Below are 71,790 nucleotides of genomic sequence, written 5' to 3'. Positions count from 1 at the left end.
GCAGCTTACGGGCGTGGTGGTCGCCTCCGCGACTGTGGTGACTTGCATGACCGTGGTCTATGTAGGGGTGTAGCATGGAGTAACTACGGTCACGCTGCTTGGCAGACTGGTGCACAGAGTAGGTGATGAAGCATAGGCTGGGCGTACACACCAAGATGATCTGGAAGACCCAGAAGCGGATGTGGGATATGGGGAAGGCCTTGTCGTAGCAGGCCTGGTTGCAGCCCGGCTGCATAGTGTTGCAGATGAACATTATCTGCTCGTCCTCGTAGACTTTTTCACCCACTATACCTACTATCAAAATACGGAAGATCACTACTACGGTCAGCAGGATCCTGGAGAGAGGGAAAGAGAGAGGGGTGGGGAAGACACGAGGTCAGTTATGTGTTAAGAGGAGTGTTAAATGTAGCTACGGTTGCAGTCATCACAGTCATCCTGGTTGGAGGATTTCATACTTATTTCCTCCTGATTCTGGGAGTCCTCCAACCAGGAAATGGCTTGAAAGTTTTGCAACCCTAGTCAGATGTGACACAGAGTAGAACAAATAATCATTGTAAGTACTGTGATATTGACATGATTAATTAGATATGTTACTCGTCTATTATCATGAATTGAAAGCCAAAGCTAATGTGTTTGCAGGTTGGCTTTGGCTTTTGTCATGTGACTTGTTTCTACTGTCTTATTGACTGTATGTTTGTTTTACTCCATGTGTAACTCTGTGTCGTTGTATGTGTCGAACTGCTTTGCTTTATCTTGGCCAGGTCGCAATTGTAAATGAGAACCTGTTCTCAATTTGCCTACCTGGTTAAATAAAGGTGAAATAAAAATAAAAATAAATGTGTGAATTATAGTGACATCATTTGTCTTAAGCCAATAAAAGCTGTGTTTAATATGTACCTCTGCTCAACCGCAGCATATCAATGGAGACAAAAGCAGCTCTCACACCAAGGACAAGTTTGATCAGATGTGTGTAGTGGTCGCTCTCTGTGTGTGCTTGTGTGTGTGTGTGTGAATGTGTGTGTGTGTGCTTGCGTGTGTGTGTGAATGCGTGTGTGTGTGAATGCATGTGTGTGTGTGAATGCGTGTGTGTGTGAATGCATGTGTGTGTGTGAATGCATGTGTGTGTGTGAATGCGTGTGTGTGCACGAATCCCTCAGCTGCTGCAGTGTGAAACGAAGAAAGGTAGGAGAGGAGAGATAGTCTCATTCATTTTTATTTTTGTTTTATTTATTTCCCCTTTATTTAACCAGGTAGGCTAGTTGAGAACAAGTTCTCATTTACAACTGCGACCTGGCAAATAATTACAATATTGCAGATTAACACTGGAATGATAAATGATCATGTACAGGTAGAGATATTGGTGTGCAAAAGAGCAGAAAAGTAAATAAATAAAAACTGTGGGGATGAGGTAGGTGAAAATGGGTGGGCTATTTACCAATAGATTATGTACAGCTGCAGCGATCGGTTAGCTGCTCAGATAGCTGATGTTTGAAGTTGGTGAGGGAGATAAAGGTCTCCAACTTCAGCGATTTTTGCAATTCGTTCCAGTCACAGGCAGCAGAGTACTGGAACGAAAGGCGGCCGAATGAGGTGTTGGCTTTAGGGATGATCAGTGAGATACACCTGCTGGAGCGCGTGCTACGGATGGGTGTTGCCAACGTGACCAGTGAACTGAGATAAGGCGGAGCTTTACCTAGCATGGCCTTGTAGACGACCTGGAGCCAGTGGGTCTTGCGACGAATATGTAGCGAGGGCCAGCCGACTAGAGCATACAAGTCGCAGTGGTGGGTAGTATAAGGTGCTTTAGTGACAAAACGGATGGCACTGTGATAAACTGCATCCAGTTTGCTGAGAAGAGTGTTGGAAGCAATTTTGTAGATGACATCGCCGAAGTTGAGGATCGGTAGGATAGTCAGTTTTACTAGGGTAAGCTTGGCAGCGTGAGTGAAGGAGGCTTTGTTACGGAATAGAAAGCCGACTCTTGATTTGATTTTTGATTGGAGATGTTTGATATGGGTCTGGAAGGAGAGTTTGCAGTCTAGCCAGACACCTAGGTACTTATAGGTGTCCACATATTCAAGGTCGGAACAATCCAGTGTGGTGATGCTAGTCGAGCATGCGGGTGCAGGCAGCGATCGGTTGAAAAGCATGCATTTGGTTTTACTAGCGTTTAAGAGCAGTTGGAGGCCACGGAAGGAGTGTTGTATGGCATTGAAGCTTGTTTGGAGGTTAGATAGCACAGTGTCCAATGACGGGCCGAAAGTATATAGAATGGTGTCGTCTGCGTAGAGGTGGATCAGGGAATCGCCCGCAGCAAGAGCAACATCATTGATATATACAGAGAAAAGAGTCGGCCCGAGAACTGAACCCTGTGGCACCCCCATAGAGACTGCCAGAGGACCAGACAGCATGCCCTCCGATTTGACACACTGAACTCTGTCTGCAAAGTAATTGGTGAACCAGTCATCCGAAAAACCGAAGCTACTGAGTCTGCCGATAAGAATATGGTGATTGACAGAGTCGAAAGCCTTGGCAAGGTCGATGAAGACGGCTGCATAGTACTGTCTTTTATCAATGGCGGTTATGATGTCGTTTAGTACCTTGAGTGTGGCTGAGGTGCACCCGTGACCGGCTCGGAAACCAGATTGCATAGCGGAGAAGGTACGGTGGGATTCGAGATGGTCAGTGACCTGTTTGTTGACTTGGCTTTCGAAGACCTTAGATATGCAAGGCAGTATGGATATAGGTCTGTAACAGTTTGGGTCCAGGGTGTCTCCCCCTTTGAAGAGGGGGATGACTGCGGCAGCTTTCCAATCCTTGGGGATCTCAGACGATATGAAAGAGAGTTTGAACAGGCTGGTAATAGGGGTTGCGACAATGGCGGCGGATAGTTTCAGAAATAGAGGGTCCAGATTGTCAAGCCCAGCTGATTTATACGGGTCCAGGTTTTGCAGCTCTTTCAGAACATCTGCTATCTGGATTTGGGTAAAGGAGAACCTGGAGAGGCTTGGGCGAGGAGCTGCGGGGGCCGGAGCTGTTGGCCGAGGTTGGAGTAGCCAGGCGGAAGGCATGGCCAGCCGTTGAGAAATGCTTGTTGAAGTTTTCAATAATCATGGATTTGTCGGTGGTGACCGTGTTCCCTAGCCTCAGTGCAGTGGGCAGCTGGGAGGAGGTGCTCTTGTTCTCCATGGACTTCACAGTGTCCCAGAATTTTTGGAGTTGGAGCTACAGGATGCAAACTTCTGCCTGAAGAATCTGGCCTTAGCTTTCCTGACTGACTGCGTGTATTGGTTCCTGACTTCCCTGAACAGTTGCATGTCACGGGGACTGTTCGATGCTATTGCAGTCCGACACAGGATGTTTTTGTGCTGGTCGAGGGCAGTCAGTTCTGGAGTGAACCAAGGGCTATATCTGTTCTTAGTTCTGCATTTTTTGAACGGAGCATGCTTATCTAAAATGGTGAGGAAGTTACTCTTAAAGAATGACCAGGCATCCTCAACTGACGGGATGAGGTCAATGTCCTTCCAGGGTACCCGGGCCAGGTCGATTAGAAAGGCCTGCTCACAGAAGTGTTTTAGGGAGCGTTTGACAGTGATGAGGGGTGGTCGTTTGACTGCGGCACCGTAGCGGATACAGGCAATGAGGCAGTGGTCGCTGAGATCCTGATTGAAGACAGCGGAGGTGTATTTGGAGGGCCAGTTGGTCAGGATGACGTCTATGAGGGTGCCCTTGCTTACAGAGTTAGGGTTGTACCTGGTGGGTTCCTTGATGATTTGTGTGAGATTGAGGGCATCTAGCTTAGATTGTAGGACTGCCGGGGTGTTAAGCATATCCCAGTTTAGGTCACCTAACAGAACAAACTCTGAAGCTAGATGGGGGCAATCAATTCACAAATGGTGTCCAGGGCACAGCTGGGAGCTGAGGGGGGTCGGTAGCAGGCGGCAACAGTGAGCGACTTATTTCTGGAGAGAGTAATTTTCAGAATTAGTAGTTCGAACTGTTTGGGTATGGACCTGGAAAGTATGACATTACTTTGCAGGCTATCTCTGCAGTAGACTGCAACTCCTCCCCCTTTGGCAGTTCTATCTTGACGGAAGATGTTATAGTTGGGTGTGGAAATCTCTGAATTTTTGGTGGCCTTCCTGAGCCAGATAATGAACATGTGGAACACTGCATGAATATCCATCATGTTGCTGGCTGAGCGTAACCCTCCTGTCTCCTATCCAGCCAGCATCTCCATTCATTTTTCAACAGCAGACAGACAAGAGATGAGCTCTCTCCCTCTCAGCTCTGCTTGTGGAGACGTGCTGAGAGCTTAATCCCACTCCTCCTCAATCTACCCAGTATTACTACATCCACACACACACAGACGATCTAAACCCCATTGAATAGGCTACTATACTTTATCAATGCTTCCTCACCTAAATATGGTTTATGCACTGCAATATGCTCCACTGGCATCAGTGAAAATGTCAACCAAATGACATCAGCGATGTTTAAAATTCACCGCTAGTGCTGTCCTAAAGCAATGCCCCGCCCCTCATGCTCTCTCCCTCCCTTCCTGTGTATTGATTATTTAGCCCATATTATTGGTTTGACTGATGGTGAAGTGTTCAATGGGACATTGATTGAGTGTGTGCACTTCATTTGGAGCAGCAGGTTGTAGAGTTCCTCAGAATATGCAGACATTTTACTGTTGCTAAGCAGCTTAGATAGCCTACATTTACGTGAAAGAGGCAGCTACCAGTAGCTGTTCAATTAACATCTTTAGCACTGCTGAATACATATGCTGCCATTTTTAATCTCTCTCTCACTCCCTCTCTCTTTACATCCCTCTCCTCCTATCTCTCTCTGTTCCTTTCTCTCTCTATGTCCCTCACACTCCACCTCTTTTGTTCTCTCCCTCTCTCTCTCCTAGTTTTTCATAGTGCAGTGTCAAAGGAGACCCTGGTGTGTCTTTAAAATTAGCCCCACCTCCCCCCACACCCACTCTCCGTGGCCAGTTACCACAGCAACCCCCTACTGATCCAGTCAGAGCGGAGGCTCAGGGAGAGAGAGGAGAAGAGAGCAAGGGATGGAGGGATGAAGGAGTGAGAGAAACAAGAACTGTGTGTGAGGCGTGAGAAGATACAGAAACCTTATGAATGTAGACAGATAGACAGGCAGATGTAAAGTGAGACAAACATGCTAAATCAGGGGGAAAGACAGGCAGATGTGATGGTACAGATTCCTAGCAGGGCAGCAGAGCAGGCAGAACATGTGGTACTATGGTACAGACTTTAAATAGAGTTGCATGCTGCTGCAGGACTGTTCTCACACCACCTGGGCCTCGCATGGGCATGTGTATGTGTTTGCATATGCGTGTTTATTTTTATGTGTGTATGTGAGTGTGCATGTAATGTGTGTGTGTGTGTGTGTGTGTGTGGGTGCTTGTGTATTCCCTGTGTATCCCTTGCTTGTGCGAGGTGGCATGTGTGTCTGGTCGTCTGTGTTTGGAGCAGCTGTGTGTACGCTACACTGCCTCTCAGTGTGTTTGAAAATAAAACAGAAGAGATTTCTACACCTTTGGTGTTTCAGAGGTTCAATGCCATGTACATGAACATTTGCACACACTTCCACTCTTATAGAACACACATGCATGCAGGGAATCACACAAGCAAGTACACAATTACAAGCGCAGACACATAGCCATACAGACACACAGCCACACACACAGCCACACAGACACACAGACACACAGCCATACAGACACACAGCCATACAGATTCACAGCCACACACAGCCACACAGACACACAGCCATACATGCACTACACACACACAGCTACACAGAAACACAGCCATACAGACACACAGCCACACACACAGCCACACAGACACACAGCCATACAACCATACAGACACACAGCCACACACACAGCCACACAGACGCATAGCCATACATGCACTACACACACACACAGCTACACAGACACAGCCATACAGACACACAGCCATACAGATACACAGCCACACACACAGCCACACAGACACACAGCCATACATGCACTACACACACACAGCTTCACAGACACACAGCCATACATGCACCACACACACACACACACACACTGCAATCAGAAAGTATTCAGACCCCTTCACTTTTCCACATTTTGTTACGTTACAGCCTTATTCTTAAATTGACTAAATCGTTTCTTCCCTCGTCAATGTACACACAGTACCCCATAATGACAAAGCAAAAACAGGTTTTTAGAAATATTTGCAAATGTATAAAAAATCCCAAACTGAAATATCACATTTATGCAAGAACTCAGTACTTTTACTCAGCACCTTTGGCAGCGATTACAGCCGTGAGTCTTTTTGGGTATGACGCTATAAGCTTGGCACACCTGTATTTGGGGAGTTTCTCCCATTCTTCTCTGCAGATCCTCTCAAGCTCTGTCAGGTTGGATGGGGAGCATTGCTGCACAGCTATTTTCAGGTCTCTCTAGACTTGTTCGATTGGGTTCATGTCTGGGCTCTGGCTGGGCCACTCAAGGACATTCAGAGACTTGTCCCGAAGCCACTCCTGCATCGTCTTGGCTGTGTACTTTGGGTGGTTGTCCCGTTGGAAGGTGAACCGTCGCCCCAGTCTGTGTCACGCCTGCTCCCGCTCTTCCTCCCTCTGGCGCTCGAGGGCGCCAGACTCCCCAACACTTCCCGTACGCACACCTGCCTTTCCCCGTCATGCGCATCAGCGCTCATTGGACTCACGTGGACTCAATTACTTGTGTAATTTCCTTCCCTATATCTGTCTGTTTCCTAGCTCTGTTCCCTGCTTCAGGATTGTTTGTCATATGTTCTTGTTTACCTGTGTGCTGCCGCTGTTCCTGTCGTGTTCCATGTCTGTCCCTGAATAAATGTTTGACTCCCCGTACCTGCTTCTCATCTCCGGCGTCAGGTCCTTGCAGTCTGAGGTCCTGAGCACTCTGGAGCAGGTTTTCATCAAGGATCTCTCTGTTCCATTCATATTTCCCTCAATCCTGACTAGTTGCCCAGTCCCTGCCACTGAAAAACATCCCCACAGCATGATGCTGCCACCAACATAATTCATCGTAGGTATGGTGCCAGGTTTCCTCCAGACGTGACGCTTGGCATTCAGGCCAAATAGTTCAATCTTGGTTTCATCAGACAAGAGAATCTTGTTTCTCATGGTCTGAGAGTCCTTTAGGTGCCTTTTGGCAAACTCCAAGGGGGCTGTCATGTACTGAGGAATGGCTTCCATCTGTCCACTCTACCATAAAGGCCTGATTGGTGGAGTGCTGCAGAGATGGTTGTCCTTCTGGAAGGTTCTCCCATCTCTACAGAGGAGCTCTGGAGTTTTGTCAGAGTGACCATCAGGTTGGTTTGACTGAAAGTGAGGGTATTGATGTTTCTCAGCAAGGCATTTGACAGAAACTCCTAGATGAAAGCATATTGTGTCCTGTTTCATAAAGCTAATGGCAAAGAAGCTTATTACCCCTACTGTATCTCTGGGTTTTGAAATGTGAGAATCCACACAGCTGCAGCTGCTGATTGCCCTGCCAATGTATTGAATGGATAATAGAACAAGACAAGCTTCTGTATGTATCTCAACAATGAAGGAGTCTGAGTGTGACAGAGCCTGTGTCAAGTCGTCACAGAGATGCTCTGAGTGAGTTTGTGTTGCAGCAGTTCCCTTGGTGCAGCCTGGTCCAGGTCCTGCTGTCACAACGAGTGACTGTCATCATCCTTCAAACACCTGCTGTGTGCTGCATCAGAGGGGCGGGCCCTGCACTGCACCTATGCTACACTACACAAGCTGTCTGTTCTCACGTCCACGGCATAGGACCGTATGGTTTCTAACTAACCCATAATCAACATTACAGATGTGTTCATTATGCCTCATGTTTGATGTATTCTTGTACTGAATAGTTGCAAATATTTTCATATCCTGTGTTTCCCGGGAAAGGCACAGGTCATTCCATTTCCCTCTCATGTATTAGGCTCTGCAGAATTCACAGGGTTGCTTTGCCTGCAATGTTTGACAGGGGTACGTGATGATGTTGCACAGTGTGAGTTTTACTGCGGTCCTGAGCTGTTGGTTTATTCAGGTGTTGGACTGTTTGGGTGTAAGTGTTACATGGTGTGGGATTGCCGTGTGTGTGTGTGTGTGTGTGTGTGTGTGTGTGTGTGTGTGTGTGTGTGTGTGTGTGTGTGTGTGTGTGTGTGTGTGTGTGTGTGTGTGTGTGTGTGTGTGTGTGTGTGGTATTCTGCTGTAGAACAGGATAATCAGCATGAAGTAGATTGCTGCATTAGCAGAAAGCAGTGGAAAAAGGTCATCTAGAAACATCAGTTAAACCCTGCAGAGAGAGGGCCCATACTTTAGAGCAAATTTAGGCAGGAAGGCCCTTAGGCCCTCACCATCTGAATATCCCACTACAGATGATCAAAAAGATGTTTGACTATCATTAGAAGTTTGCCTGCTTGTTTTGGAAGCTCTTCAATCAAGCCAATGGCGTAATTTACTCGAGGCCATTGCTTGAACTGGTTGAACTGGTCCAGAAGATCCGGGATGGGGATCCAGGCATCACATCTACACAGCTCTGTACAACACCATCAACGCTCCAGCCTCAGATCACTTACAGCAAGACTGGCTGGAACATGTCTTACATCAGTCAATCTCACACTGAGTTCTAGAAAACCAGACGATTCGCCCCACTGTGACCAAACCATACTTTCAGGGTCAATAAAATGCTATAGATTTTCTCATACCGTATGTGTTAAAATTAACCAATAATCATGGTGATGAATCATTCCTTAATGAGGATATTGCATCAAATGTGCACATATACACAGTTGTGAGTTACTATAGAAACAGCCTGTCCAGATGAATGTTCCAGTGAGGAAGGCATTCTTGGCTGGTATGGAATGTGATGTAAACCACCACAGCCAGGTCTCTGATTGGAGACCCAATCATCCAGCTAAAGAGCATGTCTGATTGCAGCCCAAGTGGATAATTGAATCTCTAGCTATCTTTGGTCTAGGATGATGTCACAGTCATGAATCAGAGCAGGCTCTTAGAACTCCTACAGTAATGGTGAAAGGTATAGAAACAGCAAGTACACTGAGTGTAGAGCCAGTGTCTATTGAATGGTGGTTTATACAAGCAATGGTGTGTTAGTAATGCTGAATGGCCAGGAAGTCTTTACAGTAAAGGCAATTCATTTTATGTGTAGCCTCTAAACACTCTGCAGCTCTGCTGCATTGTTTCTACAGTATACTTTAGATTAGCTGATGTGTAGGCTGTGTAATCTGTTTTAGCAGCTCCAGTGTTAGGTCTATGGCAGCCTCGAACCAGGCCATGACAACGACCTGGTTTTGGAGGTCTGGCATGGTAGACTATGGTAGCTCCTGTAGTAGTCGGTGTGTTGGCTGGACATCCAGGCCCTGGCTCTTCTAAAGGCTCTCACACGTTCATCCACACAGCAGCTGCCAGCCTTCAGAGGCTGCACCGGCTCTGAGCACTGACCCCAGATGCACAGGAAAAACACCCACACACCAGCTCATACACACAAACGTACACACACACTGACACATATGCATACACATATATACACACGCTGATGATGCTCACAGACTCATGTATACACTAGGTCATGATCTCACATGCTGTGCATACATACACTGTACCTCTCAAACACATACTATCTCACACCACGAGTACTCACACATAGGCCTGCATACAGCCGAAATGCAAATACATTGTGGACAGTGGACAAACACCAAGGGCACAAGAACAGAGAGCAGTCACATAATATTCAACCACACATACTGGACACCCAGAGTGAAAATGTTATTTCATCTCATACGGAGCATGTCTCCGTAACAAGACACAGCTAATTGCTTTTGGCAGCACATATAATGAAGACCTGACCAAGCACAGAGATTAGAGAGCTGCATTACATTACAACACACTGGCTATCACACTGAAGGAGCATCTCTTCATCTCCCCCCTCTCTCTGTCTCTCCCTCTCTACCTCCCTCTTTCAATTAGTGTGTGAGCTAGTTGGTGAATATTGTATGGCATCACTATTCTCCTCTGTGAATATGGGACTATGTAAAAGAAGCAAATACTAGCTATATGTAACAGCCGTCTTATTTTTGATCAAATATTGAGAATGTTTTAAATCAAATATGTCTGAAAAACACGTGGCTCAGTTGGTCGAGCATGGTGTTTGCAACGACAGGGTTGTGGGTTGGATTTCACCAGGGACCAGTATGAAAATGTATTCACCCACTACTGTAAGATGCTCTGGATAAGAGTGTCTGCTAAAATATACAGATCTAGCCCGATGCTGTGGGTGTATCCAGTCCAGTATGGCTGTCTCCTCTGCAGTAGGGTCAGTTAGCATCTCCAGTGTATTGAGTAATGACACAGATTCTCCATGCCACTGATTGTGATAACAACCTGTGCTGCCAACTCAGATACTCTGCAGATGGAAACTTACCCTCTTTTTCCTCAGCCTCTGCAGCGCTATCCCTTCCTTCCCATCCCTCCATCCCCTCATTTCCATTGTTTAATCTCTCCCTGATCCCCTAGTCCTCCATTCTCTCTCTCTCTCTTCCTGCTCCATTCGTCTCTGGCACTGACCCCACTACAGCATTGCAGTGGAGAAAATGATGCATCAACACACTTCCTTTCCCTTTTACCTGCAAGGTGTTTAACCTGATTTAATACAGGAACTACCCCCGGCTTATTTCTCTCCTGAAAGAGCACATTAACGCTTTGTAAGAGAGATCACAGGTGTGTGTGTGTGTGTGTGTGTGTGTGTGTGTGTGTGTGTGTGTGTGTGTGTGTGTGTGTGTGTGTGTGTGTGTGTGTGTGTGTGTGTGTGTGTGTGTGTGTGTGTCAGAATGAAGCAGAGCAAAGGGGGGTGTGAGGGAAAGCCTATAGAGGACAGTTAGGACAAAGAGACAGTATAAGGCACAGTGACTGCAGGAGGGGGACAGAGACTTGATTTGGAGTCAGAAGAGAATCTAGTGAGCAGGATTATAACAGAACTGTCACATATACATGAACATGCATTCTAATCAGACCACTGCTACATTTACATACACTACTGAATGTGCAAAATGTCTGATCTGTCCCTGATATATAATGACTAGCAGAGCCACATCTCTGAAACAGCAGTCTGACCACATGAAACAATTTCACAGCCTGGCCTTCACCAACACGTTGCAGTAGCTTAAAGAATCACCCTGTATACATGCACCATGTACGTATCTAAACACTCAGTCCCATATCTGCAGTTGCTATTAAGAATCTAAATTCACACAGACAGAATGGACTGATAGAGGGCCACCACAGAGATATCGGGTTACTGCTAACATCTAGAGGCCACACAGACAGGACTAACAGATTGAACATGGCCCAAACACTAAGGTATCAGTTACAACACACCCTCATGTCCTCACCAGCGGCAGGAGAAACCAGAGGAATGGGGGCTACTGAGCGTCAAAATGTACAAATAAAAAGAGACTTAACTGTGGTGCACTATAGGGTCACTATTCACATGATCACTTTAGTCATCTGACCATGTCTGGTATAGAATGTGGAAACACCTCAATGCCTTTAACTCCACATATATAAATACTACAGAAGGAGACAATGATGAAAAGGATGGACTCACGTTTAGCTTGAGGAGAATTAGTCATCAAATATGTTTGATATGAGGGGAAATGTCTTGTCGGGCCTGTAAAGCTCATGATCAACAGCAGCGCTCAGATTAAGAATAAAAGACATGAACAGAAGTCCATGTCAGCATTAATAATGCACTCTGTCAGACACCGCAAACACATTGAGAGAGTTGTCTCTGCTTCTGAATGATTGTTGGCGTTTTTTTCATTCGTTGATTCATTCTCTGATTAATGTATTCCTCTTTTGCACCCAACAGACTATCATTGATTCTAGTTGCCAGACAGTGGCTTGATCTGAACTCAAAGGAGATGGAAAATGCAGATCCCTTATCCTGTTCATCATCGTATGGCATTTAGAGAAACGGGGAGATACAGTATGTATCCACACTCACAGATTTGGTTTGGTTGTTTGTGTAGTCTACTTTATCAGTATTTTTCAGAACTTTGATCTACTTTAGCATGACCCCAAATCATATCCACCATTGGGACACCCTGATGAACTCGTTAGCCGATATGCCTTGGTGGATTTTAATTATGACTTCGCCCACACATTAAAGGCTTTTCAACTTGCAGACCCACACGAGTGCCTGAACTTGGATTTGTTATCCCACTTAGCTCCTATTTGTGGTTATAATTATTCCTTTTGCTTTTCACATCCACCATGTTGAATAATATGAAATAATAATACTATAGTGATACTACAATACAACCTACATTTAAAACCATGAACATTGTTGTGACATTTCATAGTTCAAAAGCACTGTGCAAAGTGCAAACATTACCATAAACCTCATTATAATCTAGCAACACTATTTCATTTGAAACCTTCTTAAACAACGTGCTATGAAGAGGTGACTTTATGTATTGCTCAGTTTACTAAACTCAAGTTAAATAATCCGCTCCGATTTGATTATTTAGTCAATTATTTAACTTGAGTTTAGTAAACTAAGAAAAACATAAATAGTTGCTTCTTCATAACACACACTGTTGAAGAAAAGTTTCAAATGAAATAGCGCTGCTAGATTATAATGAGATTTATGGTAATGTTTGTACTTTGCACAGCGCTTTTGCACTAGGAAAATGTCGCCCTCAGTCTCTATTTCGACTGCTGTATATAGCCTTCTATTCACATACTCTGATAAACATGTACGTGCACACACATACACAGACAAACACATACACAGACCAACACATACACAGACAGACACAGACACAGACACACACATACAAACACATACACAGACAGACACAGACATACACAGACAAGTACAAACATACACAGACAAACACATACGCAGATAAACACAGACATACACAGACAACCACATACACAGACAGACAAACACATACACAGACAAACACAGACATACACATACACAGGCAAACACAGACATACACATACACAGGCAAACACAGACATACACAGATAAACACAGACATACACAGATAAACACAGACATACACAGGCAAACACAGACATACACAGGCAAACACAAACATACACAGACAAACACATACAATCACACACACACACACAGACACACACACACACACACACACACACACACACACACACACACACACACACACACACACACACACACACACACACACACACACACACACACACACACACACAAAAAAGACAAAAACAGTGCTTGTATGAGAGAGAAGGTCAGGCTTTGCCCTTGCTGGGGACTACCTGGGGTTGAGGTTAATGAGCACAGCAGTGCAGCTGGCCTCCATGTTAACATAGGTAGCCAAGCTCTGTAGACTTCCTCTCTACTGCACTGTACTGCAATCCTGAAATCCTATAGCTGTATGCTTCACTGGGTAAGCAAGCATATGGAAATATCGTGTGTGATTTTTCCATACAGGGGACAAGTGCAGTTTACCAATGTGAGTAACTCACATGGGTGGAAATGGGTGGAATGGGTGGTTAATGGGTGGAAAATCACACTTTGAATTTGACTAATCACGCAGGCGAGAGACGATGAAGCATATTTTTCACATGCCAGAGAAAAAAATCTGCCATTACAGTATGTTTGTCCTCAGTACATGTCTCCACTGCTAATAAGACTCCAATCTGCTCATGCATAACCTTCTGTCACTACACTCCAGTAACTACAGAACACACAAAACCACAAGAAGCAATCTCTCCTCTGCCAAGTTCAGAATAATTTCCTCCATCTCATCCTGCTCACCCACACCTTCATTTCTGTCCTCTGAATTTCTTTTCTCGGTATGTCTCGCTCTCCTCCTCCTCTCCCTTGCTACTAGAGACTCCCATTGCCCCTCCATCAATACCAGGACCAATAGGTGAAATCAACACAGGAGCTTGGCTGAATTAGCCCTAATGCCCAGTAATATCAGCTATTGATTATGTGCAATTAGCTTTGCCTTAAATAATGATGGGCACAGAGGGGGGAATGGCCGGGGAAGGGAGGGGCGGGGAGGAGGCTACTGCTGGGACAGTCCTCAGGGATACCACCAACCCAGTTAACACTCAAAAACACATACATTTACGTTTTTGTCATTTAGCAGATGCTCTTATCCAGAACGACTTACAGGAGTAATTAAGGTTAAGAGCCTTGCTCAAGGGCACATCGACAGATTTGTCATCTAGTCAGATCGGGATTCGAACCAGTGACCTTTCGGTTACTGGTCCAATGCTCTAAACTGCTAGGCTACCTGCCAAAATACCAACACACCTTCAATAACACACAAGCATTTCCCATCACAAAACACACACACACAAAACTATTTTTACACACACAGACACTGGTGATGAGTGGCAGGAGGACAGTCTTACCTCCCAATCATGGTAGAATGTTGCTGGACAGCAGCCTCGAGCAGCCGCTCCAGAATGGTCCACTCCCCCATGGTCATTGAAAGACAGGTTCAGCCTAAGGAGGAACCGGGTCTCCGGGGCTCTCCCCCTCTTCCTCCCGCTCCTCCTCCCCCTCCTCCTGGGCTCAGCGCTCCTGACGGTCCCCAGCCAGAGGGGGCGCATCCGCCCCCGTCCCACACCAGCTTCTTCTGACCTCTACTCGTTGACCTGGCCGATGGTTCTCTATGGGAGTGACTGTGTGGGGGTGAACGTGTGTGCCCTCCCTCGGTCCGGTCCCGTTGTGCTCTTCTCTTCCTGGCAGAGGAGTGGTGCCGTCTGCCTCTCCTCCTCTCTCCTCCTCTCTCCCTCCCTCCCTCCCCTCCCTGTGTAGTGAAGCTTGTCTTCCCCCTGCTGCACCACTCAGATCTATGCTATAGCTCACTGTATGTGACAGCCATGATCTTGCTCTCTCTCTCCTTCTCTCCCTCCTCCCCCTCTTTCTCCTCCTCACTCCCGCTCTTCCCTGCCCTCTCTCACTCTGTGCTCCACCCTACCCCCAGGGCTGTCCTGGTACCTCAGATGCACTTCCTCCCATCAGTGTGAAGCTCTTGTCCTTGCATTGTGTTCAGTACCTTCCCTGTACCGTGCCTCCTCTAACCCATACACTACACACTGCACCCAGCTGACCTCTCCTCTGCACACCTCCACGCACACACACACGCTAAAACTCGAGGACTGACTGTCACTGCCTGAATCCTCCCTCTATTTACTACACTATGATGTAAAGACACATTTGCACATAAAGCTCCTGCCATGCACTGTATTGCTTACTGAAATTCATAGTCATGGGAACGTTGGCTCCTCCACCCCCAATCACTACAAGAAACAGTAAAAAAAAGACAAAACAAACGCCGGCACACACACTCAATCAGCTGCCTTGCTGCATACACTAAGGCAGCGGTGCTGCAGACCTGCTGTCCTCTATCGTCCCTCTGGCTAATTCCAGCAGAGTCCTCCGCCTGGAGTCATGTCTGCCACAGAGAGCAGGGATGAGTGGCTATCCTCCTGGAAAACCATCATCTCTCTCTTCTCTCCCTCTATTTGCTCTTTCTCTCTCCTTGCTCCCTCCTTTCCCCTCTCCTTATGTTTGTGTTCTGAGCTCAGTCTCTCTGATTACCTATCTCTCTCTTGGTCTCGCTCCTTGTTCCTCCCTCTCCTTTCAGCACTCTCTCGCTCTCTCTGGTTCACTCTCTCACTTGATCTCTGTCAAACTACGTAAGCATGCCACATTCCCCCCTTCAGACCCTTCTCTTTCTCTTTCTCTCTCTCCTCCCTCCCTATTTCCTTATCTGGTAAATGTGCTAGGATTGCTAGTCTGATCGCTGGTTCACTTGTGCTTGCAAGAATGCCTTCCTTATGCTGTCTCGGTTCTCTCCTCCTGTTCTATTGGAATGAGGGATTCTACCGCCACCCTTCCTTCCTTCCTTCCTTCCTTCCTTCCTTCCTTCCTTCCTTCCTTCCTTCCTTCCTTCCTTCCTTGATTTTTCTGCAATCCTTTGTCTCAATGTGGAGTCTCTTTCTCTCGCACTGTCACTCTGTCTCTCATCATCCTCTCGTACACATGGTCTCGTCTCTCTCTTCTCTCACTCTCTCTGTTACACATCACCCTCCTCATGCCTCTGTCGAGAGGATTACAGGAGAGAATCATGGTTCTGCTCCTCCTCCCCATTCCCCCTCTGCCCCTTCCTGCTACTGTATTCAGCATGACCGCACACTTATTTGTCTCTGCCCCCACCTTCTCACTCCCTCCTCTCCCCCTCACTGTATTTTCCTCCCCACTCCTCCTCATTCCCCTTCACACATTCTGTCCATTTCCCCTTCTCCATTCCACCCCCAACTTTCTCTGGAAAGATGAGCCCAGTACAGTATTCGGCTGTGACATAGAAAGCTGAATTCATTAGATGAATATAATGGCGGTGTGATACAGTACATAGACTACCCCCACCTGCCCCCACACACACACTTGCTCTGCCACATTGGTACAGTAGCCACTGTGAGTCACACACCAACAGTAACAGCATCAAGGGGAAGAATATCCAATGTTTCTTGTCTGAACAAGGACACGGATAATATACATCTAGCTGGTTTTCTGTGCATCGGCAGGACAGAACGACAGCGTCAGGTAAGATCAGGAGGTGGTGTGTGTCTCTTTGTTAACAACAGCTGGTGAGCAATCTATAATATTAAGGAAGTCTCGAGATGTCCTTTACTCACACAAAGATGCAGAGATCAAAATAAACACTTACGTCAGAATGCTGTTCAATGTCTACAGCTCAGCTCACCTCCACACTCATCACTAAGCTAAGGACCCAGGGACTGAACACCTCCCTCTGCAACTGGATCACACCCCCAGTATGGTTAGTGTAGGCAACAACACATCCGCCACTCTGACTCTCAACACGAGAGCCCCTCAGGGGTGTGTTCTCAGCCCCATCCTGTACTCCCGGTTCACCCACAACTGCATGGCAGCGCATAACTCCAACACCATCATTAAGTTTGCCGACGACACGATGGGAATAGGCATGATCACCAAAACGATGAGACAGCCTATGGGGAGGAGGTCCGAGACCTGGCAGTGTGGTGCTAGGACAACTACCTGTCCCTCAACGTCAGCAAGACAAAGGAGTTTATAGTTTACTACAGGAAACGGAAGCCGAACTTGCCTCCATTAACATTGACGGGGCTGTAGAGGAGCGGGTTGAGAGCTTCAAGTTCCTCAGTGTCCACATCACTAAGGGTCTACCATGGTCCACACACACCAACACAGTCGAGAAGAGGGCATGACAACGTCTCTTCCCCCTCAGGAGGTTGATAAGATTTGGTATGGGCCCCAGATCCTCAAAAGGTTATATAGCTGCACCATTGAAAGCATCTTGACTGGCTGCATCACCACTTGGTATGGTAACTGCTTGGCATCGGATCTCAAGGCACTACAGAAGTTAGTGCGTATGGCCCAGTACATCACTGGGGCCGAGCTCCCTGCCATCCAGGACCTTTAAACCAGGCGGTGTCAGAGGAATGCGCAAAAAACTCTCAAAGACTCCAGCCAATCAAGTCATAGACTGTTCTCTCTAGTACCACATGGCAAACGGTACCAATGCATCAAGTCTGACAGGACCCCGAACAGCTTCTACCCCCAAGCCATAAGACTGCTAAATAGTTAGTTAAATAGTTTACAAAGCATGTGATCAATAAAATGTTAGTTGAAGAAAGGACAGACCGAGAGATATGGAGTTTTAGAACATAAGAAGAAAGAGGGAGGTAAGAGGCAGGGAGAGTGGTGGTGGGGGGGCTTCAGGTTGCATGCAGGCTTGTGAGAGGTAAGTAGGAAACGTGCCTCTGTGATGCCATGGTAACAGTGCATGCAATGATATTGCATACCCTCATACAAAACCAGCCACGGATCAGGCTAGAGGGAGCAAGTTCACAACCACAGACCTTACACAGCAACCACTGCAGTGAATCAATGTATCTAGCTCTGTGTGTGTGAGAGAGAGATAGAGAGAGCAGATAGGGACGGAGAGGGAACATTGTGTGTGTTCAGCATCTTGGGTGTGGGGGTTTAGGGTATCATCCTCATCAAGGACACATGGTGTATCAGTCCTGAGACAGTGGAATGTGTTTGGGCCTGGGTTAGTGACATAGAGATAGTGTGGAGAGCTGTCCTCAGCTGGCTGGGGCTGAATGAATTCAGACCTCTATGGAACAAGAGAGTGAGACACAGGTGTGTCATCAGTTACCTAGAACAGCCAGCTCAGACACACACACACACACACACAAGCAAACACACATGCTTTTTTGAACACTACAATTAAATAAAAACGTGCACGCACGCACACACAAATAAATATTATTCTTACATCAATGACCTTGGATGGAGGGAAACACCAAATTGCATTAATGAATTAACAGGAAATATTTATCTTAGATTAATGGATATTCCAAAAATATCAATTTGATGATTTTCTTGTCACAAAGATGCTGATCATTATTAACAGATGTTGCTATTCACTTGTCATTATCCTGTATTGATACTCCATATTTAGGGCTTCATGCTTGAAGCTTCAGTATGAATCAAATGGGTTGAAAAGACATCTGACATATTGTAATCCAAACAAATAGTGTAAAGTCAGGGGAAATGATCCAGCGAGTGCTGTAGTAGACTAGAGAACACTGTTCACTACCTCATAGTAAGCTGTTAAAAATCTGTCATGAATAGAATAGGGGTCACTTAACCAAAAGAGGAATGATAGTTATTGTGTCATCTATCATACCATACACTATGTAGATAAGGTAGTGGGTGATAGTACATTAGATGATGCATATCTTCGTAGGTCAACGTGTCTATGAAGGGGGAAAGCAGGGATTGGTGTATGTGTGTGTAGAGGTCAGGTGTGTGTGTGTGTTGGTAACATTCATCAGGGAGCCGACATAGATCCTCTGAACAGTTACTCATGTGGAATGTTCTCTGCTCATGGCCCCTTGGCCAGTCATTGGAGAGCCTGCCACCCAGTGGCTGTACCAGCTCTCAGCAGGCCAGTAAAGGGATGGGCTCCAGTCAGAGGCATAGTTGATTTATGCATCAGATCAGTACCAACTGTAACCGGTTCCACTTTAGGCGACCTAAACCAAACCCACTGAAAAAATGTCCAGTAATGCACTGTGGCAGCTGGGAGGAGGCTGTAATCACTAACTGATATGTTGACTGACAAATGGTCTTGTAACTTACTGGGAAGCTGTTTCAGAGAGGTGGTCAGAAAGTGGATGGTGTTGCTGGTGAGTGCAGACAGGCATGATTAGAGTATACGTTCTCTGACCTTTCCCAAGACCTTCCCCTTGAAACAGGATGGAGCCTGCCCTGACATCAGGGCAATACGTTGTCCTTCACCTTGTCTTCACTTTCAGTACAATACCAGAAAACACTCCGCCTGAGGACGACAGCTGGTTTTGGCCATGTCTCATAGACAGCCAAAACGTTACCCACTATGACCCAATTATGTTGTGGGGAAATAACAATTTGTTCTTAACTGCCTTGCCTAGTTAAAAAGGTTAAATTAAATAAAAATGATTTAGACTTGAAATATTGAATTCAAATATAAAACACTGGAATCACCAAGTTGACAGGAAAGACGACGAGTCACACTTTGCAGCTCTCCTTGTCTAGCATTTATCTATTTATTCAACCATGAAAAAAGGACATTTCAGTTAAACGTAGACCTTTCTTGGGGATGACGATAAGACACTGATGACTTCTAGCAGTGCAAATGATGAGCTTATGGCAGCACAGACAGCCTCCAACCTCCAGTTAAAAACATTCCAAAGATAAAAGATTACGGACCAAGACACTACTGGACTTTCCTCCAGAAACATAGTGCAATGGTTTGTGTTTTTTTCTTCTTCAGTTTGATCAAATCAGCATTTTGGGGTGGAGTAGAGGGGTAGTGACATCACCCGAAGAGCTGGAGGACATGTTTGGAAAAATAATCAGGTGGTTGACAAAATACTCTAGTCATTTAGGGATCATCCCAACAATGATCATATTAACAGTAATAAAAAAAGAAACATGATCCAGTCGAAATAAATATTACAAGTCATGGTGGATTGAATGAACATGTAAGATAATTCTCATTAACAAAAGATCAAAATAACTAAAGTGTTGATATAACATTAAACCAAACAAAGCTAGGAAATCCCAGAACCATGGAAGCCCTCTTACAATGAACACTTAAAAAGGCATGTCTGCATATCTAACGAAGTTGGGTTTGCGTTGAATATGATACTTCTCAGTATACAAAAATCATTTTGCAAACAGTACCGTTCTCCAAAGCAATATCGTTTCATCTATGGTAATAATTGTACTTTTAGAAAAAAGTAAAGATCTAACCAAGAGATATAATAGAAAATGGCAGCCAAGGTGAAGATACCTTTTATTAATTTGTGAGGACAAGGTGAATGAAAGACGGTCGTGTTGTGGTAGTAAAACTGCTCTTGTGTTCTATTGTTACTTTGCGTCAAGTTGTGGTGGGAATTGTGTCATGCTGTGTGTGTGAGAGTTATTGTGGTCTCCCTACATTGTGTTGTCATACCATGCTTCGGTGGAGTGACGCTGTAGCTATGTGGTGGGACCGGCGTAAAAAGGTAAGGTTGGTGTGCTCAACGTTTACCGAGTGGGTGATATTCTTGGGGGCTGCTAAGCCCACTTATGGCAGAACAATTCCACTCGGTTATCCATTACTCTGAAGTCTGCTGCATGTGAGAAACAATCATTTTTGACTACTGTGCAACCAACCATTTCCAGAGTATACCCATGCAAGCCACGCAGCAAGTAGGCTTGTCGTTTTTTAACTGTTCTAGGCTTTTTTTTTTAAATAGTCTTCAATTGTCAAAAATGTCATAAAAAGGCATCTGCAGAAGTAGTTCCATCCACAAAGCGTAATATATAACTGCGTTTCAATTAATTTGATGATATCTGTAGGCCCATGTGAAAGACCAGGGGCATGAACACGGAAGTAGGACGTAAGAACGAGTCACTTGCATGGCGTATTACAGAACAACAAGACGCAGTGCTTGAAAAATGTAACAATAAATAATTTCCTTTTTCATTGCCAAAGTAGAGTTAAAGTTCAACGGAAATAAAATAGCATTCACATCCACATTTTGCTTGTTAAGCTTAAGGTAATCTCAGCGATTCCATGACGGGATTCCACGACAACAAGGATGACGGACAGGTAGTGTTCTTCTCTTTCAGGCTGTGGTGAAGGAGTCAGGAATCAAGGGGTTCAGAGGGAGAGCAGAGAGGATAGGTACAGTATAGAGGCCGATAAGCCAGGGTGAGAAAGATCAAGAACAAAGCGCAGGAGAGAGAAACAGTGATGGAGAGAGTGATAAACGGAGGCTGGAGTTAGCAGGAGCAGCCTCCTTCGCTGACGGGCTGTTCTGGTGTCTTCTCCAGCTTTATGTCAATCACTGGGGAAGGAGGGGTTAAGGACCAACTCGGAGGTCAGACAAGAAAACATGAAGTCCTTTGAAACACTTCCCATCTTCTCAATAGGTTTACAAGCTAGCCAATAGGTGTCTAAATGTTTGAGTACAATCTGTAAGCATTTATATCTACTATTGCCACTGAAAAACATGCATAGTCATACACACAAGTGTGTCTGTGTAGAATAAGGATACTGTCTTCTCTGCTCTTGTCCTGTGTGCTCTCCATGCCAGGGAGGGCAGCAGCCACACGTCGGAACAGCTGCAGGAAAGAGAGAGAACAAACCTCATCGGTCAGAGTCAGACCACTCCAGTCATCCTGCCCTGACATCCACAGAGGCGCCAGGGCTTCCGATCTTCTTAATGCATCCAATGACGATGTTTTAAAACAAGGCAAACTGTAAGGTTCACCTGTTCAGAGGCTGACACCATAAGAAATGAGACCCCATAGAATCTTTGCGCCTTGAATTTGAGTGCGTTTGATAGGTCAATCATCTAGGATTCTAAATCAGCAAATCAGAGCTCTTTCTTTTATCTTACAGTTGATTTGAACAGGGGAAACTGCTTGCTTTATTCATGTTTACTTGCCTGGGGGTTTGAATAAAGGCCTCTCATAAATTATCTGTACAGCGTGCCTCCACACAAACCTACTGTAGAGCTCACAATACAATCCAGACTGATTCAAGCTTTGTTCATTCATTGGTTTAAGGTAGACAGCGGTAATCATATACAGTTCCTCCTAAAAGGAGGTAAAATACCATACAATAAATTAACCTGCTGGATAGATCATGCATTAAATAGAATCATTTGATAGTGGTTAGAGAAATCACCTCAAATAAAACCTGGGGTGTGGATCACAAGTCTAAACTCTGTCCCACCCACCAGACCAACTCTGAGCCCACACCTCTGCAGGGTGCAAAGAACCCTCTGGGCTTTGGTTATTATGACTGACATGAGATTGGTGGGCAAGGGTTCTGAGACAAATCCAAGGACCCCATTTAGTGTAAATACAAACCAGTGTTCAACACACAGTGATATGCACACGTGTGAGAGAAGCTATCAGAAGAAAGCGTGAGCACTGCACACGTCACCACACGCACGCTGTGCTCTACCTGTTTGACATTGTAGCCTGTCTTTGCACTTGTTTCAATAAAAAGAACATTCAGCTCTTTGGCTCTCTGTTCCCCTTCCTCTGTGGTTATCTGTCTGTGATGACACACGACAATGGACAAACACACACACACACACACACACACACACACACGAACGAGAAAACGAAAAAGAGAATGAACATCATGAAGTGAAGGATGAACATGCCGTGTCTCCTCCTGCTCCTCCTCCTGCAACCTCTGCTCTGTCGAGTGCCCACACAGCTCCTACTTCATCAACACCTCAGAGTACCACCTCAGCTCCTGGTTCAATACACCATATAGGATTCAAATGAAAAGAACTTAAATCTAAAATGGTCAATCTATGGGTATTATAGAACGGTGTGCCTGTGCAAGTTTCTTCAGAAATTCTAAATGACCTTACATATAAGGATTGGGATACACTAAACCTACCCATGCAGCATTACTGCAGCATTTGACCCTTAACCCCTGAACATGGGTGACCTTTCGAGGATGAGCCGAGGCAGCAGCAGTAGAAGCATGGACGGAGAGCACGACTCAGTCACAAACTCACCTGCTTGACGTTGTAACCTGCTTTAGCACTAGTCTCAATAAACATTACATTTAGCTCTTTGGCCTTCCTCTCACCCTCTTCAATAGCAACTTGCCTGTGGTAGGTAGATAAGAGGGTTAAACATGAACAGCATACAGTCAGCTCATATAGAATCTAAAACCAATAATACAACCCAGCAGTCAATACAGTAAACATGGGAATAGAAATTCAAAGCAGTTGTTTTAAGGCTAAAAGCATTGGGGGTTATAGTGGCAAACCATGTGTTAAAATAAAAAGGATCGGTTTGGCTATCACAATTGTTTGAACACACAAATGGATAAGACTTGCTATGATCAGTTGAACCTCTGAATAATTATAATATATCTAGGTCATGCTAAACTGAAAAGAGTGTGTGGTCTATTCAACTCCAGACAGTTCCGTCTCTCGATGGCCTGTATCAAGGGAAGAGGTTTGACCCCTTGTTGTGTCCAACAAGTCCCTGGTCAGCTGTACTTAGAGGACAGCGTTTCCCACTCAACACAGCAGGGCCTAAAGCAGGGCCTACTTAAAATAAAAAATAAACACTCTACAGTTAGTCAGTGGATTCAGTAGTATGCTCTAATGTAGAGAGCCCTCCAGGACTTGGGGCCTCATCTAGTAAATGTTGCATATGTACAAAATATGCCCCAAAACACACATGCACCAGATCTCGCGCAAAAGATGGCATTTATAAAACTGAACGCGAGAATGTGCTTATCCTCCTGCCAACTTTACACCATGAGTGCACAGCTTCTACTGGTTGAAGTAATGCATTGCAAGAAGGAGCAAGACTATATGATATATAATATACAATGACACATTAATAACAAAACAGGTAGCTGAATATACTGTAATAAAAAGAGCCAATCATCAGTTAGTGCGAAGAGCCTAAATCCATTTATTTTAGCTTTGCATTCTAAAGTAATTACAGGTCCACAACTTGCAATTGCTTTGGTCTTTCAGAAACGGTCAGACTATAGCAAATGTCACAAAAAAATAAAACATTCCATCAACACCTCCAAAGACACTTGAACAAGTTCGCCATTGCTATTTCCTTTAGAGGCCATCTTGGCCTAATTCTAATACTTCCACAGTGTACAGCAAATACGGGTGTTATCGACACCATAGAAGGTGAATGAAGGGCGTTTTCCAGGCGTGCAGATTTACGACAGGTCTGATTTATAATGGAAAACATGCGGATGCATGTACAGCACGCATCTAGTTTAGAAATCTCTATTTTTGTGCACACGCAGTCTTCTCATAAATGGCACACAAAGATATTTAGTGTAAAATTGACTCAACTGTTATGAGGCCCCTGGTCTGAAGAGCTCTACAGGCTTACTGACACTAGACTGACTTTAGCCTTCAATTATTATGTCACTCACACCTTTTGTCTGCAAGGTCCGTCTTGTTTCCCACCAGCATGATGATGACATCACTTCCTCTCTCCGTTCTGACATCATCAATCCATTTTGTGGTTTGCTGGAAAGAGTTGACATCTGATACAGGAGGGAGAGAGGGAGGAGAGAATAAATGTTAATCTCCATTCAGGTTGTGACAAGTACAGACTTGTGGTGATGAGCAGAACGACAGAGACAGTAACAAATATACAGAGAATGTGACAAGTAAGCTCATTAAACAAAGTAAATCCAGCTCCCAGTTCCTATCCAGATGTAAGAGCCAAATTGGTTAAATAGTACATTTTGTTTCAAATGAATAATGAATCTGTTGTGTGTTTGCTATTAATCCCCTGTCAAGTGTGTGTAGCCCCCTCTACAGGCTGATGCAGAATACAGTTAAAAGCGACAGACTCCAAGGTCTACTGATAGAGACTGGAATGGCAGCTTTTTTTGGTTTGAATTATTAGAATTTGTTTTGTTAGTTCTCTTTATATTTTGTAACCAGATGAATTACAAATAAATGTATTATTTTTCAACTTGAATCAAACTCTGGACATTGGATTTGCATGAGTCAAGACTAACATTTCACCACTCAATTGTGGCGAAAGGATTAGGATGATAATTGTTTTGGGACAATTCAATTGGATAATTTAGCCACTACACCCTCCATCCATCTAGGCTACCATGTTATCTATCCATATCCTTGTATTCTGCCTGTCTGTTTATCCCATAGACCAGGGGTACTCAACTCATCACCTATGGAGGTCCGGAGCCTGCTGCTTTTCTGTTCTACCTGATCATTAATTGCCCCCACCTGATGTCCCAGGTCTAAATCAGTCCCTGATTAGAGGGGATTCATCCACCTGGTGTCCCAGGTCTAAATCAGTCCCTGATTAGAGGGGAACAACTAAAACAAGCAGTGAAACTGGCTTCAGGGTCCAGAGTTGAGTTTGAGGGCCATAGACTGTATATATGTATTTAACAGTCTATCCTCTATCCAGCTGGAAGTGGTGTCTGTTTTTCTGTAGTGACAGTCAGACTTCCTCCCCGGAGAGCCAGTTAAATAGATGTCTATTGATTTTCCTCTAGCCCTGCTGCAGCTCCATGTCTGCTTTTATGTCCCCCTAATGGCCAATCATCTAACGGACACATTGTAGGAGAGAGACGTTAAAATTTAGTGAAAACTGAACATTGTTATTTCATGTCGGGCAAAATAGGCCCCTGAAGCAACAACAAAGCTGCCGATACAAATTATTTCTAACGAAACGAATAAGACACTTCATTGTTTTGTATATGGGGGACAAACCTAAGTCATGGTTGCCATGGACAAAAAAGAACAGTCCAAAAAAATAAAGATAGGGAAGGATTGAAAAGAAATGGGTTTGCTCTGTTAAAAAAAAACAACAGGAAATCATCAAGGAAACTTACTAAACTATTGACAAATTTAACTGCTTTTTACTATAAACAGATTTCACCAACTGATTTTTGCTATTGAAAGCTATTTGGTCTGTAGCCTAAGTAGGTTGTATGTATGCTACCGAATGCTTTGTCATTCTGGTATCAATTAACAAACTAATACCTGTTTATTTAATACGGAAACATTCAGACTACAATCACGCAAAAAGCAGACCAAATAAAGACGAAGTGGACACAAAAAAAGAGGGGGAGGAAAACATGACAAACATGAAAAGGGGACAGAAGGCATCAGGTACAGGGAAAAAAGGAGAATGGAAAAAACAGAAAAGGGACTTGAGCCACTAGCAAAAAACGAGGTGATGTTTTTTTGTTCTGATTGGTATCCTTCCATCTCTTTTCCATCAGTAGGGACCGCACTCACTTGTGATGTCATAGACTACCACGGCCACGGTGGAGTCTCGTATGTAGCTAGGGATCAGACTCCGGAAGCGCTCCTGGCCGGCTGTGTCCCAAAGCTGCAGCCTCACCTGAGCAGCACGTTAGCACCAGCACACAGGGAGAGAAGGAGAAGGAGAGAGGGGCAAGAGGAAGAGGTGGTGGTAAGAGAGGGGAGAACTGGATGAGGGTTGAGGGGGGGGGGGGGCGGGCACGCACGCACGTCGAGTGGGCGGGGCGCGGAGGGGAGTACCTACTTGTGATGTCGTATACTACGACAGCGGCAGCGGAGTCTCGGATATAACTGGGGATGAGGCTACGGAAACGCTCCTGCCCAGCCGTATCCCACAGCTGCAACCTGATCTGTGGCGGATGGGAGGAGAAATAAAATAAAATGGAAAAGGAAAGGATGAAAAGTAGATGAGAAAAGGAAAACATGAGGTAAGAAACCAAAAAGAAATAAAACAAATCAACTTCTGAAGGAGAGAAAAGGAGAGTAAGAAAGAACGAGAGAGAGAGAGAGAGAGATAGAGAGAAAGAAGGCTGCATGCATGGAGTGTGTGACCATAGGAGGAATGGTGAGGGCCAGGTGAATCATGGGTACTAGGCATCATGTCTAAAAGGTTCTTCTCTCGTTCACGCTATATATTGAATTTCAGCACGAGAATGAACCGAATATGAGCAGATAGGAAAAAGGGAAGAAAAGAATGACCGAGTTTGTATGGAGGAGAGAAAGCTAGCAGGAAGGAAGAGGCAGGATCCAATCCCAGCCCAGGACAGGGCAGCTCTCCGGCTTCTTTTAAGGCGCTAGTGTGTGTGTGTGTGTGTGTGTGTGTGTGTGCGCGTGTGTGTGAACCTGGGCCAGGACAAAACACAGTTAGAGCAGACAGTCAGGTCACAGGATAACCAGCATCCCCAAAGTCCCGGAAACCACTATTGGCAAAAATGCAGTAAAGACTCAGAGACCTGTGTGATTGAGTGGGGGTGCGTACATACCAATGAATGGGTAAATCTTTACATTTCAAAAAAGAGACATTTTCTAAATCACTATAATGCAATTTAACATTACTCAGCAAATGTAACACCAGAGTCATGACTAACACACTCACTAAAATATTCTCTCATAATCAGCATAACATCCCAATCAGCACATTACCACTTTATATGACAATTTCAAGAGAGATTGATTTAAAAAGGAGAAAGTAACACTTACTGTTCGGTCTTCGAGGTACATGGTTTTTGACAGGAAATCTATTCCTATTGTGGCCTGAAAATGAGAAAGAATGAAAAGAATGAGAACATTTCTGACAATGATGGTAGATTGATAAGGCTTCAGTACTGTAGTTAGACTAAAATGAAGGAACAAACAGATTGTCAAGTCGAGCCCAGCACTAACAGACCTACCTTCAATTGGCTAATCATAAAGACAGACGAGCTGAATCAAGTGTGTTAGTGTTGGTCTGGAGCAGGACTAAGGTTAGGCATTGAAATCAACGGTGTAGTAAACCTAGCCCTGACTACCATATCCAGACTCAATGGTGTCTGTGTGGTCTAGCCTCACCTGGTAGGTGTTGTCGAAGCTGTCGTACATGAACCTGGTAATCAATGAAGTCTTCCCCACTGAAAAACACAAGACATGAGTTAGGACCAACATGGCTACATAAGGACACTGAAGTCCGGATCGCTGTCATTTTCCCCAATTTGATGTATTTTTAGGAACCCAATCGGGGTCTCAACTTACTGTTGCGTTAGAATACACAAGGTACAATTTTGAAAGTTGGTTGTGCATCTGCAGTTTTCCTCTTGATATAAGTCACTTAATGACTAAAATAACATGTGCACAGTATTTGGGATAGTAGCTCATCTCTCACTTCAGGTCTTATTTGGGATACGCCGTTTACATGCACCTTTGATATCCCGCCTCACGAGTATCCCTGACCATGAATTAACAGAATATTCCTCCTTTAAGTATATTGGTTAAAGGAATAGTAACTGAAATATAAACACTGATGATAGGCCTATAACCACTCACATGTAGAGTAATACAATATAAACACTGATGGTAGGCCTATAACCACTCACATGTAGAGTAATACAATATAAACACTGATGGTAGGCCTATAACCACTCACATGTAGAGTAATACAATATAAACACTGATGGTAGGCCTATAACCACTCACATGTAGAGTAATACAATATAAACACTGATGATAGGCCTATAACCACTCACATGTAGAGTAATACAATATAAACACTGATGGTAGGCCTATAACCACTCACATGTAGAGTAATACAATATAAACACTGATGATAGGCCTATAACCACTCACATGTAGAGTAATACAATATAAACACTGATGATAGGCCTATAACCACTCACATGTAGAGTAATACAATATAAACACTGATGGTAGGCCTATAACCACTCACATGTAGAGTAATACAATATAAACACTGATGGTAGGCCTATAACCACTCACATGTAGAGTAATACAATATAAACACTGATGATAGGCCTATAACCACTCACATGTAGAGTAATACAATATAAACTCACAGAATTATGCATTTCTTGCAGTTAAATTATAAAACAAATGTTAGCGGAGAACAAACAGGAGTGGAGAAATATCATTTCTTTCTTTCAGCATCTCTTGAGAAAACACATTACACACGCATTATCTTTGACACTTATGCAAGCAGACTGTATTTTAACCACAAAATATGCACCCAAGACTAACCGAAGTCTTAACAGAAATAGGTTGTCATTTTCTCAGCTTTTCATTTCCTTAAAACCAGTCAAAGTGATGGCATTTGGACATTTTGCACAGGACCGATCTTTCCACTGTTTTAGAGTTAGTGTTTTTCCCCAGTCCCTAAATAAAACGGACAACTTTACCGGTGTTACCAAGATGAATAATGCATTCATTCTATTTATGTGAAACATTCTGCTAATCATTACTCTATTTAGTCTTCTGGGCAACAAGTTACGACAGAAGAGAAACTACATGCATCTAACTATAGTTGACAAACAAATGGCCTACCAAATATCAGAAATTATAAGCAGAAACTTGTGTAAATTAAGGTGAAAGTAGCCAGTAGTAAATTACAGTAGTCTAAATTACAGAATTATTATGGTGGAGCAAAATGGGCAGGTAGCCTACTTTATGAAGTGATTTGTTTGACAATCAGATGAAAACATCCCAACACCCATGAAATGCTTCACTGAGCCTGTGCAGACCGCAACAGTAAAGGGGATAAGATGTTAACATGCCACAGTATCCCATCTTAGATCAGCCTATCCCAGGCATCTTATCCAGGTTTCTCATAACCGGGATACAAGCTTCTTCAGGTTATTGTAAATGGGATATGATGTGTATGTGCATCAACACAAAATCAGTACTTTAGTATCCAAAATAATAACAGGATATTGATGTGCATGTAAATGTGGTCACTGACAGTCACTCAATTAGTCTAGCCAGCAATAGTATTCATGGCCGAATTACCGACCAGGCACATGAACAGGGGCCCCGGCCTCCAGTGGGCCTCTTACTTTGTTAATCACTTTTCTCAGATATATTAACATGGCATATGTAATGGCAAAATGTGGAGAATTGCAGGAAATTAGCTGTACCTCTGCGGAAAAAAAAAAGCTCTGTAAAGCAAACTTATTTGTTTACCTTTTGTCTATAAAATACTGTTTCTGCTAACAGATCCCTCTGTAAGTATGAAATGATAGTGCTGAGTTAATGCGAGTTAACGTGTAGCAGCTAATTGTTTCGCTAACATGCTATGGGTCTGTAGATGGACTGTGGTGAATTAAGCGACAAGAGCCATGATAAGTGCTGGGGCCACTTTCACTTGTTTCTGCTATTCTCGATTTCAGAGTTTTTAAAATTGTATAGAAATGTAGTACATGACCCACTCAGGACAAAACTAAAACTCAATCCCTGGCTATGGCCCTGATTAGTCTTGAAGAGTAAATAACACCAGTAGTGCTGTCAGAACAGACACAGTACTACACACCTCACCAGACCAGTGTGGAGTGAGTCATTTCACATAGGGAACATAAGACATGTTCTAGCCTGATTTGGTCCTGCAATCCTCCAAACTCAGCAACTCCTCAGACAATTTGCTGAGGTGCACCATCTGTTTTCTGGCCAAAGCCCACAGCTCACCACTACCTTATGACTTGACTCCACCAACCAAGAGGCCTGGAGTAAGAGTCCATGAGGAGCAGTCTGCCAAGTCTGCACTTTAAGGGGGAGATCAGTAAAAAAATGCCATACAAAATCCTGAAGGGTTTTTGAATTGACTTAAGAAAAAAAAAACTCCAAGGAATGCTGGGAGATTCTCAGTGTCGACCCAGACATAACATCCTGGCATTTAAACCATACTTGATTTTCAAAATGTTTGCATACTAATAAACATCCTATTTTTGCATACTGAGAATGCATTGTGTGTGAATGCATTGTTTCCCGCCATTCGTTGATTTTGGTAGCGCATCCCCATATCTAACTGATCAGCTGTTGTCAAAGCCGAAATGAGTATGACATCCGGGCATTTAAAAGTATAAAAAAATATGTTTGCATACTCAAAAACGGCCAAGTACAGTGAGTGTACAAAAAAAATGAACACCTGCTCTTTCCATGATAGACTGACCAGGTGAAAACTATTGATGTCAATTAACCTGGATCTCTGCCACCAACACTCCCTCTCACTGTTTCTCCCTCGCCCTGCACTGGCATGTGACAACACCTCAAGGGAATTTAGGGCGGGATTAAAACAGGGAGAAAAGAAAATACAAAAATAAAATAGTAATTTTGTTTCATTGCTCCAGTCTACCACATGGTGGAATGCACAAGTATTAATTTCCAATAGAACCTCCCCCTCCCTGTATATCTCTCCCAACCCCTCTATCATACTACCACTGTTGCTCATGGCTGGTCAGACCTCAACTCATGGATCCTGAGCAGAGCTCTCCATAACACAGCAGTGTTCAGAATCACAGTGCACACAGGTCTCTAAGCAATCTGTACCATCGATCGAGATATCTACACACACACGAATGTGTGCCAGATTTGGGGTCAGAGGGAGCGATCTAGAGGCCTTATGCCTTCTCTCACTCCATTCTCTTCATCACAATGTAGTTGGCATGACATCGTCTTACATTACTTCTCTTTGTGACCAGACAAATACCAAACTCTTTTCAATAACCCATTCCTCAGACAATATGCCTAATCTCGTTCTGCCTGGTTCTCTCCTGATAGCAAACAGCCAATATACAGACAGACTTGAAGAGGTGACCTCTAAAATATGACAATGAGTGGTCCCATGGCTGCTTTTTTTCTGTGGGCAGAGCAATGAAACTGAAAACTTCTCCTTGAATGCAAGAGAATGGAGTGGCTCTCACGCCATTGAGTGTACATAGATGAAAAGCAGGACATGTGACACTAATCCCCAGCATGGGCTAAGTATGGAAGGGAAGATAAGAGTGACATTCTTGTGACAGGAATGCCAGATGGCAAAGGTTCCCAATTACAGTTAAATCATTCTGTGGAGCCACTAACGCTGACCAGTGTATGAAAATGCCATGATTTGACAGAATACCTTGTAGCTGCCAAAGCGAGAAATGGAGGGAGAGCGGCAGAGAAAACAAAATGGCTGGATTCCCAATCAAGCAGTACAGCTTTCCCCATAGCCCACATTCATACGCATATTTAGATGTTTTCACAGGTGTAGCGAAATGTTTGTTCCTAGCTGCACTAACATTGCAGTAATATATGTCAATAAAAACATGCAAATCTCCCCCTCAAAAAGGAAGGAATTAATAAATATTAGAACGAGCAATGTCAGAGTCCGGGATATAAATATATACAGTGCCTTGCGAAAGTATTCGGCCCCCTTGAACTTCGTGACCTTTTGCCACATTTCAGGCTTCAAACATAAAGATATAAAACTGTATTTTTTTGTGAAGAATCAACAACAAGTGGGACACAATCATGAAGTGGAATGACATTTATTGGATATTTCAAACTTTAACAAATCAAAAACTGAACAATTGGGCGTGCAAAATTATTCAGCCCCCTTAAGTTAATACTTTGTAGCGCCACCTTTTGCTGCGATTACAGCTGTAAGTCGCTTGGGGTATGTCTCTATCAGTTTTGCACATCGAGAGACTGAAATTTTTTCCCATTCCTCCTTGCAAAACAGCTCGAGCCCAGTGAGGTTGGATGGAGAGCATTTGTGAACAGCAGTTTTCAGTTCTTTCCACAGATTCTCGATTGGATTCAGGTCTGGACTTTGACTTGGCCATTCTAACACCTGGATATGTTTATTTTTGAACCATTCCATTGTAGATTTTGCTTTATGTTTTGGATCATTGTCTTGTTGGAAGACAAATCTCCGTCCCAGTCTCAGGTCTTTTGCAGACTCCATCAGGTTCTTCCAGAATGGTCCTGTATTTGGCTCCATCTATCTTCCCATCAATTTTAACCATCTTCCCTGTCCCTGCTGAAGAAAAGCAGGCCCAAACCATGATGCTGCCACCACCATGTTTGACAGTGGGGATGGTGTGTTCAAGGTGATGAGCTGTGTTGCTTTTAAGCCAAACATAACGTTTTGCATTGTTGCCAAAAAGTTCAATTTTGGTTTCATCTGACCAGAGCACCTTCTTCCACATGTTTGGTGTGTCTCCCAGGTGGCTTGTGGCAAACTTTAAACAACACTTTTTATGGATATCTTAAAGAAATGGCTTTCTTCTTGCCACTCTTCCATAAAGGCCAGATTTGTGCAATATACGACTGATTGTTGTCCTATGGACAGAGTCTCCCACCTTAGCTGTAGATCTCTGCAGTTCATCCAGAGTGATCATGGGCCTCTTGGCTGCATCTCTGATCAGTCTTCTCCTTGTATGAGCTGAACGTTTAGAGGGACGGCCAGGTCTTGGTAGATTTGCAGTGGTCTGATACTACTTCCATTTCAATATTATCGCTTGCACAGTGCTCCTTGGGATGTTTAAAGCTTGGGAAATCTTTTTGTATCCAATTCCGGCTTTAAACTTCTTCACAACAGTATCTCTGACCTGCCTGGTGTGTTCCTTGTTCTTCATGATGCTCTCTGCGCTTTTAACGGACCTCTGAGACTATCACAGTGCAGGTGCATTTATACGGAGACTTGATTGCACACAGGTGGATTGTATTTATCATCATTAGTCATTTAGGTCAACATTGGATCATTCAGAGATCCTCACTGAACTTCTGGAGAAAGTTTGATGCACTGAAAGTAAAGGGGCTGAATAATTTTTCACGCCCAATTTTTCAGTTTTTGATTTGTTAAAAAAGTTTGAAATATCCAATAAATGTCGTTCCACTTCATGATTGTGACCAACTTGTTGTTGATTCTTCACAAAAAAATACAGTTTTATATCTTTATGTTTGAAGCCTGAAATGTGGCAAAAGGTCGCAAAGTTCAAGGGGGCCGAATACTTTCGCAAGGCACTGTATGTATATGATGGTGTGTATAAACATTATGGGCAGTATATGAATAGTAAAGGTGTGTACAGCAGTAGTTCTATAGAATAGGCCTTGACTAGAATACAGTAGATACACATAGTACAAAACATTAAAAACACCTGCTCTTTCCATGACCGACTAAGGTGAAAGCTATGATCCCTTATTGGTGTCACTTGTTAAATTCACTTCAATCAGGGTAGAAGGATTTTTAAGCCCTGAGACATGATTGTGTGTGTGCCATTCAGAGGGTGGATGGGCAAGACAAAATATTTAAGTGCCTTTGATCGGGTATGGTAGTATGTGCCAGAAGCACCAGTTTCTGCCAAGAACTGCAACACTACCGAGTTTCACACTCGACAGTTTCCTGTTTGTATCAAGAATGGTCCACCACTCAAAGGACATCCAGCCAACTTGACAACTGTGGGAAGCATTAGAGTCCACGTTGGCCAGCATCCCTGTGGAACGCTATCGACACCTTGTAGAGTCCATGCCACGATGGATGGAGGCTGTTCTGAGGGCAAAAGCAACTCAATAATGGGAAGGTGTTCTTAATGTTTGGTACATAGTCTCCGATGCACGTATGGGCATTCGGCTAAGGCGGTTGACTAAAGTTCAGGGCAGGGAACTGGCCAGAAACCGGCAAGCAGTGAATAACAGTCTGATGGCCTGGAGTTGCTGTACCAGGCGATAATACAGCTCAACGGGATGCTCTCAATGGTGCATTTGAAGAAGTCCATGAGGGGCTTAGGGACCAAGCAGAATTTCTTCAGCCTCCTTGTGCCTTCCTCACCACACCATCTGTGCTCCTCCCTAAAATTAGAACTTGACTCATTCCATGCCCCACCTCACTCCTGCGAGGAAAACCATAACCTAGTTTGAGTTCAGGACTGCCCCCTTCCCCATTTTTCTGGGCAGAGGGGTCAGTGCTGCTTGGGAGGAGGGTATGCACTACACAGGGCAGACCAGCTGGGATTGAGAGAGACCCCACCCAAAGACTGAGGGGACCAGAGGTCGACCGATTAATCGGAATGGACGATTCATTTTCATAACAATCGGAAATCAGTATTTTTGGGCGCCAATTTGGCCGATTGTTTTTTTTTTTTTACACACCTTTATTTAACTAGGCAAGTCAGGTAAGAACACATTCTTATTTTCAATGACGGCCTAGGAACGGTGGGTTCACTGCCTCGGTTCAGGGGCAGAATGACAGATTTTCACCTTGTCAGCTCGGGGGATCCAATCTTGCATCCTTACAGTTAACATGTCCAACGCTATAACGACCTGCCTCTCTCTCATTGCACTCCAAAGAGACTGCATTCGTGTAACAGGCAATAAGCAAGTTGCTAGCTAGCTAGGAATAAACTTATCTTATAAAAACAATCAATCATAATCACTAGTTGATGGTATTACTAGATATTATCTAGCATGTCCTGCGTTGCATATAATCTGACTGAGCATACAAGCATGCATACAAGTATCTAAGTATCTAACTGAGCAGTGGTAGGCAGAAGCAGGCGCTTAAACATTCATTCAAACAGCACTTTCTTTGCGTTTTGCCAGCAGCTCTTCGTTGTGTGTCAAGCATTGCACTGTTTATGGCTTCAAGCCTATCAACTCCCGAGATGAGGCTGGTGTAACCGAAGTGAAATGGCTAGCTAGTTAGCGCGCGCTAATAGTGTTTCAAACGTCACTCGCTCTGAGCCTTGGAGTGGTTGTTTCCCTTGCTCTGCATTGGTAATGCTGCTTAGTGGGTGGCTGTTGTCGTTGTGTTCCTGGTTCGAGCTCAGGGAGGAGCGAGGAGAGGGACGGAAGCTATACTGTTACACTGGCAATACTAAAGTGCCTATAAGAACAAAGTTAATGAAATACAAATGGTATAGAGGGAAATAGTCCTATAATTCCTATAATAACTACAACCTAAAACTTCTTACCTGGGAATATTCAAGACTCATGTTAAAAGGAACCACCAGCTTTCATATGTTCTCATGTTCTGAGCAAGGAACTTGAACTTAAACGATTTCTTACATAGCACATATTGCACTTTTACTTTCTTCTCCAACACTGTTTTTGCATTATTTAAACCAAATTGAACATGTTTCATTATTTATTTGAGGCTAAATTGATTTTATTGATGTATTATATTAAGTTAAAATAAGTGTTCATTCAGTATTGTTGTAATTGTCATTATTACAAATGAAAACATTGTAAAAAAATGAATAGAAATGGCCGATTAATCAGTATCAACTTTTTTTTGGTCCTCCAATAATCGGTATCGGAGTTGAAAAATCATAATCGGTCAACCTCTGGACTAGACAGCTGACAGAAGAAGGAAAACATGTCTACTTTAGGAGTCAATATGAAGACGACCCACATGTTAGAAGATACTGCTGCAGACAATGACACAGTGAAGACATCAACTGTATGCATGCGTGTGCCCTGACTGCACTGGGGACTTGTTCTACTCAAGCTCAAAGTGTGGTCAGAAAGGGTGCTTTGGCCAATGTGTATTGTAGTCACGCGAGTCAGTAATGTACATATTTATGTCAATTTAAATTTTGGCCTGATATCTCCACTTCAGGTATCTTCAATGAGAATAGACTAAGATGGTCTGCAGTTAGGAAAAAAAGGATGTTAAATTTAGAGGCCCACCACTTCCTAAAAAAAAAAACTTGTATTTGGTCTTTCCTTTAATAAATAGAAACATGCTTACATGTCTGCGAGCAAGAGAGCTGTTTGTTTTTAGCATTCTTTTTACTTACCAGGTAAGTTGTCTAAGAGGTGAGAACACTATCAACAACCTAGGAAAGAGTTTCTGGGGAGATGAGTAGTTCAACAAGCCAATTTGATGCTGGGGATGATTAGGTGGCCAGAGTAATACGATGGCCAGGTTGGAAATTGGGAACCAGTCAATAATCTCATAATTATAGGGAAGGTTAGGCCTAACTTGGGAGGGTCTGGGTTTAGGACCAGGCCATCCTTTCAAATATGCAAGAAGTAATTACACTGATAAGATCTAATGGCAAAAACACCTGAGAAGTAGTCACTTAAATCTAGATCCATTGCCATACGTGACTGTGGACACAGTAGTACATGTCAGTCAAAAACATATGGTTGTGAAGTCTGTCGTTTGTGTGTTTCCCAGCGGTGAGGGACTTAAACTGACACTGATCCAGTGTTCACCTCTCACACCAGTGCAGAAATCCCCGCTTACATAAATAGCTGTGAGGGGTCAGAGGTCAGGCTTCATTCCTCTGGGGCAGAACACAAATTAAATCACAGCATTATATTATCCACATTACTCCTCCCTTCCCCAAGTCTCAACAGAAACACATCACACACACACACACACGTTTGTCAGCAGCACAAGCAAAACACATAAACCTCATTGAAATGTAGCATGGGTTGTGGTTAGAGGGGGATGTTTGTTGCTGACAGTGGTATATAGGATAAAATATTTTATAGCCTTGCCTACAATGAAAGGAACCGATTGACTTCTAGCCCACCTCCATACTAGAGGTCGACCGATTATGATTTTTCAACGCCGATACCGATTATTGGAGGACCAATAAAAGCCGATATTGATTAAATCGGACAAAACATTTTTTTTTGTAATAATGACAATTACAACAATACTGAATGAACACTTATTTTAAACTTGATGTTCTGAAAGAGCTGCAAAACCTGGACCCATCAGCTGGGCTTGACAATCTGGACCCTCTATTTCTGAAACTGTCCACCGCCATTGTCGCAACCCCTATTACCAGCCTGTTCAACCTCTCCTTCGTATCATCTGAGATCCCCAAGAATTGGAAAGATGCCGCAGTCATCCCCCTCTTCAAAAGGGGGAGACACCCTGGAACCAAATTGTTACAGACCTATACCAATCCTGACCTGCCTATATAAGGTCTTTGAAAGCCAAGTCAACAAACAGATCACTGACCATCTCGAATCCCACCGTACCTTCTCCGCTGTGCAATCCGGTTTCCGAGACAGTCACGGGTGCACCTCAGCCATGCTCAAGGTACTAAACGATATCATAACCGCCATCGATAAAAAAGACAGTACTGTGCAGCCGTCTTCATCGACCTGGCCAAGGCTTTCGACTGTCAATCACCACATTCTTAGCGGCAGGCTCCGTAGCCTCGGTTTTTCTAATGACTGCCTTGCCTGGTTCACCAACTACTTTGCAGACAGAGTTCAGTGTGTCAAATCGGAGGGCATGTTGTCCGGTCCTCTGGCAGTCTCTATGGGGGTACCACAGAGTTCAATTCTCGGGCCGACTCTTTTCTCTGTGTAGATATCAATGATGTTGCTCTTGCTGCGGGCGATTCCCTGATCCACCTCTATGCAGACGACACCATTCTGTATACTTCTGGCCCTTCCTTGGACACTGAGCTATCTAACCTCCAAACGAGCTTCAATGCAATACAACACTCCTTCCATGGCCTCCAAATGCTCTTAAACGCTAGTAAAACCAAATGCATGCTTATCAGCCGTTCGCTGCCTGCACCCGCACGCCCGACTAGCATCAACATCCTGGATGGTTCCGACCTAGAATATGTGGACATCTATAAGTACCTAGGTGTCTGGCTAGACTGCAAACTCTCCTTCCAGACTCATATCAAACATCTCCAATCCAAAATCAAATCTAGAGTCGGCTTTCTACTTCGCAACAAAGCCTCCTTCACTCACGCCTCCAAACTTACCCTAGTAAAACTGACTATCCTACCGATCCTCGACTTCGGCGATGTCATCTACAAAATAGCTTCCAATACTCTACTCAGCAAACTGGATGCAGTTTATCACAGTGCCATCCGTTTTGTTACTAAAGCACCTTATACCACCCACCACTGCGACCTGTATGCTCTAGTCGGCTGGCCCTCGCTACATGTTCGTCGCTAGACCCACTGGCTCCAGGTCATCTACAAGTATATGCTAGCTAAGTAAAGCTCCGCCTTATCTCAGTTCACTGGTCACAACGGCAACACCCAATTTACCTACCTCATCCCCATACTGTTTTTATATTATTTACTTCTCAGCTCTGTGTTGTGTGGAACTGCTTTGCTTTATTTTGGTCAGGTCGCAGTTTAAAATGAGAACATGTTCTCAACTAGCCTACCTGGTTAAATAAAGGTGAAATAAACACATATACTGTAGTATGTAGCAGCTGGCTAACTAGTTAACGTTAATGATTTTAGTTAACGTCGTTACAACCCGACTACTGACCTGACTGATTGGGTGAACTAGAAACAACGCGTCTCCCGACAGCTTGTTAACTAGCTCGGCTAGTAAGTTTATAAGTCTAAAAAAATGATATGATAGTTAGCCAGGTAAAACGGCTAAACCTTAATGTTAACGTTTGCCAGCTAACGGTAGCTAGCAACAAAGTGGCTAACGTTAAAACACTTGATATCACGGATAGGTTCAATATCACTGATCGTAGCTATTTATACAATTTAAATCGCCATGGTCTCTATATCATGGCAGTTGGTGGATACCGATTAAATTAAGGGACTCGCCCATGATGATTGATGAGGGGTGTATTTGCTAGCCAGTTAATAGCTAAATTGGCACGCTGATGACCACATAAAACGCGTTAGTCGTTACCCCACACAGGTCAGTGTTCACTTACCGCTCTGTTCGCCAAGAAAGACCAATTTAAATTTCCTTAGAGGGTTTCCGAAGTCTCCTGCCGCGGACATGACTGCAATGTTATTAGGCAGGCAAAGGCAAGTTGTAGACTGTGGCCCACAGTGTGGGGACTACCCCTTACTTTAGTGAGCTAGCTAAATCCCTACTAGCTAGCCAGCCCAGTTGACAAGTTCAGGGGCTTGTGCCGTAAGCACGAACTAGCTAACAGCAATAGCAGCAATGCTTCTAAACTGCAATTTCTTGGCTTGACTGTCAATCGGTGTGTTTCTAGCAAAATAACTAGCTAGTAGATAATGGCTTCTTGAACACTCAGCTGACTTGTTTGTGACTCGCTGACTAACTAACTACCTCAGCACTCCCACTCCATCGCTGCTAGCTAGTTGTTTCAGAGGATGTTTGTCACGACCTAATGTGTTCGACGACTGGCACAAGGCTCCACCAATCCAAAGCGACTGTGGCATTCCGATGCAGTGGCGTAAATTACGGGTGTGTTCGCAAATTCACTCTGGAGTGGCATGTTAGACTGTGCCGTTCATAAATTCAGAGCGTTTCGCACTCGGGGCCATCAAGCTCTGGCCGAGCAGTAGCGTTAATCCGAGTGTTATGACCTACCAACGACAGTCAAGCACCCAAACTATGGGCTAAAGTTGGCTAGCTTGCTAGCTACGTCCAGACACAAATGAGAGAACACCTCACACTGACCATTTTACTCGTCCTACTAGCAGAGCTGGTTAGGCTGTTGTCATGTGTTTTAGAGCGTTGTTGACTGTAACTATGCTGCTGCCAACAATTTAATTACGTTTACTGACACCGGTCATATTCAACGGGTGTTATGCGTTCGTTATTTCCTCAGTTATTCTGCGCTCTGGCACACTCAGACGAGAGTGCTCTGAAATTGGAGTAGATAGCCAGAGTGAATTTACGAACGCATCCCATTTGGTGATCCTGCCACATAAACTTTCCAATATATATCCGTCAATAATATAGTAGCTATTTCATAATGGGGATCAGTGTCTAAATGTTTTGCTTTAGTTCTCACGTCCTGAGGTGAACGATTGGTGGAATTTGCATATTTCATGAAATTCCATGTAAATTGTTATGGGAACGAAGTTTTTGTATGGTAATGCAATGTAACTACACATCCGAGCATAATATGTCAGATGAAAGGGGAGTTGATGCAGGTTGCTTGACGAGGACGCCACGTTTCCAGGGCCAGCAATCGGACTTTGAACGCAATGCCGTCTTTCTTTTCTTTCACAATGACATTGTGCTGTGAGCAATAATTACATGTTATACACTTATTTGGCTGCATCCAATACCCTCATACTCGTCTAGGTTTCTCTTTTATGCATATATTAAATACAATTTAAAGCAAACACATTTGAAAGCGGAAATAAGATATTGTCCTTGTTCCATAGCACATTTTAGTCAGATGGACCAACCGGAAGCATTCTTCTCAGAACCTCTTGTGTACATGTGCAACAACTAGCTTCTGCAAAATTGTGAATCTAATATAATTTCGAGATTTGTTGTGAAGTGATTACTTAATCTTTAAATTTGAAGCAATGAATCCTGTCATTCGCAAGGTAGTGTGTCTTCTACTCATAAATGGCGTTTGTCACATTTGTATTGTTGATGTAACGTTAGCTAGCTGGCTAGCAAGAAGGAAGGTCAAACATGTCAGCATATCAAAACACTTGTATATGATAGATTGTTTATCTTCTATCCCGTTACAGGCTTCCTTAGCACTTCATTCACGTGTGTTGGACCAAGCAGGATTGTTATTCCGGTAAATTAGTTAAAAGCATATAGGCAGCCAATTGCTGGTTGCTACAGGACACTAATTACCACATCAAGTTTCATTCATTCATTTCAACATGTAATGTTTCTGATGTTTATTTTAAGGGCATCAGTATCAGTGCAACATCCGATTCAGGGTAAGTCCTCCCACCAATAACAATAGCTAGTTACTGTTGTGTATCAATTTAGACTTTCTAGTTAAGTCTTAGGAAGTGACTATATCCTGAAAGTTATATTGCCACTTATATAATTACCTAAGTTTATGTAAGCCATCTGTTTGGCTGAATAACTGTTTTCTACAGGGAGTCTGGCTTTTTCCAATGAGCGACAATACAGGACCATGCCTACTCATGGGATTGGCAAATATAAGCACCTGTTACCCAAAGAAGCGGTAAGTCTGTCCTTAGTAGATCACTTAATTATACTCTCTAATACTGAAGCCACCAGCTTACACCGTTAGCATATCTACTTGCTTATAGAACATGTATTGTGCCTTCAGCCAAAGAAAAAGAAAGAGAGACAGCAGATGAAGCAGATCAAAACTGCAACAGATGCAGAGTACGGGACTCTGAACGTGAAAGTGTCTGGGTATGACATGATCCTAGTGGAGCACTACTCCCAGTACATCCACAATCTCTGCAACCGCCTAGGTGTCAAAGTGGCTGAGAGGTGAGAGGTAGACTTTAAGAGACTGTGTTACTGGCCTCACTCAAAGATTTGATGGCCCAAATATACATGTCTCTGTCGCAGAGTTCATAATGATTCAATAGGAGGCACACATTTGACCCTCTTTTGTAGCATGGGATTACATCATCCAATGTCTTTGAATCATTGGTTAGCTAACTAACCTTAAAGGGATGAACTAACACTATTCTCCTCTCAGCTATGCATTGCCCACTAAGAGCACGGAAGTCATGGTCATGCCAGAGCAAGGGACCAAGATGTATGTAGATGCCATCCTCAAGACCCATGAGCGAATTGTTCAGGTAATGAAGTGTTTTTTTAGTGATGATAATTTGTTCTCTGAACTTTTGGCAGTTGCACTGACAAACAGCTTTTCACTCTAGAGAGCATTGATAAGTGTTTTGTTTACAGCTCAGCCAACTAAATGCCACATTATGCCCCACCTTTATGGAGGTCCTGTTAAAGAATCAGCCAGAGGGGATTCAACTCTCTGTAAAGCTGGTGAGCATATGACATCTATGTTCTTGACCTCTGCATGACTTTTGCACAAGGATCATAGCTACAGTTATTGTTCAGTGACATAACACTTGCTTGTCTGTTTCCCAGCACACAGAGGAAGATTACCAAGCCCGTTTCAAGGCGCGTCCAGAGCTCGAGGGACTGATGGCACAGATGACCTAGTGAGAGGAAAAACACAATCCACCGCACCCTTTTACCTCAACTGTCATCGTACTTTTTCTGACCTCTATTTTGTCACATTTGAAGCAGTGGATGCCTATGCTTCTTTTTTTCCTCGCAATAGTGCTGTTTTTTGTAATTATGACATGTACATATTGTAAATGAATTGTGGGTGAATGTAGTACATTGTCCAAAAGCTGAAGAGCATATGCACGTCCAGGTTCTTTTTGCAGGTGCTGGAGTTGTAGGTTAATTCATGAGAAATAAAAACACTGCACACTGCTGCTCATGCTCCCAGGTGATTTTATTATAACAGCGTTAGGCATCCATATCCCAGGGGATTTTATTATAACAGCGTTAGGCATCCATATCCCAGGGGATTTTATTATAACAGCGTTAGGCATCCATATCCCAGGGGATTTTATTATAACAGCGTTAGGCATCCATATCCCAGGGGATTTTATTATAACAGCGTTAGGCATCCATATCCCAGGGGATTTTATTATAACAGCGTTAGGCATCCATATCCCAGGGGATTTTATTATAACAGCGTTAGGCATCCATATCCCAGGGGATTTTATTATAACAGCGTTAGGCATCCATATCCCAGGGGATTTTATTAAAACAGCGTTAGGCATCCATATTCCAGGGGATTTTATTATAACAGCGTTAGGCATCCATATCCCAGGTGATTTTATCAACAGCATTTGGAATACATATCCCAGGTGGGGCTGGAAAGTTCTATACACTACCAGTCAAAGTTGACATGCCTACTCATCAGGGTGTTTCTTTCTTTTTACTGTTTTACTACTTTGTAGAATAATAGTTGACATCAAAACTATGAAATAACACATGGAATCAAGTAGTAACCAAAAAAAGTGTTAAACAAATTAAAATATATTTGAGATTCTTCAAAGTAGCCACCCTTTGTCTTGATGACAGCTTTGCACATTCTTGCCAATCTCTCAACCAGCTTCACCTGGAATGCTTTTCCAACGGTCTTGAAGAAGTTCCCACATGTTGAGCACTTGTTGGCTGCTTTTCCTTCACTGTGGTGCAAATCATCTCAAATCATACATATTTTTTAAATGTCTTTAACTTTATTTATTTCTAATCCTACCACCCCTCTAATTTGAGTAAATTAGTGAACAACAATGCTTAGGCCTCTACTTCCAGCTTATACATACTATATACATTTAATGGACACAATCTTTTTGACAATACTTCTATTTAGTTTTGTCTGGCTTGCCGTTCCAAATAAAATACAATTCTTCTCATGTAATTAAAAAAAACTGTTCGCTAGGTGTAGGTAAGACCATAAGCAAATAGGTAAACTGGGATATGACTAAAGAGTTAATCAGGGTGATTTTACCACAAATATACCGGTATTTACCTTTCCATGGTAGCAAGATCTTATCTACTTTTGCTAACTTTATATAAAAATGTATTGGAGTGAGAATTTAGTTCTTTCAGGATATGTATACTGAGTATATCCACACCCCCTTCAGACCATTTCATTGGTAAACTACACAGTAATGGCAAAGTTGTATTTTTTTTGTGATCCAATACATAATATTATCATAATTTCACTTATAATTTGGTTGTAATCTATAGAGGTTAGAGAGATTATCTAGATCCTTTATGAGGCTGTGGAGGGATCCAAGTTGTGGATTTCAAAGAAAACAACATGACTCATCAGCGTACAATGACACCTTTGTTTTTAAGCCCTTGATTTCTAACCCTTTAATATTATTGATGGATCAGATTTTAATAGCTAACATTTTGATGGCCATAATAAATATGCCAATACTGGACAAGCTTGTTGTACTCCTCTTGACAGTTTAAAACTTTTTGAGAAGTAGACATTATTTACATCAAAGTTTACAGTACTATACATGATCTTAACCCATTTTATGAGATTCTCCAAAATTGAAATGTTCCTGGCATTTATACAGTTGAAGTCTGTTTACATACACCTTATCCAAATACATTTGAACTCAGTTTTTCACAATTCCTGACATTAAATCCTAGTAAACATTCCCTGTCTTAGGTCAGTTAGGATCACCAATTTATTTTCAGAATGTGAAATGTCAATAGTAGAGTGATTTTATTTCAGTTTTTTTTTTCATCACATTCCCAGTGGGTCAGAAGTTTACATACACTCAATTAGTAATTGGTAGCATTGCCTTCAAATTGTTTAACTTGGGTCAAACGTTTTGGGTAGCCTTCCACAAGCTTCCCCACAATAAATTGGGTGAATTTTGGCCCATTCCTCCTGACAGAGCTGGTGCAACTGAGTCAGGTTTGTAGGCTCTACAAGGTTTGTAGGCTCTACAACATCCGCAGAGTACGCCCCTGCCTCACACAGGAAGCGGCGCAGGTCCTAATCCAGGCACTTGTCATCTCCCGTCTGGATTACTGCAACTCGCTGTTGGCTGGGCTCCCTGCCTGTGCCATTAAACCCCTACAACTCATCCAGAACGCCGCAGCCCGTCTGGTGTTCAACCTTCCCAAGTTCTCTCACGTCACCCCGCTCCTCCGCTCTCTCCACTGGCTTCCAGTTGAAGCTCGCATCCGCTACAAGACCATGGTGCTTGCCTACGGAGCTGTGAGGGGAACGGCACCGCAGTACCTCCAGGCTCTGATCAGGCCCTACACCCAAACAAGGGCACTGCGTTCATCCACCTCTGGCCTGCTCGCCTCCCTACCACTGAGGAAGTACAGTTCCCGCTCAGCCCAGTCAAAACTGTTTGCTGCTCTGGCCCCCCAATGGTGGAACAAACTCCCTCACGACGCCAGGACAGCGGAGTCAATCACCACCTTCCGGAGACACCTGAAACCCCACCTCTTCAAGGAATACCTAGGATAGGATAAAGCAATCCTTCTCACCCCCCCCTTAAATGATTTAGATGCACTATTGTAAAGTGGCTGTTCCACTGATGTCAGAAGGTGAATTCACCAATTTGTAAGTCGCTCTGGATAAGAGCGTCTGCTAAATGACTTAAATGTAAAATGTAAATGTAGGCCTCCTTGCTCGCACACACTTTCAGTTCTGCCCACACATTTTCTATAGGATTGAGGTCAGGGCTTTGTGATGGCCACTCCAATACCTTGACTTTGTTGTCCTTAAGCCATTTTGCCACAAATTTGGAAGTATGCTTGGGGTTCATTTGGAAGACCCATTTGCGACTTCCTGACTGATGTCTTGAGATGTTGCTTCAATATATCCACATAATTTTCTTTCCTCGTGATGCCATCTATTTTGTGAAGTGCACTAGTCCCTCCTGCAGCAAAGCACCCCCACAACATGATGCTGCCACCCACGAGCTTCACGGTTGGGATGTTGTTCTTTGGCTTGCAAGCCTCCCCCTTTTTCCTCCAAGCATAATGATGGTCATTATGGGCAAACAGTTCTATTTTTGTTTCATCAGACCAGAGGATATTTCTCCAAAATGTACGATCTTTGTCCCCATGTGCAGGTGCAAACAGTAGTCTGGCTTTTTTATGGCGGTTTTGGAGCCGTTGCTTCTTCCTTGCTGAGAGGCCTTTCAGGTTATGTCGATATAGGACTAGTTTTACTGTGGCTATGGATACTTTTTTATGTTTCCTCCAACCTCTTCACAAGGTCATTTGCTGTTCTGTGATTGATTTGCACTTTAGCACCAAATTACGCTAATCTCTACGAGACAGAACGCCTCTCCTTCCTGAGCGGTATGACGGCTGCGTGGTCCCATGGTGTTTATACTTGCATACTATTGTTTGTACAGATGAACGTGGTACCTCCAAGCATTTGGAAATTGCTCCCAAGGATGAACCAGACTTGTGGAGGTCTACAATTATTCTTTTGATGTCTTGGCTGATTTCTTTTGATTTTCCCATGATGTCAAGCAAAGAGGCACTGAATTTGAAGGTAGGCCTTGAAATACATCCACAGGTACACCTCCAATTGACTCAAATGATGTCAATTAGTCTAATAGAAGCTTCTTAGGCCATGACATCATTTTCTGGAATTTTCCAAGCTGTGTAAAGGCACAGTCAACTTAGTGTATGTAAACTTCTGACTCACTGGAATTGTGATACACAGTGAATTATAAGTGAAATAATCTGTAAACAATTGTTGGAAAAATGACCTGTGTCATATACAAAGTAGATGTCCTAACCGACTTGCCAAAACTATAGTTTGGTCACAAGAAATGTGTGGAGTGGTTGATAAACAAATTTTAATGACTCCAACCTAAGTGTATATTAACTCCAGTCGTACTTTATCAAAAGCCTTTTCAAAGACAGCTATGAATAGCAGGCTTGTTTTCCCAGATTTTTCATAGTGTTCTATTGTTTCCAGTACTTACCTTATATTATCTCCGATGTATCGTCCATGTAAAAAACCTGTCAGATTAGAATGAATAATGCCCGACAATACCTTTTTAAAATTCTATGCGCTATACTTTTTGCTAGAATTTGAATATTAACACTGACGTTTAAGGGGCCTCCAATTTTTTTTTATGGACTGGATCTTTATATTTTCCACTTGTATCCTGTTTCAGTAATAATTACATTTACATTTAAGTCATTTAGCAGACGCTCTTATCCAGAGCGACTTACAAATTGGTGAATTCACCTTCTGACATCCAGTGGAACAGCCACTTTACAATAGTGCATCTAAATCATTTAAGGGGGGGTGAGAAGGATTACTTTATCCTATCCTAGGTATTCCTTGAAGAGGTGGGGTTTCAGGTGTCTCCGGAAGGTGGTGATTGACTCCGCTGTCCTGGCGTCGTGAGGGAGTTTGTTCCACCATTGGGGGGCCAGAGCAGCGAACAGTTTTGACTGGGCTGAGTGGGAACTGTACTTCCTCAGTGGTAGGGAGGCGAGCAGGCCAGAGGTGGATGAACGCAGTGCCCTTGTTTGGGTGTAGGGCCTGATCAGAGCCTGGAGGTACTGCGGTGCCGTTCCCCTCACAGCTCCGTAGGCAAGCACCATGGTCTTGTAGCGGATGCGAGCTTCAACTGGAAGCCAGTGGAGAGAGCGGAGGAGCGGGGTGACGTGAGAGAACTTGGGAAGGTTGAACACCAGACGGGCTGCGGCGTTCTGGATGAGTTGTAGGGGTTTAATGGCACAGGCAGGGAGCCCAGCCAACAGCGAGTTGCAGTAATCCAGACGGGAGATGACAAGTGCCTGGATTAGGACCTGCGCCGCTTCCTGTGTGAGGCAGGGTCGTACTCTGCGGATGTTGTAGAGCATGAACCTACAGGAACGGGCCACCGCCATGATGTTAGTTGAGAACGACAGGGTGTTGTCCAGGATCACGCCAAGGTTCTTAGCGCTCTGGGAGGAGGACACAATGGAGTTGTCAACCGTGATGGCGAGATCATGGAACGGGCAGTCCTTCCCCGGGAGGAAGAGCAGCTCCGTCTTGCCGAGGTTCAGCTTGAGGTGGTGATCCGTCATCCACACTGATATGTCTGCCAGACATGCAGAGATGCGATTCGCCACCTGGTCGTCAGAAGGGGGAAAGGAGAAGATTAATTGTGTGTCGTCTGCATAGCAATGATAGGAGAGACCATGTGAGGTTATGACAGAGCCAAGTGACTTGGTGTATAGCGAGAATAGGAGAGGGCCTAGAACAGAGCCCCGTGGGACACCAGTGGTGAGAGCGCGTGGCGAGGAGACAGATTCTCGCCACGCCACCTGGTAGGAGCGACCTGTCAGGTAGGATGCAATCCAAGCATGGGCCGCGCCGGAGATGCCCAACTCGGAGAGGGTGGAGAGGAGGATCTGATGGTTCACAGTATCGAAGGCAGCCGATAGGTCTAGAAGGATGAGAGCAGAGGAGAGAGAGTTAGCTTTAGCAGTGCGGATCGCCTCCGTGATACTGAGAAGAGCAGTCTCAGTTGAATGACTAGTCTTGAAACCTGACTGATTTGGATCAAGAAGGTCATTCTGAGAGAGATAGCGGGAGAGCTGGCCAAGGACGGCACGTTCAAGAGTTTTGGAGAGAAAAGAAAGAAGGGATACTGGTCTGTAGTTGGTGACATCGGAGGGGTCGAGTGAAATCAGACCTTGTTGAGTGTCTGATAATCAACCATTTACATAGGAGTGGTTAAAACATGCTAATGATGGTCCTATTAGTATATCAAAAAAGGTTTGGTTTACCTCAACTAGTCATCCAGCCTTGGAGTTTTCCCAGACTTAAAGGCTTTATTGTCGAGGGCTGTAAACTTTAGTGATGTCAGCCAATTAGAATTTTCGTATTTTTATTTGTATTTTATTAGAATCGCCATCAGCTGTGGCGATTGCAGCAGCTACTCATCCTGGGGTCCACACAAAACATAATACAGAACATTAATAGACAAGAACAGCTCAAGGACAGAACTGCATACATGTAAAACATCACACATAGCTGGTGGGGTAAGTGTGTGTGTGTCAATGCTGTATGTTAATTCCATCAATCAAATGTGGATGTCAAAAGTGCTCATACAGAAACCCAGCCTAAAACCCCAAACAGCAAGCAATGCAGATGTAGAAGCGCTGTGGCTATGACAAACTCCCTAGAAAGGCAGGAACCTAGTAAGAAACCTAGAGAGGAACCAGGCTCTGAGGGGTTGCCAGTCCTCTTCTGGCTGTGACGGGTGGAGATTATCAGAGTACATGGCTATTGAGTCCAGATCGTTCTTCAAGATGTTCAAACGTTCATAGATAACCAGCAGGGTCAAATAATGATCACAGTGGTTGTAGAGGGTGCAACAGGTCAGCACCTCAGAAGTAAATGTCAGTTGGCTTTACATAGCCAAGCATTCAGAGGTCGAGACAACAGGTGATGGGAGAGAGAGAGAGACCAGATACAGCAGGTCCGAGACAAGATAGGACATCCAGTGAACAGGTCAGGGTTCCATAGCTTTAGACAGAACAGTTGAAACTGGAGTAGCAGCACAACCAGGTGGACTGGGGACAGCCAGTAGTCATCAGGCCAGGTAGTCCTGGAGCATGGTCCTAGGGCTTTGGTCCTCCAGGAGAGAGGGAGAGAGGATACTTAGGTTCACACACTAGAAAAGACAGGAGAATTTCACCAGATAGGACTGACTGACCCAAGCCCCCCCCCCCGGACAGGGCCAACCAGGCAGGATATAACTCCACCCACTTAGCCAAAGCACAGCCCCACACCACTAGAGGGATAGCAACAGACCACCAACTTACTACCCTGAGACAAGGCTGAGTATAGCCCACAAACATCTCCATCACTGCACGAGCCCGAGGGGGGCGCAAGACCGGACAGGAAGATCACGTCAGTGACTCAACCCACTAAAGTCGAGTATAGCGCACAAAACCTGGCACAACCCGACACAACCCTCATAGGGACGGCATGGAAGAGAACTAGTAAGCCAGCCCCCGTAATTGGGTCAGAGGCAGAGAATCCCATTGGAGTGAGGGGAGCCGGCCAGGCAGAGACAGCAAGGGCGGTTTGTCATTCCAGTGCCTTGCCATTCACCTTCACACCCCTAGGCCAAACTACACTCAATCGTAGGACCTACTGAAGAGATGTCTTCAGTAAAGTACTGAGTAAAGTATAGTACCGAGTCTGCGTCTCTCACGTGGATAGGTAGACCATTCTACAAAAATGTTTCTCTATAGGAGAAAGCCCTGCTTCCAGCTGTTTGCTTAGAAATTCTAAATACAATAAGGAGGCCTATGTCTTGTGACCGTAGTGTACGTGTAGGTATGTACCACAGGACCAAATCAGAGAGATTGGAAGGAGCAAGTCCATGTCATGGCACTAGCCTTAACAGGAAGCCAGTGTAGAGAGGCTTCTGGAGCACTGGAGTAATATGATCAAATGTTTGGGTTCTAGTCAAGATTCTAGCAGCCGTATTTAGCACTAACTTAAGTTTATTTAGTGCTTTATCTGGGTACCCTGAGAGTAGAGCATTACAGTAGTTTAATCTTATCATGCCCGCTGGTGCCAGACGGCCATTATTACACACACCTGTCACCATCGTTACGCGCATCAGCGCTTCATGGGACTCACCTGGACCCCATCACATCTTTGATTTCCTCCAGTACATGTGTCACTTCCTCAGTTTCTTACCCGTGTCTGCATTCATATTGTTTTGTTTCCCCTGTCCAGATGCTGTCCTTGTTTTATTTCATGTCTGTTATTTATTCAATATTTACTTCCTGTACTTGCTTCTCCTCTCCCAGTGTCTGTCCTCACAAATCTTGAAGTGACGAAAGCATGGATTAGCTTTTCTGAAACATTTTTTGGCAAAAACGTTTTTCTCCATTTCTGCAACGTTACAAAGATGAAAACAAGCTGTCCTTGAAATATTCTTGATATATTTGTCAAAAGAGGGATCAGGGTCCAGAATAACGCTGAGGTCCTTCACAGTTATATTTGAGACGACTGTACAGCCATCAAGATTACATGTCAGATCAAACAGCAGATCTCTTTGTTTATTGGGACATAGAACTAGCATATCTGTTTTGTCTGTTTAAAAGTAAAACATTTGCTGCCACTTCCTTATGTCTGAAACACAGGTTCATCAACATGTCCGCATAACAGTGAAAGTTGACATTGTGTTTCCGAATGACATCACCAAGAGGTAGAATATATAGTGAAAACAATAGTGGTCCTAAAACTGAATTTTGAGAAACACTGAAACGTACAATTGATTTGTCAGAGAACAAACCATCCACAGAGACAAACTGATATCTTTCAGACAGATAATATCTAAACCAGGCAAGAACTTGTCCATGAAGACCAATTAGGGGTTCTAATCTCTCCAAGAGAATGTGGTAATCAATAATGTCAAAAGCGACACTAAGGCCTAGGGGCATAAGGACAGATGCAGAGCCTTGGTCTGATACCATTAAAAGGTCATTTATCACCCTCAGTCCTATGATGGGGTCTAAAACCAAACTGGGGCGTTTCGTATACATTTTTTGTCTCCAGGAAGACAGTGAGATACTGCACAACAGCTTTTTCTGAAAATGTTGAGAGGAATGGGAGATTTGATATAGGCCAATAGTTTTTTACATTTTTTGGGTCAAGATTTGGCCATTTATTATGTTCAACATAGGAGGGCCAAACACAGGAAGTAACTCTTTCAGTAGTTTAGTTGGAATAGGGTCCATTAGGCAGCTGTAAGGTTTATAAGGTTTGAAGTACCCACTGAATTATTTTAAGAGTAAATCTAGACTAGCCTACTAAGGGGTCTATTCAATCCACATTGCGCAAATACAGCTTTACAGCGTGATTGAAATGTAAAGGCACTGATCCTGCTCAGTGAAGACTGCATTCGCAGTAAATGCTGCATGATGTTAGCTCAATCGGAAATGACCTTTAACAGCATAAATCAAGCACTGTTATTTTTTTATTTAACCTGGCCAAAGCCAGTCCAATTGTGCACCCCCCTATGGGCCTCCCAATCACTGCTGGTTGGGATACAGCCTGGAATCAAACTAGACTCTGTAGTGACCTCTCTAACACTGAGGTGCAGTGCCTTAGACCGCTGTGCCACTCGGGAGCCCAAAATAAAATCGATTTTGAGTTCATCACAGATTTCACCATTAGATTTTGCCTGGTGTGTTTGCCTTTCTGACGGAGTTACTCAACAATAAGTATGTCTCACACACACACAGAAAAAAGTAGGAACAACCTGATATTATTCTACCTCAATGTCTTATGGAGCTGTTTATTGCCCAGACAATTGACAATAGTGACATACCACTACCACGATGCATATCAATACTGAACCTTTGCATGCAGTCATTGTTTAAAATCTTCTTTTATCCTGTGCAATTCTCACTCTTACTAGTAATAGGTTTTCATACAATGTATAACATGTAACTACCACTAAATGACCACAGGGTGGCACTCCGAACACAGAAATAATGGTTAGAAGCAACGGGGAATCTGTTCAAGAAGTGCACACTGAATTAGGAGCATGGTTAGGGAGTAACATGTAAGCCATTACAAAAACGGTAACTGTAATCTGTTACATTACCAGCTAAAATATTATAATCAGATACTTTTGAAAAACTAGATGATTTCTTCGAGGATAACTTTTAAATTCAGAAAGTATGTGTGCGAAAAAAAATCTTTGACACTTCTCTGTTTTCTCAATGACATTCAAATTAGCATTGAAAAACGCGAGTCTGACCACAAATCAGAGACCACTATGATGACACATCAAATGTGTTTGATGGATCGCGGGAAAAGAGCAGGAATGGGGTTTTGTAGGCTACAGTCCAAGCTATATTTTCCAATGGTGCGACTGCTATCGGCATCAATAGATTATCCAACTTGAATAAAGGCTTGGAGGTAAGGATGACAGCAGTGGTATAGTCTACGGCGATATGGATATCACGTATTATTGATATCTACATAGCGCATTGATGTGAATCACACTGCTGCTCTCTCATTTAGCTATTTGCGCCTTACGGATTGTGGTTGTTGTGGATGGCTTTTCACAAATCTAAATGTGTATTTACAATCTACTGCAGAGATAGCCTGCAGAGTTATGTCCTACTATCCAGGTCTGTACCCAAACAATTTGAATTTCTAATTTAAAAAATCCACCTCTCTAAAAACAAGTCTCTCACTGTTGCAACCTACTATAGACCACCCTCTGCCCCCAGCTGTGCCCTGACCACCATATGTGAACTGATTGCCCCCCATCTATCTTCAGAGCTCGTGCTGCTAGGCGACCTAAACGGGAACATGCTTAACACCCCAGCCATCCTACAATCTAAGCTTGATGCCCTCAATCTCACACAAATGATCAATGAACCTACCAGGTACCACCCCAAAGGCATAAACACGGGCACCCTCATAGATATCATTCTAACCGACTTGCCCTCTAAATACACCTCTGCTGTTTTCAACCAAGATCTCAGCGATCATTGCCTGCATCCGTAATGGGTCAGCGGTCAAATGACCTCCACTCATCCCTGTCAAACGCTCCCTGAAACACTTCAGCGAGCAGGCCTTTCTAATCGACCTGGTCGGGGTATCCTAGAAGGATATTGACCTCATCCCGTCAGTAGAGGATGCCTGATTATTTACAAAAAATGCCTTCCTCACCATCTTAAATAAGCATGCCCCATTCAAGAAATTTAGAACCAGGAACAGATACTTCCGTGATTGAGAGAAACATGGTCTACTGAGAATTTCTCAAAATGTGGGTTTTATTCAGAATTGCAGAAAAGGAGCTGTCCCAGGATTCCTGACCCTAACTGGGCTCATAGGCAGTCCTCTGATTTAGTTCAACTCGAAAGGGAATTGGAGTTTTCTTCATTAAACAGTCCAAAATCCCATTACATAATTTTACAAACAGTATCATACTCACTCATTCATCTTATACAACAATTAGAGGTAAACCTCATATCTGAGGCTATTATATAAACAGCATTACGGTAATGTGGCCACATCGTCTCCCATGAGCTTCCCCAAGTTGTAACAAACGGACCCGTTCGTAGCTGGATTCTTCACCGATCTTTTATACCTTCTACAAAACGTGAACGTTCTTCGTACCTCAAGTTCTGTGAGGTGGAAGAAATTCATTTGTTCTCTATGAAACTTCACTCTCTCTCTATATACTGTGTGGCCATGAGGAGATCCTCTCCTCAGGAATTTACGACCTCTCTCTGACCACAGCAGTTTAGTTGAAGGAGGTGAGGGGGAGGCAGGGGGATGGGGCTTGCTGTACCCAAAGAGGGCAACATCATGACAATGTGATATCAACAAAGAAGTATATTTTCTGGGTGATTTAAATATTGACTGGCTATCATCAAGCTGTCCACACAGGAAACAATTTCAAACTGTAACCAGTGCCTGCAACCTGGTACAGGTTGTCATTCAAGCTACCAGGGCAGTAACAAACAGCACAGGAATTAAATCATCAACATGTATAGATCACATCTTTACTAATGCGGCAGATATCTCAACAAAGCTGATGATAGCCAGTCAATATTTATATCACCCAATTTATGCTGCCAAACATACCTCGTAAAACTGACCATCCTACCCATCCTCGACTTCAGTGATGTCATCTATAAAATAACCCCCAACACTCTACTCAACAAACTGGATGCAGTCAATCACAGTGCCATCCGTTTTGTCACCAAAGCCCCATACACTACCCATCATTGCGACCTGTACTCTCTCGTTGGTTGGCCCTTGCTTCATACTCGTCTGCCAAACCCACTGGCTACAGGGTATCTACAAGTCCTTGCTAGGTAAAGCCCCGCCTTATCTCAGCTCACTGGTCACCATTGCAGCACCCACTCGTAGCACACGCTCCAGCAGGTATATCTCACTGGTCACCCCCAAAGCCAATTCCTCCTTTGGTCATCTTTCCTTCCAGTTCTCTGCAGCCAATGACTGGAACGAACTGCAAAAATCTCTGAAGCTGGAGACTTATATCTCCCTCACTAACTTTAAGCACCAGCTGTCAGAGCAGCTCACAGATGACTGCACCTGTACATAGCCCATCTGTAAACAGCCCATCTATCTACCTACCTCATACCCATACTGTATTTATTTATCTTGCTCCTTTGCACCCCAGTATCTCTACTTGCACATTCATCTTCTGCACATCTACCATTCTAGTGTTTAATTGCTATATTGTAATTACTTTGCCACCGTGGCCTATTTATTGCCTTAACTCCCTTATCTTACCTCATTTGCACTCACTGTATATAGACTTTTAGTTGTCTTTTGTTCTACTGTATTATTGACTATGTTTTGTTTATTCCATGTGTAACTGTGTTGTTGTATGTCGAACTGCTATGCTTTATCTTGGCCAGGTTGCAGTTGCAAATGAGAACTTGTTTTCAACTAGCCTACCTGGTTAAAGGTTAAATAAAATAAATTTAAAAATGTTTTTGCTTTAAAGCAGTATCTAAATCCTTAGGATGTAGTGATCACAATATAATGGCCATATCTAGGAAAACCAAAGTTCCAAAGGCTGGGCCTAATATAGTGTATAAGAGGTCATACAAGATTCATATGTTTAGGATGTAAAGAATATTTGCTGCTCTGTGGTGTGTAATGAGGAGAAACCAGACGCTGCACTTGACGCATTTATGAAACTACTTATTCCTGTTACTAATAAGCACCCATTAGGAAAATGACTGTGAAAACTGTTATATCCCCTTGGATTGATGAGGAATTGAAAAATTGTATGGTTGAGAGGGATGAGGCAAAAGGTATGGCAATTAAGTCCTGCCGCCCAACTGATTGGCAAACATAGTGCAAATTAAGAAATCACGTGACTTAACTAAACAAAAATAAACTACACTATGAAACAAAGATAAAATATATATAAAGAATGATAGTAAAAAACTTTGAGGCACCTTAAATGACATTTTTGGGAAAAAAGTCAATTCGGCTCCTTCATTCATTGAATCAGGTGGCTCATTCATCACAAAGCCCACTGATATTGCAAACTACTTTAATGACTTTTTCATTGGCAAGAAAACTTAGGAATGACATGCCAGCAACAAATGCTGACACTACACATCCAAGTATATCGGACCAAATTATGAAAGACAAGAATTGTACTTTGAGTTCCGTAGTCAGTGTGGAAGAGGTGAAAAGATTATTGTTGTCTATCAACAATGACAAGCCCCCGGGGTCTGACAATCTGGAAGGAAAATTACTGAGGATAATAGCAGACGATATTGCCACTTCTATTTGCCACATCTTCAATTTAAGCCTAATAGAGAGCATGTGCCCTCAGACCTGGAGGGAGGCTAAAGTCATTCCGCTACCCAAGAATAGTAAAGCCCCCATTACTCGCCCAAAACCCGACCAATCAGCCTGTTACCAACCCTTAGTAAACTTCTGGGAAAAAATGTGTTTGACCAGATACAATGCTATTTCACAGTAAACAAATTGACAACAGACTTTCAGCACGCTTATAGGGAAGGACATTCAAGAAGCACAGCACTTACACAAATGACTGATGATTGGCTGACAGAAATGGATGATAAAATGATTGTGGGGACTGTCTTGTTAGACTTTATTTCAGATTTGGAGATTATCGATAATAGTCTGCTGTTGGAAAAATGTATGTGTTATGGCTTTACACCCCCAGCTATAATGTGAATAAAGAGTTACTTGTCTAACAGAACACAGAGGGTGTTCTTTAATGGAATCCTCTCAAATATAATCCAGTTAGATTCAGGAATTCCCCAGGGTAGCTGTTTAGGCCCCTTGCTTTTAAAAATATTTTTACTAACGACATGCCACTAACTTTTAGTAAAGCCAGAGTGTCCATATATGTGAATGACTCAACACTATACACGTCAGCTACTACAACAACTGAAATAACTGCAACACTCAACAAAGAACTGTAGTTAGTTTCAAAGTGGGTGTCAAGGAATAAAGTTAGCCCTAAATATTTCTTAAACTAAAGCAATGTATTTGGAACAAAACACTCACTAAACCCTAAACCTCAACTAAATATTTTAATAAATAATGTGAAAGTTGAGCAAGTTGAGATGAATGAACTGCTTAGAGTAACCCAAGATTGTAAACTGTCATGGTCAAAACATATTGATGCAATAGTAGCTAAGATGGGGAGAAGTCTGTCTATAGTAAAGCGGTGCTCTGCCTTCTTAACAACATTAACATCAAGGCCCTAGTTTTGTCGCACCTTGACTACAGATCAGTCGTGTGGTCAGGTGCCACAAAAAAAATACTTTTTGCAATGGCTCGGAACAGGGCAGCACGGCTGGCCCTTGGATGCACACAGATAATAAATCACCTTATGGAACAGCGGGGACTGTGATGCAACACAAACATTGGCACAGACACATGCATACACACACGTGATAGCATACGCACTATACATACACATCGATTTAGTACTGTAGAAATTTGGTAGTGAGTTAAAATTGTATAAACCCTGCATTAATTTTGTTGGACCCCAGGAAGAGTAGCTGCTGCTTTGGCAACAGCTATTGGGATCCATAATAATTACAAAACAGCCACTCACTCACTCACAGAAACACATTTTCCTTATAGCAGGAAGTTCATTTAAATTCCAGTCAGGAAGTACACTGAATTTCAAACTATTTTTAATGTTATGAATGAGGAACATTTGGAATCACATTCAGAATCTGGTTTGCTTTCTGAATTGACACCTAGTGGGGTGTTGCATCACATATTCCTGATACATTTATATGCTTCCGACTCTGCAATAATGTCAGTTTCCCAGAAGATACATTCTTAGTGAAGTTGTTTACATGACCTACTGATAGCCAGGATATTCTGGAATCCCAACTATATACTGTATCTCCCAGTATTACAACTGAAACAACACTAAGTGGATTCAGTATACCAAGCTAACTGCTGCTAACCCTAAGAGCTGCACAGCATGACTCCTCCACCTTCATCCTGAGTTGGGGCTGTCACAGTTTAATCACTGTCTATGTCCCAACTGGTATCCTATTTCCGATAGAGTGCACTACTGTTGACCAGAGCCCTATATATGGGACCTGGTCAAAAGTAGTGCACTATAGATGGAATAGGGTGCTATTTGGGACACATAAAGTTTTCTCAAGGCTGCTGGATTCAGTCCTACGGGTGTCAGTGTCAGAGTTGTCTGAAGGCTGAAGAAAATGTCTATCTTGTTCTTTAAAAAAAAAAATATATATATATTTCACCTTTATTTTGTTCCAGGTAAGCTAGTTGAGAACAAGTTCTCATTTACAACTGCGACCTGGCCAAAATAAAGCAAAGCAGTGCGACACAAACAACAACAGAGTTACACATGGAATAAACAAGCGTACTGACTATGTCGTGTGTTTAGTGGACATGAGCCAAGGAATAGTTGCTCATGGTCACGTGAAGGTGTAGCCCCACCTGCGACTTCAAAATCAGCATCTGCCCTCAGCCCAAGAGTTGTTATCCATGCATAGTCACTTTAATAACTTTACCTACATGTACATCTTACCTCAATTACCTCGACACTGGTGCCGCCCCCACATTGACTCTGTACCGGTACCCCCTGTATATAGCCTCCACATTGACTCTGTACCGGTACCCCCTGTATATATCCTCCACATTGACTCTGTACCGGTACCCCCTGTATATAACCCCGCTATTGTTATTTTCTGCTGATCTTTAATTATTATTATTATTATACATATATATATTTTTAGGTATTTTCTTAAAACTGCATTGTTGGCTAAGGGCTTGCAAGTAAGCATTTCACTGTAAGGTCTACTTGTTGTATTCGGTGCATGTGACAAATACAATTTGATTTGAAGAGGGAATTTCCTCTTGGTCTAATCATAAATTAAGATGTTGTTTATTCCTGCGGTAGAACTGGGTTCATATCCCGTCTGTCGTGTGTGTGAATCCTACTGCTGGAGGGGCCAGAGAGTCAAATATAGTTTTTTAAATTTGTTTGTGTGTTTGCGTCTGTGCGTGTGTGTGTAATTACAATGTCCGAAAGATGACATACACACAGACAAAGTTCAAAGTTATTTTGAAATCATCCAACAAATCTAAACCCCTGGAGATGGCTAAACTGCATTGGCCCCTGGATTGGAACCTCTATGTCCAGCTCTGTTTGAATACCAATCTGGACTAAGGGCCTAGTGACAATCCTAGGGGGACTCACCCGTATACCATAGGCAGCAGGATTCGGGGCATTATTTATATCTATATTGATAGCGATAGTCACGGCTTCCATAAAGAACCTGATCCCAGAAGAGAACAGCATGGTTTGGAAGTTAAATGATGAGACAGAGTCATTGATGTGAGTAACCAGTCTTTGCACATTGCAATGCATCCTGGTATATCAAATACAACGGTAAAAACAATGCATCTGGGTATGTCAAGCACACCGGTAAAAACACTGGTGTTGCAGTAATTAACATTTACCAAAAGATAGGATCAACGTGCCATCTTACACCCATAACATCTTCCATTTTATAAAATAAGACTAGAACTGTCAATTCGCTAGTAAAACAAACCTACTAATAATATCCAACATGAACCGTTTAGTTTTTTTTTCAGGTATAAAATAAACAACATATTTTGATTCTCTTCACTTTTCCCATTTATAAATCTCTGTCTGTCAACAATCCATAATAGGAAACCTACAGATTAAGTATTTTAGGTGGCAGGGACAGAAGCCCGCAGCTTGAAAAGACGGGGCTTTTCTGTGAGGACTGCGGGATCATGCACAGGCGTGTCACCGGACTGTCTGAGAGGAGTGTTGAGGGGCGATGGAGCAGCCGCCATATGATCCCCTGGCTCTTCGCCCAGTACCTCAGGCCCCAGGTGGCATGCTGGGGTTCTGTCCTTTTGTTATGTGACCCCTATGACAATCAGGGTTCTGAGTAGGTGCTGGCTCAGCAACTCAAAGGTCAAACCTGTTACGGCGGTACAGTGATCCATTCATTTTGACAAAGTAGGAGTGTGGTGCAACTTTCAACTTTCTGTCCGGTCCCCTGGTAGTGGCTTCATCCGCACCACTTCACCCACCCTGAGCTCAGGTAAGTCCTTAATGTGTATTAGAAAAGGGATACTGTTGAAGATGATCGTCAATGAAGCTGAAAAAACTCTGGTCATGAAATGTATTTATTTGAATTTTTCTTATTTTTTAACATTGAAAAGGCCTATGACACTATGTGGAGAGCAGGCCTACTGATTAAGATAGAAAGACTTGGTATTGGTGGGAGGTTTTATGACTGGGGCTTGGCCTTTTAGAGTTAAAATAGGATCAATTTTATCTGATGCCCACAGAGTTGACAATGGTATTCCAATCAGTCCTATTTTGTTCATCATTATGATTATCAAAGTGCTTTTGAATGCAGGTAGGTGCATTGGGGCTTCCCTATATGCTGATGGAGGAGCTATTTGGAAGAGGGGAAAGAATGTCTCTCATGGGATCAAATCTATTCAACAAGCTATAGTGGATGTTGAAAGATGGTCGATTGACTGGGGTTTTAAATTGTTAGTGGCGAAGTCTTGTATGTTCTTCTCGAAGAAGAAAGTTGCTGATAATATACAGTTGTTTCTGAATGGACAGCCTATGGGGAGATTTTATAAGTACAACTGTGTGGGTCTATGGTACAATGAGCGGTATACAGTACTAGTCAAAAGTTTGGACACACCTACTCATTCAAGGGGTTTTCTTCATTTTGTTTTACTATTTTCTACATTGTAGAATAATAGTGAAGACATCAAAACTATGAAATAACACATGGAATCATGTATTAACCAAAATGTCTTAAACAAATCAAAATTATTTTATATTTTACATTCTTCAAGGTAACCACCCTTTGCATTGATGACAGCTTTGCACAGTCTTGGCATTCTCTCAACCAGCTTCATGAGGTCACCTCAATGCATTTCAATTAACAGGTGTGCCTTGTTAAAAGTTAATTTGTGGAATTTCTTTCCTTTTTAATGTGTTTGAGCGATTCAGTTGCGTTGTGACAAGGTAGAGGTGGTATACAGAAGATAGCCCTATTTGGTAAAAGACCAAGTCCATATTAAGGCAAGAACAGCTCAAATAAGCAAAGAGAAACGACAGTCCATCATTACTTTAAGACATGAAGGTCAGTCAATCCAGAACATGTCAAGAACTTTGAATGTTTCAGGTGCTATGATGAAACTGGCTCTCATGAGGACAGCCACAGGAAATGAAGACCCAGTGTTACCTCTACTGTAGAGGATAAGTTCATTAAAGTTACCAGCCTCAAAAACTGCAGCCCAAATAAATGCTTCACAGAGTTCAAGTAACAGACACATCTCAACACCAACTGTTCAGAGGAGATTGTGTGAATCAAGCCTTCATGGTCAAATTGCTGCAAATAAACCACTAAAGGACACTAATAAAAAGAAGAGACTTGCTTGGGCCAAGAAACATGGGCAATGGACATTCGACAGGTGGAAATCTGTCCTTTGGTCTGACGAGTCACAATTTGAGATTTTTTGGTTCCAACCGCAGTGTCTTTGTGAGATGCAGAGTAGGTGAACGGATGATCTCCACATGTGTGGTTCCCACCTTGAAGCATGGAGGAGGAGGTGTGATGGTGCTTTGCTGGTGACACTGATTTTTTCAAAATTCAAGGCACACTTAACCAGCATGGCTACCACAGCATTCTGCAGTGATACACTATTCCATCATGTTTGTGCTTAGTGGGATTATCATTTGTTTTTCAACAGGACAATGACCCAAAATACACCTCCAGGCTGTGTAAGGGCTATTTGACCAAGGAGGGTGATGGAGTGCTGCGTCAGATGACCTGGCCTCCACAATCACCTGGCCCCAACCCAATTGAGATGGTTTGGGATGAGTTGGACCACAGAGTGATGGAAAAGCAGCCAACAAGTGCTCAGCATGTGGGAACTCCTTCAAGACTGTTGGAAAAGCATTCCAGGTGAAGCTGGTTGAGAGAATGCCAAGAGTGTGCAAAGCTCTCAAGGCAAACGGTGGATACTTTGAAGAATCAAAATTATAAAATATATTTGATTTGTTTAACACTTTTTGGTTACTACAGGATTCCATATGAGTTCTCATAGTTTTGATGGCTTCACTATTATTCTACAATGTAGAAAATTGTAAAAAATATAAAGAAAATCCCTTGAATGATTAGGTGTGTCCAAACTTTTGACTGGTACTGTACATGAAAAGATGTCATAAATGTTGAAACAAATTGTAAGAATGTGATGAATCTTATGCTCTCGGTCTCTGGTTATGAATGGGGTGCTGACAGACAATCATTGATAGATACTTATAGAGCTCTGATCAGGACAACAATTGATTATGGGTGTATAGTTTATGGAACGGCAGGCAAGACTTGGCTTCAGAAGCTGGACAGAATCCTGTATAAAACTTTAAGGATACGTATTGGGGCATTTAAATCAACATGAGATGTAAGATGCCTTTGGAATCATGGCGTTAAAAAAAATTGTCATTAGCTTATTGAGTTAGGTTGAAAGGCTGTGAGGTTGAGCATCCCACTGCTACTGTTCTAGATGACTTTTGGGAATATACTAGTAGACAAGGCAGTGGTTTTGGTTGGACAGTTGGAAAGCTTGGTGATGAATGGTTTGAGGGAGTTGGAGGTTGGCCCTTCTGTGGTGATAGGGGATGTTCCTCCATGGTTACTCCCAGATCCTGTTGTTGATCTAACTGTCAAAGAGAAAAGTAAAGATTGGTCAGATGTCAGTGATATAGGGAAACTGGTTGACAATTACACTGGTAGAAGTTATGCTTTTTTTACCGCTTTTCAGAGATGGATCAAAGGGCCCAGAGCGGGCACAGAGGAGCAGGTGTTTACGTTCCCGATTTTGATGTGCAGTTGAAGTCACAAGTTTACAAACACCTTAGCCAACTACTGTACATTTAAACTCAGTTTTTCACAATTACTGACATTTAATCCTAGTAAAAAATTCAGTCTTAGGTCAGTTAGGATCACCACTTTAATATATATATATATATCCCATTTAGCAGACGCTTTTGTCCAAAGCGACTTACAAGTCGGCTGGGGCCACTACTTTTGCATATGGGTGGCCCCAGTGGGAATCGAACCCACGACGCTTGGCGTTGCAAGCGCCATGCTCTACCGACTGAGCCACACAGGACCCTATGTGAAATGTCAGAATAATTGTAGAGAATTATTTATTTAAACTTGTATTTCTTTCATCATATTCCCAGTGGGCCAGAAGTTTACATACATTCAATTAGTATTTTGTAGCATTGCCTTAAAATTGTTTAACTTGGGTCAAACGTTTGGGGTGCCTTCCACAAGCTTCCCACAATAAGTTGGGTGAATTTTGGCCCATTCCTCCTGACAAGAGTGTAACTGAGTCAGGTTTGTAGACCTCCTTGCACACACTTTTTCAGTTCTGCCCACAAATGTTCTATGGGATGGAGGTCAGGTGTTTGATGGCCACACCAATAACTTGAATTTGTCCTTAAGCCATTTTGCAACAAATTTGGAAGTATGCTTGGGGTCCATATCACCAACAAAATAACATGGTCCAAGCACACCAAGACAGTCATGAAGAGGGCACGACAAAACCTATTCCTCCCTCAGGAGACTGAAAAGATTTGGCATGAGTCCTCAGATCCTCAAGTTTTACAGCTGCACCATCAAGAGCATCCTGACTGGTTGCATCACTGCCTGGTATGGCAACTGCTAGGCCTCCTACCACAAGGCACTACAAAGGGTAGCGTGTACGGCCCAGTACATCACCGGGGCCAAGCTTCCTACCATCCAGGACCTCTATACCAGGCAGTGGCAGAAGAAGGCCCTAAAAATTGTCCAAGACTCCAGCCACCCTTAGTCATACTGTTCTCGCTTTGATTCTGCTTCCTTCAACATGAATTAATATTTTTTTTAATTTAACTAGGCAAGTCAGTTAACTCATTTTCAATGACCTGAACCAGGTCAAGAACAAAGACAGACATTCAGTATCAAGGATAAAAATACCACTTTTAAAACCTAGGATGGAAGGCACGAGGATAACATTCCCGATTAGGTAAGTGAATCATCCACTCAGTGCTTTAATGACATCTTGTGCTTTTCAGTGTTTTACAGACATCAGTTCCCTCAGGGGCTCAAACCTGCCACATCTAGTCATGCAGCGGGGGGGGGGGGGGGGGGTGTTTCTTTGATCTGACTGTTTCCCCCATGCACCCAACAGTATTCCTGCAGATAGTGTTGAGGGGTTGGGTTAAATGTGGAAGACACATTTACCTACTGCGGTTGAAAATTAGCCGGCTGGCTAAAACCGGCACTTTCACTGAAAGATTGATTAATGTGCACTGTCCCTGAAAAAATAAAATACATTTTGGTTGACTCGGTATCCTCCTCTCCATTGTGCATCTGAAGCAACATCCCCGGTTTGCAAGGCAACACGATGATCTGGTCTATATGGCCCAGATCTCTGGAGAAGGTGAGACTGCACTTGCCCTCCTGGGTCAGACTTGTACCAAGTGCATTTTCCACTAAAACGAATTTCTCCCATATACTTCAGGGGGGGGGGGGTTGTCCGCTAGTCATTTGTTTAAAAAAAAATCTTGGATGATTTGACATTGAAGGTATTCCTAACTAATGGTAGTTATGTTTCCCACAAAATTCCTCATTAGCAAAAGAAAGTGCCAGTTAAAAGGTTAACGCTGACAGTGCATGTCCTGAGAAATGGAACATCCTGGTACAGCAGATTTTCAATCACTTGTCATGAGATCAAGCTAAAAGTTTCATTTCCCCACCCAGCTTAAAAATACAGCAAAGTGGTGTCTAGAGAAGCTATGCCTATCCCAGGATCCTTCCCAGAGGAGACATCCAGTTTGATACTTTCCTCTGACAAGAAACACCTGATCAACCAAGCACTAGCTTTCTGAATCAACAGCCATAATATGAAGTTAGATTTTAAACCAGATTGGAAATCTCCTTCCTTCCACATTTAGAATTGTGTTCCTTGCAAGCAGGTATAGGTAAGATTCCTATGAAAAAGTTATTTTCAAAAAAGACAGAAGTCATAATTAGGTACATTTTATTGTCGGATGTTAAAGCTTTAAAAAAACATCGTCAGTCTCAGGAAAACACTTCAGTGAAAGGTGAGTGAAAAGTGGTTTAAAATGAACAAGGGCAACAAAAGATAGTTAAAATGGAATAAAAGCAAGACCGCATCACCATCCACTGCAGTCAATAGCCAGGTCTACAGAGGAGTGCCAGTTTTAGCGGGTTGCCATCATGGCACGTTTCAGCTGCTCATATGTAACGAACATCACCACGTTCCACGAGCCCAGTCGTAGAAAAGAGGGCATGAACCTGTAGGGAGCAAATTCAGGCAAATGCTTCAATAAACCAGAGGGGGAAAGAAACTATACCGAACAAAAATAAACATGCAACAATTAAGGAATTTACAGTTCATATAAGAACATGGGTCAATTAAAATGCATGAATTAAGCCATAATCTATGAATTTCACATGACTGGGCAGGTATGTAGCCATGGGTGGCCCTTGGAGGGCATAGGTCAACCCACTGGTGAGCCCCCCCACACCCCAATTAAATCAAATCAAATTTTATTTGTCACATACACATGGTTAGCAGATGTTAATGCGAGTGTAGCGAAATGCTTGTGCTTCTAGTTGAGAAAGAAGCCAGATGGGATGGCATGGTTACACAGTCTGCGATTAGGCTGGTGGGACGTAAATGCGATAATCTAAAGCAAAGGAGGCAGTTTATGGCAGAAAGATTCTGACAGCAGCTCTGGCCATTCCTTCAGTCAGCATGCCAATTGCGCGCTCCCCCAACTTGACATCTGTGGCATTGTGATGAACTGCACATTTTAAAGTGGCCTTTTATTGTCCAAAGCACAATGTGCACCCGTGTAACGATCATGCTGTTTAATCAGCTTCTCAATATGCCACAGGTGAATGGATTAAGCAAGCAAGCATTTCACTGTAACTTGTTGTATTCGGTGCATGTGACACGTAATTTGACTTGATTATCTTGTCAAAGGAGAAATGCTCACTAACAGATGTCAGCAAATGTGCGCACAATTTGAGATAATAGCTTTTTGTGCATATGGAACATTTCTGGGATTTTTCCCCCAGCTCATAAAACCAACACAACATGTTGCATTTATATTTTTGTTCAGTGTAATTAACAGGTTTAGACAATACTTGACTAAAACAAAGCAAGAAGCAACAGCTATATTTAAAGTACTGATCAATAAGGTGTATGAGCCTTGTAAAACCATCCATCTGGTACAACCCAGTCCAGGAGACCACAGGCAACCAAGACACTTATGAATAAGACATATGGCTTACCCTTTGTAGAAGGCAAGAGGTCCCTCCTTGGTCACCATGGCATGAGCACAGTTGAGGGCGCTGCTGTACTGGCCGAGGGCAGAGTTCATATATCTCGTCTTCACCACATCCACGGGAGAGGCAATCACAGTGGTGCAGAATCCTGCACCAAATGCAGATGTGAAGTGGCAGGGAAGGTCATCTGTAGGCCAAATGAAAAGGGTTCAGGAGAGGCATCACAATACCAGGCAGAAGTTTAAGAGTGTCATTTTAAACAATATATGGCAAGGAAATGGCTCACCAGTCAGGGATGTGTTTTTAAGAAGTGCGTCCTTGATGAGGTCATATGTAACCAGCTCAGTGCAGTTCACGATTGCATTGCGGGCAATGTTTGGTCCAGTACCTGCAAGGTGGGGATGGAAATGTTAGCAATACTGCTGACCAAAACATTGGACAAAAGGCACAAATGATCCGTGTGACCTAGCAAACACCCACCTCTCCACAGACCACGCATGCCCTCTTCCTTGGCGATGGTCTTGTAGGCCTGCATGGTACCATGGTAACGTCGGTTTGGCCCAGAGGAACTAGCCTGTGCCTGGAAGCGGACTTTCACCACATCTGTGGGTTGGGCTAATGCGACTGCCATAGCTCCAGTTGTACAGCCCGCCAGCAGGCGACTGCCAATCCCTACATCTGGAGAGAGAAAGGGGCAGTTAGAACAGTGGGAGTTTCACTTTCAAGAGATTGAGTATCACTTGAAAAAGGTAAATGTTCACAGTGTGCGATGTGTAGCCTACTCACGGTCTGAGCCTTTGGTGTAGAATGACTTGACAGAGTCATAGAGGCCGATACGGATGGAGGCAAAGCTCATCTGCCTCTGGAGCCCTGCCACCAGCCCGCTGTAGAGGCTCCTGGCCCCTTCTGTACGCACCATGGTGGTGATGGTACCAAACACACCCCGATACCTCACTGCTGTGCCATGACTAGCTGCTGCACCTTTCTCCTCTCCCTGGATCTGTGTGGAACACAAGGGACATGGAGAGACTAAACAGACACTGGGAGGGAGCATAGGAATGACACTGGAGAACGGGGCAGGAGAGTCCAGGCAGTGTCCATGACGCTACATCCAGGGCCTGCAGATTCCAAGGGCTTTACCATCACCTCCTGGGCCGCTTAGTTGTGGAAGGAAGTTGGGAGGGACAAAATTGAAGGAAATAGAAGGTGCAAGTCAGTTTTAATGTTGAGAAGGTCAATACAATTAACCAAAAATGAAAGGGGACATTTTTGGGTCAATGACAAATGTGGTGTTATCTTGAAGACCAACCCAGTTTCAGAATTTAGACCCATGGACAGTAAAAAGATTGATGCAGCGGTCATGTCAAGTATACCTTTTAGTATGACAACACACTACATTTGACCAGTCAAATGAGCCCGTTCACATGCGATTTCATATGAGAAACAATGACCATTTCCAACCATCCCGGGTCCCCATCTGCTGAACAAAACCAGGTGGGAAATCCTTGGTTGAGCCATTTCATGGCGCTACAATACAGGACCCCACCAGTTCATTTCAACAAACACATGATCCATAGGCTTACCTGTAGCCGGACTTTGGCTGTGTCCAGAGGAAAGGTGAATAGGTCAGCAATGCAGGCCGCTGTTCCAGCACCGATAAACTTCACAGCAGCGGTTGGGGGCACGTCAGCAGGTCTGAATCCAACCATTTTATCCAGATAAATGGAATGTGAAAATTTAAGAAGACTGATGAGGTGAAGACAAAAGGGAACTCTACCCAATTCTGAAAAAGGGAGAAGGACAACATGTGTATTAATTGTACAAATAAATGGCAATATTCATAATTTCACTGGCATGTTTCCATGTCACAACAACTCAGATTAGACTATGGTAGCAAGGGCCAGCTCTAGCCTTTTGGTGGCAATAAGTGAGTTAAGTTAATGTCAAGCAGTTCTACACATCTTCCCATGGGGCAGAGATGTTTGTAGTTTTAAATTATATTTCCTGCAATTCAACACATTTGTCATTTAGCAGATGCCCCAAGTGACCACTTACACCTGGAACCAGTCATATTCGTGCAGGCATGGACATAGCCTACTGTCCCCAAGGGGTCCAAGCAAGTGGAAAATGGAGGGGCTTAGTTCACTGTAGGCAAGCAGTTGTTTCAGACATCACTTACTGGCCTACTCAATTTGCAAAACTGTCATGAGACATCCCCATTGGCGGAGCTGCCTGTTGCCATGTCAGTAGCGCTCTACTAAGCAAATGACTCGAGACAAAGGAAGCGCTGTACCTAGTTTATACGATACGGAATCAGATAGTGAGTATTCAGGAAACACTGCGTGTAGCGATACGATGTCGTGATCGTGAAACCAAACGCATGAACGCCACAAATTCAAGATAACAGACAAGCCTAAATTAATGTTTAATTATAAGTATATTAATGTTGAAGACATTGGAACTTAATATTTACTTAATAAAATTAAGCTATGCATTATTACACCTACATATCAGGCGAAAGCTTTATCCAACTTCTACATTTATTTTATAAACCATGTGGCCTACTTTACCTTTACACAAGTGACCCAGGACGGTGACGGTAGAGATCAGGATTCTCTAAAGGAGTCCCTCTGGTCAAAATTACTTTCAATTATGATTTGGTTGCCTTGTTCTTCCATAGAAAAACGTTCAAAAACGATGTATCTAAAAAACATACTACAAATTCTGAAAAACAAGAGAAAACCGGTTTAGTTCAAATCTGTAGCCTAAACCAACAAGGATACAAGAAAATAAACACGCTATCAAAGCATAACCAATAACATCAACTATAGACAGGGCTATAAACATTAAAAGTTTACCGTGAATAAAATAACGAAAAGTTAAATGTCAAATCCTTTGTGCTGATTCCTCTTTGATAACACGTACAATGAGACGAGTTAGCAGAAAGCGGTGAGAGAAAAAAAAACTGCAGCTGTTTTATACCACCATTAAACCTGTTACGTCACGAGAAGGCAACCGTGTCTGTTCTCAGCTGGTTGGCGGATTCGAGCTGATCTGGCCCTGCCCTGGGGTGTATTCACTAGGACCAAACGGAAGCACGAAACGGGGAGGGATCTACCTGAATTTGTCCAATAAAAAAAATATTGTTTTTGTTGCTAAACGTTTTCCGTTTGAAGTAAACACTTTCCATGCACAATTTGGACTAATGGATGAGTTCGTTTTGCATTATCTGGTGCCCCGGTAGGGTGGAGATTTCACTTTAGGACCAATGGAATGGTCTAAAATGACCATACTACACCTCGTCCGGACACTGGGTGATGTAGAACCAACTCGCCCATTGATAACACCAGCTGTTCTCAAATTCACATAGCTGCTTGTGATTGGCTCATTCAATTTGTTTTTAAAATAATGTAGAATAGTCTGTAAACAAATAGACAATGATAACATATACTAGGGGGTACAACATACTACAGATTATACAAAGACCTTAAAAGAAACACACATATTGATTGTTTTAACAGCTTTCTTATTAGAATAATGTTGAATGGCCTTAATGTACTGCTCGAATTCCTTATAGAAAACACAGAAGAGTGTTTTTTATTAGTGAATTTACATTTATGAATATGAAATATTGCCATTGGCACAATTAGATTTATGAGGTAAACTCATTCAATTGCCTTCCACAACAATACATGCCATGGTGGGTTAATTGCATAATATTGAATGAAAAATTACATTGATTAATATAAACCAGCAACAGACAGAGTGTGATATGCAGGTTCATATAGGCTGTGCAGGTTCATTTAGGCTGTGCAGGTTCATATAGGCTGTGCAGGTTCATATAGGCTGTGCAGGTTCATATAGGCTGTGCATTTATAGGCTGTGCAGGTTTATATAGGCTGTTTATATAGGCTGTGCAGGTTCATTTAGGCTGTACAGGTTTATATAGGCTGTGCAGGTTTATATAGGCTGTGCAGGTTCTGTGCAGGTTTATATAGGCTGTGCAGGTTCATTTATGTAGGTTTATATAGGCTGTGCAGGTTCATTTAGGCTGTGCAGGTTCATATAGGCTGTGCAGGTTCATATAGGCTGTGCAGGTTCATATAGGCTGTGCAGGTTTATATAGGCTGTGCAGGTTCATATAGGCTGTGCAGGTTTATATAGGCTGTGCAGGTTCATATAGGCTGTGCAGGTTTATATAGGCTGTGCAGGTTCATATAGGCTGTGCAGGTTCATTTAGGCTGTGCAGGTTCATATAGGCTGTGCAGGTTCATATAGGCTGTGCAGGTTCATATAGGCTGTGCAGGTTCATATAGGCTGTGCAGGTTCATATAGGCTGTGCAGGTTTATATAGGCTGTGCAGGTTCATATAGGCTGTGCAGGTTTATATAGGCTGTGCAGGTTCATATAGGCTGTGCAGGTTCATATAGGCTGTGCAGGTTTATATAGGCTGTGCAGGTTCATATAGGCTGTGCAGGTTCATATAGGCTGTGCAGGTTCATTTAGGCTGTACAGGTTCATATAGGCTGTGGTTCATATAGGTTGCATTTAGGCTGTGCAGGTTATATAGGCTGTGCAGGTTTATATAGGCTGTGCAGGTTCATATAGGCTGTGCAGGTTCATATAGGCTGTGCAGGTTCATATAGGCTGTGCAGGTTCATATAGGCTGTGCAGGTTCATATAGGCTGTGCAGGTTCTGCCTGTTCAGGCGGTGCTCAGCGGTCGTCGTCACCGTCCTACTAGCCGCTACCGATCCCTTTTTCGTTTGTCTGTTGGGTTTGTCTTATTAGTTTCACCTGTGTGTATTATTTTCTATACTGCACACCCTGTGGTTTTGGGTTGTCTGGTATAGTGTCCTGCACCCTGTATTGCATTGGGCTTATCAGTTTGGTGTGCAATAGTAAAGCACTTTACTCTGTTACTCTCTCTCTGCATCTGATTCCTGCACACACACCTCGTCCCGTGTGACAGATACCAGATGAATCACCGCTATAATCCTATTCCGATCTCCTGAGTGAATCAAATTCTTTGCTTCTTAGCTCAAGTCAGTCGTGTATCTACTTTTCAAGACATTTGACTCACATTGATATTAGATTTTGCCAAATGCTCTTACTTATGCTACAGACAAACATCCTGTCT

The 71,790-nt window shown here is 43.3% G+C and overlaps 4 protein-coding genes and 1 non-coding gene across 7 annotated transcripts in view; 1 reads left to right on the top strand and 4 right to left on the bottom strand.

Moving 5' to 3' along the window:
- LOC135550565 (gap junction delta-2 protein-like) overlaps window positions 1-14,876 on the bottom strand; it is a 16,198-nt gene extending 1,322 nt beyond the window's left edge. Inside the window, exons 1-2 of the mRNA XM_064981496.1 lie at window positions 14,509-14,876; window positions 1-335 (exon numbers count right to left, since the gene is read on the bottom strand). The exon at window positions 1-335 is cut by the window's left edge and continues 1,322 nt beyond it. Of these exons, the coding sequence (XP_064837568.1) occupies window positions 1-335; window positions 14,509-14,585 (412 nt within the window). The 5' untranslated portion in view covers window positions 14,586-14,876. The remainder of the gene's footprint in view (window positions 336-14,508) is intronic.
- Window positions 14,877-19,737: 4,861 nt separating this feature from the next.
- LOC135550560 (ras-related protein Rab-6A-like) lies at window positions 19,738-40,113 on the bottom strand. 3 transcript variants are annotated; one of them, XM_064981491.1, is made up of 8 exons: window positions 39,665-40,113; window positions 28,081-28,139; window positions 27,733-27,786; window positions 26,506-26,611; window positions 24,656-24,767; window positions 22,680-22,773; window positions 21,763-21,829; window positions 19,738-21,552 (listed from the first exon to the last, which is right to left on the bottom strand). In XM_064981491.1, exons 1-8 carry the CDS (start codon window positions 39,732-39,734, stop codon window positions 21,488-21,490), a joined length of 627 nt encoding a protein of 208 aa, XP_064837563.1. In that variant the 5' UTR covers window positions 39,735-40,113; the 3' UTR covers window positions 19,738-21,487. The 3 variants fall into 3 exon arrangements, with proteins under 3 accessions (XP_064837563.1, XP_064837562.1, XP_064837561.1); XM_064981490.1 differs by lacking the exons at window positions 22,680-22,773; window positions 26,506-26,611 and adding exons at window positions 23,251-23,344; window positions 26,777-26,882 and having other exon boundaries at window positions 39,665-40,111; XM_064981489.1 differs by lacking the exon at window positions 22,680-22,773 and adding an exon at window positions 23,251-23,344 and having other exon boundaries at window positions 39,665-40,109.
- A 904-nt stretch (window positions 40,114-41,017) lies between these two features.
- On the top strand, window positions 41,018-43,130 carry mrpl48 (mitochondrial ribosomal protein L48). The gene is made up of 8 exons (XM_064981488.1): window positions 41,018-41,270; window positions 41,421-41,473; window positions 41,590-41,621; window positions 41,787-41,875; window positions 41,984-42,153; window positions 42,368-42,470; window positions 42,580-42,669; window positions 42,775-43,130. The coding sequence occupies exons 1-8, from the start codon at window positions 41,250-41,252 to the stop codon at window positions 42,847-42,849; spliced, it is 633 nt and encodes a 210-aa protein (XP_064837560.1). The 5' UTR covers window positions 41,018-41,249; the 3' UTR covers window positions 42,850-43,130.
- A 20,253-nt stretch (window positions 43,131-63,383) lies between these two features.
- Window positions 63,384-63,459, bottom strand: trnaa-ugc (transfer RNA alanine (anticodon UGC)). Its single transcript has one exon. It is a non-coding gene; the product is annotated as a tRNA-Ala (tRNA).
- A 1,898-nt stretch (window positions 63,460-65,357) lies between these two features.
- Window positions 65,358-69,652, bottom strand: LOC135550558 (mitochondrial uncoupling protein 2). Its single transcript, XM_064981487.1, has 8 exons — window positions 69,510-69,652; window positions 69,222-69,375; window positions 68,235-68,434; window positions 67,438-67,651; window positions 67,132-67,329; window positions 66,938-67,039; window positions 66,658-66,838; window positions 65,358-65,652 (listed from the first exon to the last, which is right to left on the bottom strand). The coding sequence occupies exons 3-8, from the start codon at window positions 68,358-68,360 to the stop codon at window positions 65,559-65,561; spliced, it is 915 nt and encodes a 304-aa protein (XP_064837559.1). The 5' UTR covers window positions 68,361-68,434; window positions 69,222-69,375; window positions 69,510-69,652; the 3' UTR covers window positions 65,358-65,558.
- Window positions 69,653-71,790: the final 2,138 nt, after the last annotated feature.

The sequence above is a fragment of the Oncorhynchus masou genome, chromosome 12, assembly GCF_036934945.1.
Source record: "Oncorhynchus masou masou isolate Uvic2021 chromosome 12, UVic_Omas_1.1, whole genome shotgun sequence".
Lineage (NCBI taxonomy): Eukaryota > Metazoa > Chordata > Actinopteri > Salmoniformes > Salmonidae > Oncorhynchus > Oncorhynchus masou.
The sequence above is the reverse complement of the archived record's forward strand: the minus strand, read 5'-3'. Positions and strand labels throughout refer to the sequence as shown.

Bases quoted from the DNA above. Each gene is read 5' to 3' on its own strand.
- LOC135550560 (XM_064981491.1), bottom strand. From the start codon at position 39,734: ATGTCCGCGGCAGGAGACTTCGGAAACCCTCTAAGGAAATTTAAATTG. The intron at 28,140-39,664 runs GTAAGTGAACAC...TGTGTTTTTCAG, and splicing joins CTTTCTTGGCGAACAGAGCG to TGGGGAAGACTTCATTGATT. The intron at 27,787-28,080 runs GTGAGGCTAGAC...TCTCATTTTCAG, and splicing joins GCTTCGACAACACCTACCAG to GCCACAATAGGAATAGATTT.
- mrpl48 (XM_064981488.1), top strand. From the start codon at position 41,250: ATGAATCCTGTCATTCGCAAG. The intron at 41,876-41,983 runs GTAAGTCTGTCC...TTGTGCCTTCAG, and splicing joins ACCTGTTACCCAAAGAAGCG to CCAAAGAAAAAGAAAGAGAG. The intron at 42,670-42,774 runs GTGAGCATATGA...TCTGTTTCCCAG, and splicing joins TTCAACTCTCTGTAAAGCTG to CACACAGAGGAAGATTACCA.
- LOC135550558 (XM_064981487.1), bottom strand. From the start codon at position 68,360: ATGGTTGGATTCAGACCTGCTGACGTGCCCCCAACCGCTGCTGTGAAG. The intron at 67,652-68,234 runs GTAAGCCTATGG...TGTTCCACACAG, and splicing joins CAGCCAAAGTCCGGCTACAG to ATCCAGGGAGAGGAGAAAGG. The intron at 67,040-67,131 runs GTGGGTGTTTGC...CCCACCTTGCAG, and splicing joins CATGCGTGGTCTGTGGAGAG to GTACTGGACCAAACATTGCC.